At 42.2% G+C, this 72,089-nt stretch overlaps 2 non-coding genes across 2 annotated transcripts; one reads left to right on the forward strand and one right to left on the reverse strand.

Moving 5' to 3' along the window:
* Positions 1 to 32,231: 32,231 nt before the first annotated feature.
* On the reverse strand, positions 32,232 to 32,306 carry Trnai-uau (transfer RNA isoleucine (anticodon UAU)). The gene has a single exon. It is a non-coding gene; the product is annotated as a tRNA-Ile (tRNA).
* A 360-nt stretch (positions 32,307 to 32,666) lies between these two features.
* Positions 32,667 to 32,740, forward strand: Trnat-ugu (transfer RNA threonine (anticodon UGU)). The gene has a single exon. It is a non-coding gene; the product is annotated as a tRNA-Thr (tRNA).
* Positions 32,741 to 72,089: the final 39,349 nt, after the last annotated feature.

Here is a 72,089-nt window from a genome sequence, read left to right on the forward strand (position 1 = left end):
AACCTAACCCTAGATTCTGGCACAGAGACTGAACGTCGTTGTCCTGAATGCGAGCTCTGAGCATTAACCACTGTGCCATCTCATAGAAAAAAAGAAATACCAACACGTACAGATGTGTACCGACAACTCTTTTGTCCTTCAGTATGCTCGAGTGGGGTTGATCGCGGGAAAATTAAGTACCCTCCGGCACAAACTGTAAAAGGAGTACTGATGTGGATAAGAAGATGTGTTCACTCAATCCTAAGATCCACAAGAGAACTTAATTGAACATACAACAAATGAATTATCTTCATGTGAAGGCTAAACACGGAAAAGGAAGAGGGGAAAGTCCTGATTTTGAGCAACACATTCTCGTAGCAAAACAAACGTTACGAATACGGCTAAAATGTCCGCTCAAGACGGGGAATAATTCGAGATTCCTCGGACAGGTTGACCTTTCGCAGAAAATGTTTCAACAAAGTAGTGAAAATGTTGGCCTAAAACCAGTTCGACGTACTTGGAACGCAAAGTATCCCCGAAGTAGCACATTCTGTAAGCTGCTTACGTTCGTTCGTGGCAATATCACCAAATGGAGGAACGCAGTGGCCAGAGGCACTCATATAAGCAAGCACTTAACTTGAATGAGATTTTCACTCTGCAGCGGAGTGTGCGCTGATATGAAACTTCCTGGCAGATTAAAACTGTGTGCCGGACCGAGACTCGAACTCGGGACCTTTGCCTTTCGCGGGGAAGTGCTCTACCAACTGAGCTACCCAAGCACGACTCACGCCCCGTCCTCACAGCTTTACTTCTGCCAGTATCTCGTCTTCTACCTTCTCGGTCCGGCACACAGTTTTAATCTGCCAGGAAGTTTCAAGCACTTTACTTGTTGAAACTTATTAGATTAAAACTGTGTGACATACTGTGTGAACTCGAATCCGGAGTCTTGTCTTTCATGGTCAATGTTCTTATCGACTGAGATATACAGAAGGAATCACGACTGGTCCTCAGAGAATAACTTCCGCCAACATCTCTGTCCTACTTTACTAACACCACAGAACGTCCCCTGCATATCTAACGAGCCTAGCACTCCTGCAACAAAAGAAATTGCGGAAAAATGGCCTCCGCAAAAATGGTACCGTAATGAATCTTTCATCCGGATTCGAATGCCAGTCTGGCATACAGTTTTAATTTGCTAGGAAAGTTCAAGGCCGCACACACTCCGCTGCAGAGTAAATTATTCATTCTGGATACAGTTATTGTTGCCTGCTGTCTGCATATGCAAGGGCGTCAACTCGGTCGCCTGCGATCAAATATGGAGTTCTGGTTTGGGAAAGGTTATTCTTTTTTATCTGTACTGAAGACTTTATAAGTGAGATAGTTGTATTTATATGGATATTTGATTAAAAAGACTGTATTTTTTCGTGTTGGACCCATTGGTAAATAGGTCATTACGAATAGTATTTGTGTCATTGAAAGAAGAGGTCCACCTAAGCCTCGCCGGCTTCGTCTTGTTTAAACAAGTGTCTAGGATAATTTTTTGAAACTACGTCACAAGCTCTTCGACGTTTGCCTTTTAGAGTGAGCCCATAAAACATCCCTTTTACTTGAACCCGGTACGTTATTAACTATTTTTCCAGCTTTTCTCTAGTATAGGTTTTCTTTAGAATTTAGTTGACAGTGTATTAGAAGGTGAACCTTTAGTTTTCTTCTTTTATTTCATTAAACCTGCAACAGTTCTTTGAAAGTTTATGCTACCTTAAGAATACGTTTTTCTCTTCCCTTACGGCACGGATCCCTTTATCTTTCACTCTGTGAAAAATAATTGTGTTTTTTTTTCTAGTAACTATGAACAAAAATAAAAAGATTAGCCTTCTAACATCGCTGTCTAATATTCTAATACTAGTTTGTGTCACTGAGCACATTCACTTTTAGCTTCATATGTGAGTTAAATACGAAGCCTAACCAACCACTCTTAATACGTTTTGAAAGCTCAGAATCTTTTAAACATAGTGGACAGACATTCATACGGCTACTACTAACAAGTGATCAATCATATAATAAAAAGTCCACACACTCTGAAAATTCTGAGTCGAGCGGAAACAAACTTTCACTCGCTGCCCTGACAGACGACAAAGCACTAAGTTGAAGTGTTCACGAGCAAGCCTGGACTGAAGAACTGCCTCACATTTCGCTCGCGAGAGGGCGGCACTTCCCAGTACTTTAGACCTTGGAAGTGAGCTTTCAGGCTGCAGTAGGTTTTTTGGCTCTCCCCTTAACTCCACCGAGACCAGACGACAACTTGATAAGATACAAGACACAAACGTCGATTGCAGAAATGCTAAACACCAAATTAATGAAATATTTTAACAGATGAACTTCGGGTATTGAGGAAGAACCGAGCGACATGGAGTAACTTGATTTCTCATCCGCGGAGTGGTGCTCAGAAGAGCGAGACGCATGACCTGCTTAAAAAGAATCCCCGTGATGCTGGCAGCGGGTCCAATAGGTCTCCAAAAATCGTGTGGGTTACGGCGCAGAAATTTTCTTTTCCTAGTTTCACAATATTTTCAAAGGTAAGTTTTCAAAAATATGCAATAATTATAGAAAATGTATACTAACGATTAGAACTACGCAATTTATTAAGTAAAAGAGCAGCAGGTCGTTATATATCGCTCGAGTTTTGACAATGGATGCAGTTGGTTCTGTTACGTTGTGAAGTCAAAGATGGCGTGTCGGACAATGTGAAATACTTCGTATTTCTGTGCAGGTGCTGAGAACAAAGATTACGTTTGCGACTTCTTCAGTTATAACGAATCGCCTCTAATACAAGCATATAAACAAATAATTGTTTCAGAACTTAACAGATTTGTTATTGAATCAAATTATTTTTTCTCTTACTGATCAGTAATTCTTTTAAGAGTTTAAATGAAGGGAAATCGCAGAAGTGCATTTTATGTACGTTATTATTAAACATATCTTTGTCCCAAATTTTCATGAGTATGTGCATTTTTACCATCGTATTTTTTATTCAACGACCATTCAACATTGTCTTCCAAGTTCAACTTCTTAAAAACTTTTTTCACTGTACGTTTCTTAAATTCTCTTAAAAGAAATACTAATATTTATCGTCAAGTAGTTGAAGTTTACGATAAAGTGCGTTTAAGAGCGAAGAATAGCTCCGTTTGAACATACAACTAACAAAAATATGTGGTATTCCATACCACCCGAAGTTCCTCTATACAAATAACTACCAAGATACGCAAACGAATGTTCAACAATAATGTGAAATATTGGACAGAAATCAAAAGTTAATGGCAGACTACGTAATTTGACTTAATGCGAGATGTGATCTCTAGTGATATACTAATCTACAACAGAAATTCGTTTTAAAATGTAAAGTGGCAGGAAGAAGAAATAAATAATACTTGTACAACAGAAAAAGTAGATAACGTATGCACTTTTGCAGAAAGGTATGTGTTCGAACATCTTAGCCAAACAAATGGACACCTTTCAAATCGGGTAAAGACAAACAAATTAAATCATTCTTCTCAAGTCGCATCCAAACCATCAGCAACATTCATTTAACTCATCCGCATTTAAAATAAAAAGGATGGTTGAATACATGGAGTAATCCATAAAGATCAAATATATTTTATGCACATAACGGCTGCAATATATGAACAAGTGAAGGATACGAACAAGGAGTTTAAGTCATTAATATTGGAGTACAAACAACTGCTATACCTTATAAATAATTGCGGAAATGCAAAGAAAAACGCATGAGCTAAGTTAACAGAATACAGTAGGGAATCTTTTTCGTATCGCCATGCAAAATAAAATCGATGCTCACTGAACACTCCACGAAGCAGCTCTTCTAGCACCATTACTACTAAGCGGACGTGACCCAGGAGCAATGTGTTCTGCACTGAAACAAAGCCAATTTACGAGTCGAAGGCCATGGAAAATATACGAGCTGTCTCCACAGCATACTTCTCAGGCTGACACCGAATCAATAAACCGGCGCCAACTATTGAGAAATCGAAGACATACAAAGCACGGCGACGTTGTCTCGTTACAGCAGAAAGCATCGAAGCAAAGAGAAGCAAAAGTTATTGGATTCGCTGTTGCCATTGAGAGCAACATTTGCGTACGACGCGTTATTGCAAGTCGAACAGCTACACTAATTGAATACAGACACTTCGACAGCACGGGTTAACAGGTGAAGTGGTCTCCGCGGAAAAGAACTCGCTAACAGAACCCAAAAGTACGGGTTTATGGTTAGACTGTCAACTCTAGTGACCTGCACACCATTGTTTCCATGTTTGCTGGCGGTAGTAGACATTTACATATATATTTTAATGTACCAGTTCTACACAAGCACTGGGGGAATACCTGTGAAAATACCAATGTAAACCTTGTAACACTAGTACCTTTCATACCTAATGCTATCGAATTTAAAATGAAGTATGATTTTACTTTTAATTTTTACTTCAATTTTTGGGTGGTTTGCTTTATAGACTTTCGTATGCACATAAAGAGTGTTTCAACAAAATTTAGAATGAACTTAGTGCACTGATTTTTTTCTTTTAAAAGAGGCTAGTGTCGTTTGCTAATGGCTGTGATAGGCTATTAGTAATAACAACAATAATAATAATAATAATAATAATAATAATAAGATCCCAACACCACAACAAATAAACGCAGACTTTGCAAACAACAAATAGAAACAGTAGACCACATCACAAACGGATGCACAATACTAGCAAATACAGAATAGCCCAGAAGACATGACAATGTAGCAAAAATAATACATCAACAACTTGCCATAGAACATAAACTAATAAAACAACACGTTCCCACATACAAGTATGCATCACAAAATGTACTGGAGAATGATGAATACAAATTATACTGGAACAGAACCATTATAACAGATAAAACAACACCACATAACAAACCTGACATCATACTCACCAATAAAAAGAAGAAATTAACACAACTAAACGAAATATCCATACCCAATACAACAAATATACAGAAGAAAACAGGAGAAAAAATTGAAAAATACATCCAACTGGCTGAGGAAGTCGAAGACATGTGGTATCAGGATGAAGTTGACATCATACCAATTATACTATCAACTACAGGAGTCATACCACACAATATCCACCAGTACATCAACACAATACAGCTACATCCAAACGTATATATACAACTACAGAAATCTGTAATTATTGATACATGTTCAATTACCCAAAAGTTCCTAAATGCAATGTAACATACACCGTAGAGTTAAAAGGAAATCACGCTTGATCAAGGTCCGCGTCACTTTCCATTTTTAACCAGACATAACGTCTGAGACAGGAAAGAGTAATAATAATAATAATTCTGCAAAGCTCTACGGCCTGGTGTAAGTATTTCGACAGTACGTCACTTCAGCGACTTGCGTGTCATAAACCTAACTCAGAAAGTAATATGTACCCCAATAAACATAATCGCGAATTGAATTTTAATCATTTATTGTTTATAGTTAATCCTGTAAATAAAAGATATGCAAACAAAAACACATGGCTAAGTTAATAATAAAGAATTTTTTCATATCTCCGTGTGAAATAAGGGGCAAGCGTGCCTACAGTTTAACGTGGAGACCTAACCACGTGTCATTCGTGGCATATCGTCACATCATTAAGGGATAAAGGTTAGGTTAAGGGCAAATGAAATATTCCGTGGTCCAGCCGACTCCTTTCAGACTTCAGTCAGGAGCTTTACCACTAAATCCTAGGCCCGATTTCATGACTATGAATGGGCGTACTGTAAATATAATACAATAAGAAAGTGAATTAACGTGTCACATTTATTTTTATTTTTATAATTGTCCACAGTTTTGCGACTAATCTGATGCTTCATCTTCCTATCTCGCGTTAGTCTTCAAATGCAGTATAGCTAACAATCTGTTCGACAGACTCGTATTATGATCTTCATCTGCCACTAATATATCCTTTTTTCTGTCAATTCTGCGAGCAGACACAGTAATATCTGCACCTTGCACACAATCGTTACTGAGTCAGTGCCTTTCTTTCGGATTGCATTTGCTCTGTTTCTAAAATATTTTGCTGGACTGTCCTGTAAATGAGATCGATTTATCTATTGTAAACAGTTTCTTCACGGAAACTGTAAATCGATTCTTTACTGCTCTTCTTCGAGAGACATTTTACATCACCGTTGACAAAAATGGTTGCTGTATTTCAAACTCCTTGCGAAAGTAATTCTGTTTGTGTGGTAGGAGGTAGGAGGAACAGTGCAATGATTTATTAACATAAAAAACCTGTACGTGAAAATTTTTTTTGCTGTTATCAGTATTTAGGTAAGTGCAAGTAATTTTACGATAAATAATGCATTAATAACAATACATTGAAATTTCGTTAGAATGAAAAGGACGGCAACCCATGTGAATTTCAAAACATATATCGTGAACTGATATGGAAGTCTCATTAGTGCTGAAATAAAAGAAACCGGGAATCTTTCTGTGAGACAAACACAAGATACTGTAGTTTTATATGCCAGACCTCACAGCAATAGTAGCTTTCGTAACAATGAATTCCATAAATATATTAACAAGGTGTAAGATCTTTTACGATTAAAAAGATATATAAATCAATAACAGCTTGTATTTGTAGCATATTATTCTTTAGTTGCTGGTAATATTATTATTTTTTACTAAAGTCTAATAATTTACATTGTAATTGCCTAAACACTGAAAGCTTGTATATGCGGAAACGTGTCATATTCACCCATAAGGACAATCTACACATTATTTTTCTTTCTGTGTGTTATTTTGCTAAGCAAACAGACCCGACTGGAACTCTATAAATTAACAAACCTTTTCTAATGGACGAAGTTAAGAATTTCCGCACTTTCGGGGCTCCGCAACAAATGATTGGTTTTAGAAATCTTTGCACTGGGGCAAAAAGCTTCAAGTTCTCTAACACGTGTGTATAAACAATTCACTAAATCGCTGCGTAACAACTTGAAAATCTGATTTTCTTCCGTAAGATACTTTTACCAGTTGCTTTCTACAGCGCTGAACTCGCTAGTTTCACTTTCCTTTCTCTTTTCACTGTTAGGAGAATGTCATTTGAAGAACACGTCAACTCGCCACAGGTAAGTTTGTACGTTTATTCTCTCTGTTAACACTAATTAAAATCTCGCATCCTCCTATCACATAATATATTTACAGAAGTTATGTCAAATACTGGAACAGAAAGCAAATCAGAAATTCAGAACGATGAGACATTCTACGGGTATTGTCGGGAAGAGCTGAAGAGAAAAAGAAGTACAACTTTTGAAATTACCATGTATTGTTTCCGACAAATTGTTCTAAGGACATGATGCAGTCTCTGACACGCGTGTGAACCAAGACATCTACAGTACAGAGAAATGGTGATGAAGCAAAAAAACTAGTTGGTTCTTTTGTTCTAAATGTGAATACAAAGCCACGCAGAAGGAACAAGCAGTGGTACCTTGGAAATTTGTGGTAAGGTCTCATGGAACTAATCTGCTGAGGTCAACGGTCCTTGAAATTACACACTACTTATACTAAGTTAAACTAACTTACGCTAAGGAGGATTCGAACCTCCGACGCCGACCGGGGGGGGGGGGGGGGGGGGCAGTGTATGTTGGACACGTCGTGGTATTTACAGTTCAAGAACAACAAACATAACGTAATTCGTTTATTCAGACGCTTACAAACGTAGAGGTCTAATTTGACGAGGATGGGATATGTTGTTGGACGTAGAGGCAAATTAGGAATATCCCGGCATTTTCCTGAAGTAATAGAGGTAAACTATGGAAATATAAATCAAGATGACCGGATGAAGGCTTTGACCTTCACCCTCCAGAATGCAAGAGCAATCTTTTTCCCTAGTATGCAGTACCGTTTTCAAAGAAGTTATTTAGTAATATGGCAGACTAGTGCTACACTGATAATTCATTTCTCACTAACAATCATTGCACACACTATACAAATGCTATACGAACACAATATAACATTACACGTGCTGTCTACTGACATCGGGCCTATAGCGGTGATATCTGATTTCTGTTTTATGTAGCGCAACTTCCCACTTACTGACCTGGAAAACTGAGTCAGCATCCCTCTATAACGAGTGAGATGTTGAGCTTAGAAAGAACATAAGGTGTTAGTATTATACAATGCATGCTGTCTGGTATTCCAGAACAAAAGAAAAGAAAATAAAGAAGAAGGAAGAAACGTTTTGTGAAAGTGTTATATCAAATTATGGATTTTTTAAATAATCGTTATTTATTTGTGTCACATTTTTTACCAAACCCGTACGCTGTCTTATCTATGTAATCCATCACAGTACTGAATGTGGTTCTTAAAGGTAAAAATACTGTTTTGAGCTTGATGTTTATACTTCCTTGGAAATATAAGTTCAGCTGAGATCTTGTTCCATGGTCATGGACAGAGCTAAGGAGGAACAATCGTTTTCTCCACTTCATCCTCTTCCTTACACTAACGTGTTCAGCAATAATGAAAATGCACCCACGCTAATAACTGAGAAGGAGTAGTTGTTTTTTTTCTCGGAAAAAGTGACAATATAAAATTACGCCACATTTACAGACTAATTACTTCATGCATAAAATAAAATAGTTGCTCAATATTTCCATCCACTATCGCGGATAATGTTCACAGATACTCACAGCAGTATACCACAGGGTGAATCACACACAGCATACAAGTGTCGGTCTGGGCGCTGTTAAGTCCTACTCCGTAGCTAACGAGGAGAACACGGCGACTGTCATAACCCGATTTCCCGGAAACTTTGTTCAGTGGAAGAGGAGTCAAATAAGCCAACACGTGTCTCGGCTTATCCGTAGATACTCGGCTATTTCTGACAAGGGAACCTCCCCATTCAGTTTGTATATTCTGCTTATTTTTTTCATACTTCCACACAACTTTATCCTGTTTTCTCGATTGATCTGTGTTCATTTTTTGAAGGCCTTTCCACTGTGCCAACTTATAACTAAATATGCGGGGGGTGCGATGTGGAGGTTCCCGTGTGAGGAAACGATGATTAAGATTTCCGAGATAATTTATGTGACTTTTATCGAGCAAGCAGTCCAACCGAGGAAGTGGTACAGTGGCTAGCGTCGCGACTTGACAATTTTTCGCCCGTATTCGAAACCCGATTATTATTTTCATTTTTTTTGTTTTTGCCAGTTATCTACCCCTGCCCGTAGGAGATCACTACAGGAATGTTTTCCAGTGTATAATGAAATAACTTTGTCCGTATTCGTATGCTAATTGGACGTCTGGTGAACAAATTAAAAAAAAGAAAAGAAACAATAAATGGCTAAAAAAATTATTTGAAATTGTTTACGGTGAAATTCTTGTACGCATCTTGATTCATATGGAACTGTAAGCGCCAATTTTTCGGAAAACTAATTCGTTACGCATGCTATGCCGCAAAACTATTGCGAATGCATGAAATCTTATGCAGTGAGATTCATATAAATAAATGTCGCTGTGCCAAACCTTCCTTCGCGCGATACACGTGGTATTCGGTAATCCTATTTTCGAATGTTTCTACGATCGGTATTATCCAAGAGAATTCACTAAATCTTCCTGAAGAATAAACACGAGAATAAAACATAAGAATTAAAAATGCAATATAAGAAAATGAGAATTTAAAAGATAGCAACATCTGAAAATACTATATTATATAATAAATATGAAGGGCTTATTTCAATAGTGGTACAAGTCCATTACCTCCACTTTCCTGCCTATAATGCTTCTGAAATTAATGATCCAAACAAACAGAAGGAAAGGCTCATCTCTAGCAAGAAGCTATATGCTTGAATATTTCTGGTATCTCAATTGCGGATTTTTCAGCGCTCATTTAACTTTAGGACCCTGTATCTCCAACTGAACAAAAATTGACTTGTACCACTATTGAAATAAGCCCTTCATATATCAACCTTATTTTGAAACCTAGTTACAATTTTACAATTAATATAACGCCCTCGGTCCCCTAAGTTGATGAGAAACATTCGTGCAGTAACCTACTAAGTCGATGAATAAAACAAAATAACGTAAAATAAATAAAAACAAGAATCGGGTTTCGAACACGGGACGCAAAAAGTGAGGAGTCGCGACGCTAGCCATTTTACCACCAATTCGGGTGAACTCATCGCGCGCTATAAGGTAGCTAAATTACGTCTAAGACTTTGAAGGCCGTTTTGTCAGAAACAGTCGAATATCTGCGGATAAGTTGTGACACGTATTCGCATACTTCGGCTCCTCTTCCACTGAGCGAAATTTCTGGGCAATCGGATGATGACACTTGCCGTGTTCTCCTCGTAAGTGGACAGCATGTGTAGCTGCTATGCGTAAGACGGGGGTTCGATTCCCGGTAACGCCAGTGATTTTTCCTTGTTGGGAGGAATGGAACGGGCTGCACTCAGCCTAGCGAAGCCAACTGAGGAGGTGCTTGAATGAGAAATTAGCGGATCCGAGGGCTTGAAAGGCGACAACGACAGCAAGAGCTTTGCGCTCACCCCACCCCCTCCATACTACATCCAAATGAGGACACTGGCAGAGGATGACACTGTGGTCGTTCGGTCCCGATTGGCCAGACCGCAGATCTTACTTTGCACTGCAAAGTAGGGATTTTACAGAAAGCAAATTGCCTCTTTGTTGAGTTGTTAGGCGCGTCTGTACGACTTTACCCTTTAAATCGAGACAAGCAGAGAGCCCGATAGCCACGACACAACTTCACTGCAGAACTACCTGATGAAAACAAAACTGGAGAGTGAAGAAACTGGATGAGATGGACGTGATGGCACTGCACTGGTGGAAGGTGTTTACGCGTGGGTTGGAATAAATCATTGACAGACAGTCGCTGTAGGATGTAACTGGCAGACTCCGCCAAAAATGTGGGAAGATTACGGTCTAACGTTCCAGCGACGAGTAAGTCATTCGAGGTGGAGCACAAGCTCGAGTTGCGAAAGAAAGAGGATGCAAATCGACCATACACTTTCAAAGAGACTATCCCGCCATTCACCTAAACTCAGTTTGGCACATGTGTTGTAACATGTATTGAGGAAGTTTAGATCTTAGGTGCCGGGCGGAGGTTTAGATCTTTACTGTGTTGTCATCGGGCCAACGAATATTTGAAGATGAACCCGTCCGACGACAGAAACTGGCAGTACATTAAATAATACGCGACCTCTGTTTGCTTAACTGTATCTTAATTACCACTGTTGCAATGCGCTCTCCAGTCGATGCCTGCGTTTCTTAAGTTAAAAATGAAGTGGACAGATAAAACTCGAAAAGCAGACATACTAATAAGAACAGTCGAGGAAATAAGTCAGTGAAAGAACATTACCAGAGTAAGGGATAGCCTACTAGGGTGTCTGTCAGAGCATCCAGAAATGGCTAACATGGCGCTGGAACGATTAGTAGAAGGGATAATAGAAACGGTGAACAACACAGTGAAAACTGACATTTTGAGTACACAGAAGTGGAGTATAATTAGTGAGCCTAAACATCCCAAATTCTTATATGTTCAGATAGATGGTGAGCTGTCATGAAAAGCCCGTGTTCAGAATCTTGTTCCAAAACTGAATGCTGCTATATTTGCGTGAGAACACTTTCTACGGTAAGTAACAGTCCAAAACGAAAATTAGTATACCGTGCTTATTTTTATTCTTTTATGACATACGGCATTATATTCTGCGGTAACTTTTCCCGTTCACATAGGGTATTTCTGGCTCAGAAATGGGCTGTTCGAAGATAATGTGGTGTACATTCACAAACCTCTTGTCGAACCAAACTTCAGGGGCTGGCCATTCTGATGCTGGTCTCTCAATGTTGTCAACAATATGAGCTTTTCCCCAGTAATTAGCAGCTTTCACTCAGTTAATCCAACCTGCATATAGATCACACCTCCTTGGCTCTTGTGCAGAAAGAAGTATAGAATTCTGCTTGCTACCGCAAGGTTTCAAAATAAATTTTAACAGTAATCCTCGCACTTTCTAGTCCAAACTGAAGAAGTTCCTCATGGCTCACTCTTTTTATTCTGTGGGTGGCTTCTGAAAATATATATATATATATATATATATATATATATATATATATATATCAAGTCCTATGTTATATAGTTGATTATGCTTCTGGTGTTATTTCACGCACTGGCTCGTATCATAACCATGGAAATTAGCTCCTCAATTTGGTCCTACGAAACCAGCGGTATGAATAAAAATAAATAAAAACTGGACAAGTGCGAGTACGACGCTGAAGGTTCCTTACAAAGTTAATCATGTACTTAGATGATAATAATCATAACAATAATAATAATTTCGTATGGCTCAGTGGGCTGGAGCAAGGCTTGCTATTGGACGCCACACGGCTACTTGCATCCCCCTAACGCACCTCAGTTTTCCAAAGGGAAGAAAGGAGACCTACAGTTTACCATATGTTGTTTCTGGCGACTCCTCACATCGTTGAGACTTGAAGGCTACGTGCCGGCGTCGCTAGACCACCAGGCCCAACATGTATGCAGACAGCTCATCTAAAGGACTTGATGAGTGAGTCTGCGACTATCAAATATGTGACAGTAATGGCCGTATCTTTTCACTGCATTGACTAAGAAGCTTAAATTTTTCACACCACTAAGAGACCGTAGATTTTAGTATGTGACATCACTTTCATCTTGGTATGTTTACCTGTTCCTGAAAAAAAGGAGTCTTCACAGCCAGCCTGCCAGACAGATGCGCAACAGGGTGTGCTATAAGTGTTGTGTTAAGGGAAATTTGGAAATCTGTGGTAAGCTCCTGTGGGACCAAACTACTGAGGTCATCGGTACCTAGGCTTATACATTACTTACTCTAATTTACGGTAAGAACAACACACACACCCATGCCCGAGGGAGGACCCGAACCTCCGATGGAGGGAGCCGCACGAACCGTGGTAAGGCGCCCTAGACCGCGCGGCGTAACGGTTTTACCGACTGACATACGGAACGCTAAAAAAAGACTAGAACATGCAAGACGGGCTATAACGGGTGTTGAGTGTAAAAATTCCTTGTTGTTGTTGTTGTTGTCGTCTTTAGTCCTGAGATTGGTTTGATGCAGCTCTCTATGCTACTCTATCCTGTGCAAGCTTCTTCATCTCCCAGTACTTACTGCAACCTACAGCTTTCTGAATCTGCTTAGTGTACTCATCTCTTGGCCTCCCTCCACAAGTTTTACCCTCCACACAGCCCTTCAATGCTAAATTGGTGATCCCTTGATGCCTCAGAACATGTCCTACGAACCGATCCCTTCTTCTAGTCAAGTTGTGCCACAAACTCCTAACCCAACTGTATTCAGTACCTCCTCATTAGTTATGTGATCTACCCATCTAATCTTCAGCATTCTTCTGTAGCACCACATTTCGAAAGCTTCTATTCTCTTCTTGTCCAAACTATTTATCGTCTATGTTCCACTTCCATACATGGCTACACTCCATACAAATACTTTCAGAAACGACTTCCTGACACTTAAATCTATACTCGATGTTAAAAAATTTCTCTTCTTCAGAAACACTTTCCTTACCATTGCCAATCTACATTTTATATCCTGTCTACTACGACCATCATCAGTTATTTTGCTCCCCAAATAGCAAAATTCCTTTACTACTTTAAGTGTCTCATTTCGTAATCTAATGCCCTGAGCATCACCCGACTTGATTCGATTACATTCCATTATCCTCGTTTTGCTTTTGTTGATGTTTATCTTATATCCTCCCTTCAAGACACGGTCCATTCCGTTCAGCTGCTCTTCCAAGTCCTTTGCTGTCTCTGACAGAATTACAATGTCATCGGCGAACCTCAAAGTTTTTATTTCTTCTCCCTGGATTTTTAATACCTACACCGATTTTTTCTTTTGTTTCCTTTACTGTTTGCTCAATATACAGATTGAATAACATGGAGGAGAGGCTACAACCCTGTCTCACTCCCTTCCCAACCACTGCTTCCCTTTCATGTCCCTCGACTCTTATAAATGCCATCTGGTTTCTGTACAAATTGTAAATAGCCTTTCGCTCCCTGTATTTTACCCCTGCCACCTTTAGAATTTGAAAGAGAGTATTCCAGTCAACATTGTCAAAAGCTTTCTCTAAGTCTTCAAATGCTAGAAACGTAGGTTTGCCTTTCCTTAATCTTTCTTCCAAGATAAGTCGTAAGGTCAGTATTGCCTCACGTGTTCCAACATTTCTACGGAATCCAAACTGATCTTCCCCGAGGTCGACTTCTACCAGTTTTTCCATTCGTCTATAAAGAATTCGTGTTAGTATTTTGCAGCTGTGACTTATTAAACTGCTAGTTCGGTAATTTTCACATCTGTCAATACCTGCTTTCTTGGGATCGGAATTACTGTATTCTTCTTGAAGTCTGAGGGTATTTCGCCTGTCTCATACATCTTGCTCACCAGATGGTAGAGTTTTGTCATGACTGGCTCTCCCAAATCCGTCAGTAGTTCTAATGGAATGTTGGCTACTCCCGGGGCCTTGTTTCGACTCAGGTCTTTCAGCGCACTGTGAAACTCTTCATGCAGTATCGTATCTCCCACTTCATCTTCACCTGCATCCTCTTGCATTTCGATAATATTGTCCTCAAGTACACCGCCCTTGTATAGACCCTCTATATACTCCATCCACCATTCTGCTTTCCCTTCTTCGCTTAGAACTGGGTTTCCATCTGAGCTCTTGATATTCATACAAGTAGTTCTCTTTTCTCCAAAGGTCTCTGTAATTTTCCTGTAGGCAATATCTATCTTACCCCTAGTGAGATAAGCCTCTACATCCTTACATTTGTCCTCTAGCCATCCGTGCTTAGCGGATCTCATTTTTGAGACGTTTGATTCCTTTTTGCCTCCTTCATTTATTGCATTTTTATATTTTCTCCTTTCAACAATTAAATTCAATATATCTTCTGTTACCCAAGGATTTCTACCAGCCCTCGTCTTTTTACCTATTTGACCCTCTGCTGCCTTCACTACTTCATCCCTCATAGCTACCCATTCTTCTTCTACTGTATTTCTTTCCCCCATTCGTGTCAATTGTTCCCTTATGCTCTCCCTGAAACTCTCTACAACCTCTGGTTTAGTCAGTCTATCAAGGTCCCATCTCCTTAAATTCCCACCTTTTTGCAGTTTCTTCAGTTTTAATCTTCAGTTCATAACCAATAGATTGTGGTCAGAATCCACATCTGCTCCTGGAAATGTCTTACAATTTAAAACCTGGTTCCTAAATCTCTGTCTTACCATTATATAATCTATCTGATGCCTTTTAGTATCTCCAGGGTTCTTCCATGTATACAACCTTCTTTCATGATTCTTAACCCAAGTGTTAGCTATGATTAATTTATGCTCTGCGCAAAATTCTACCAGACGGCTTCCTCTTTCATTTCTTAGCCCCAATCCATATCCACCTACTATGTTTCCTTCCCTCCCTTTTCCTACTACCGAATTCCAGTCACCCAAGACTATTAAATTTTCGTCTCCCTTCACTACCTGAATAATTTCTTTTATCTCATCATACATTTCATCAATTTCTTCATCATCTGCAGAGCTAGTTGGCATATAAACTTGAAAAGAAATACTAGCACAGCATAGGAAAGGTCTTAGAGCGCTTCAGGACAAACGATTATAGAAAAGAAAGGGTATTAAGGAGTAAAAAGGTGCGACCAAAGTGGAGCTGTCGTGGGAGGCAAGAGAGAAGCGCCGCCGCGGAATAGTTGCCGACGCCGCGACGAATGCCTGGCGGAGCATCCGGCGTACATGTCGGGTCGCGGGCGGGTGTGCGCCTATCGCTGCGACGCCAGAATCGTATTTCCGATTTCATCGCGGCGCCGTCAATCGGAGAAAGCCGGTGAGGATGCGAGCGGCGGCGGAGGAAGAGTGGCGGCGGGTGGGGGTTAGCGGGTGGGACGACCGCCCCCGCCCGTGGCGCACCGGAACGCTCGAATGCTGATCGGCGAAGCCGGTGTGGCCGCGGCCGCCATTACGCGAGATTTATTATTAGAAATAACACGGGGCAGGGCGGGCCAGCGCCTGGCTAAGTGGAGGAGAGAGGCGCTCCGAACAGGTGATGGAGTAGCTGAATAATATCTCATTAACTGGCTGACAGCGCCAGATGAACTGGGAAAACAAAGGCCACGGTGCGGCTCGCCACCGCCTCGGCGTCACCGTGCTCGCGGCCCGCGCTCTCCAGACGAGTCTACTCTGGAAGACGCTTCTCGAGTCGACACCTGCCCAACAGACTAGCACTGACAACTTCACGAACACGTCCACCTGCCATGCCCCCTACCCACAATAAAGCTAATGAAACACGCTGCTGGCCACTAAAATTGCATCATCAGAAGATAACGAATTTTTTCTTGTTTTCTTCGTACAGTGCAGTTGGAAGAAACCATGATTAAATTTGTAGGTGATTTGGAACTATACAAGTTGCGAAATTTGGTAGACACGATCCACCTCTGACAGCGACAACTGGGCTAGCCTGACTGGTCAGCGTATTGAACTGATGTCGGATGACTGATGAAGGTAAATCATTTGATGGTGTTCTACTGTATGCCGGAGTTCCTTAGCCGGCCGGAGTGGCCGAGCGGTTCTAGGCGCTTCAGTCTCGAACCGCGAGACCGATACGGTCGCAGGTTCGAATCCTGCCTCGGGCATGGATGTCTGATATGTCCTTAGGTTAGTTAGGTTTAAGTAGTTCTAGCTTCTAGGGGACTGATGACTTCAGATGTTGAGTCCCATAGTGCTCAGAGCCATCTGAACCATTTTTTGGAGTTCCTCAATCGTAGGGGCTTGCGAGAGGCGGCGTACAGGGGGAGCACAGAGTCTTGCCCTGATTATCAAAATTTATTACAGAGTAACCGTTTGACATAATAATTTACATTTGATACCGTTACATAGGTTAGTGTTACTAGTTACTTTGGTTCAAAATGGTTCAAATGGCTCTGAGCACTATGGGACTTAACTGCTGAGGTCATCAGTCCCATAGAACTTAGAACTAATTAAACCTAACTAACCTAAGGACATCACACACATCCATGCCCGAGGCAGGATTCGAACCTGTGACCGTAGCGGTCACCCAGTTCCAGACTGTAGCGCCTAGAGCCGCACGGCCACTCCGGCCGGCGTACTAGTTCCTTTTTTAAAGACCACTTACGTTAGTAAACCTTAATGTGTGCTCCGCTGGTAGCTCTGAGAATGTTGAGGCGGTATTCCAGTTCCCGCCAGGTGTTTCTGAACATGTGTTCTGTCACAGTACCCACAGCAGCTTGTATCCTAGCCTTCAGTTCGTCGACGTCAGCAACTAGTGTGACGTAGAGTCTGTCCTTGATATAGTCCCAGAAAAAAAAGTCAAGGGGCGTAATGTCTGGAGAGCGGGGTGGCCAGGGTGCTGGAGTGTTCCTTCCAATCCACCGATCCGGACATTACTCCACTCTCCAGACATTACGCCCCTTGACTTTTTTCTGGGGCTATATCACAGACAGAGTCTTCGTCACACCAGTTGCAGACGTCGACGAACTGAAGGCTAGGATACAAGCTGCTGTGGGTACTGTGACAGAACACACGTTACGAAACACCTGGCGGGAACTGGAATACCGCCTCGACATTCTCCGAGCTACCAAGGGAGCACACGTCGAGGTTTACTAACGTAAGTGGTCTTTAAAAAAACTAGTTACACTAGCCTATGTAACAGCATCAAATGGAACTTGTTATGTCAAACGGTTATTCTGTTATAAATTTTTATAATCAGGGCAAGACTTTGTGCTCACCCTTTATATCAATCTCCTCGCAACCCGAGATCAGATCTGAATGGTTGAGAGATCTGGAGAACGTGGTGGCCAGGGAAACACGGATCAAGGTTGGTCAGGCCAGCTAGGACAACATGCAGTTTTGCGCTATCCTGCTGAAAGGTAGCGGTTGCTGTCCAAACTACAAGCTACGCGAACCAGAAGTGATAGTGTTGTGTGACCTGTAGCAGTCCACATGTGTGTGGGTGGGTGGGTGGGTGGGTGTTTGGAGCTTACGAGATTATCAGTGGACTAACACATATTAAAAGAACCGAATGTGAATAAAATGACTAAAATTATTGTCACATAGTGAAGAAGGAATCTATAAAATGACACTCTTTCGCTCAGTCCCACCTCATTCACGTTGACTAGCACCATCACTCTATCTCACAGTCCTTAATGCAGCGGATGAGGATAAAAGGTGCTAGACATGGGATTAAAACCTAGGTAAAACCACAGAAGAGCTAAAAGAAAGGTACCAGGAAATGTGAGTGGCTGACCACTTACAAAAAAAACACGAGTGAGCCAGTCACCATGTTAACACATTAGGTACATCTCCGTAAAATTTGCGGAAATTAGTTGGACAGATCACAAAACCTTAAAAATCAGACCACATTCGTTTCAATGTCGTTTAAAATAGAGTGCAGATCTATCGGAAAAACCTGACGCTGCTCTCTGGTCCGAAAATAAAACACATTTTCGTAAAATGTGACGTATGGTTACCTGCATGCCACAAGTACCACACAATTTAGGGTCGTCGCGCCGGAGCAAGAAGCGTTGGGTCAGACAACTGTGCCCTATGAGAAGAAGAGTAAGGAGGACCTCATTCCTTTTTCGTGGCTAGAAGGAGGTACGCCATGGCCGCGTAGTGGGCTTGACGCAGCTTATTATCTGTCATTTCCAGCTACTCGTCTTCCCATCGACGAATGGCTCTGTACCTGAACAGCGAGGAGATAGCACACTGAAGTAACTGAGGATCATGAACGCCTCCTTGGCTGCTACATTTGCTCTTTCGTTCCCCGCAATACCCATGTGCCCTGGTAGCCAGCCATCGTAGTTGGAGGAGGGTTCAAAATGGTTCAAATGGCTCGGAGCACTATGCGGCTTAACATCTGAGGTCATCAGTCCCCTAGAACTTAGAACTAATTAAACCTAACTAACCTAAAGACATCACACACATCCATGCCCGAGGTAGGATTCGAACCTGCGACCGTAGCAGCCGCGCAGTTCCGGACTGAAGCGCCTAGAACCGCTCGGCCACCGCGGCCGTCTGGAGGAGGGTGCCCGGAATATTCTGGACTACTTTATCTGCCGGGTACAAGAGTTGTAGAGAGTGAAGCGTATTGGGTTGGGTTGGGTTGTTTGGGGGAAGAGACCAAACAGCGTGGTCATCGGTCTCATCGGATTAGGGAAGGATGGGGAAGGAAGGCGGCCGTGCCCTTTCAAAGGAACCATCCCGGCATTTGCCTGGAGCGATTTAGGGAAATCACGGAAAACCTAAATCAGGATGGCCGGACGCGGGATTGAACCGTCGTCCTTCCGAATACGCCACCTCGCTCGGTAGAAGCGTATTCAGAGAATCGAAACACACAAGGAATTTAGCACTTGAAGCACATCTCATCTGCTCCAGTGCCCGTACGATCGCTTATAATTCCGCGTCGAAGACAGTAAAGTAGCGAGGCAGTCGTACCTTGAGGATATGACCAGGGACAACAACAGAGCAGCCAACGGAGTCCACCTATTTCGTCCCATCCGCGAAAACGGCTATAGAGTAGTGGTGCTCAGTTAAAATGTCAAAATAATGTATTAAAAACATATGCAGGAGTGCAGTCTCTCCTGTACTGTACCAACTTTGAAATTACTCTGGAGCTCTGCAGTAACCAGACACTCTGGATTTGGAGTTGTGTGTGCTGCAAACCACGTGACATCGTCACACGCCGGCCGGCGTAGCCGAGCGGTTCTAGGCGCTTCAGTCTGGAACCGCGCGACCGCTACGGTCGCAGGTTCGAATCCTGCCTCTGGCATGGATGTGTGTGATGTCCTTAGGTTAGTTAGGTTTATGTAGTTCTAGGTCTAGGGGACTGATGACCTCAGATGTTAAGTCCTATAGTGCTTAGAGCCATTAGTAAGAGTAAAGTATGTTAGTTTTCCTAATAGCCTCGGTCAGTGAGATCGTAACCGCGTTACCCGTACGTTAGGGGTATTGTACAGCTACCTATCATTCCAATCACTTTGTCTACGAGTGCGATCATTATCTTATTAGATTGCCCTAGAAACCAGAAGCGGTGAACTGTCTCGAAAGATAGTGAGGATACGTGGCAAAACTGTCAGTGTTTAATTCAGATTTTATTCGAAAATAGCTGATTTGTAGCATGCAACCAAGCGATGTTGTCGTAAAAATGAAAAAAAGAAAGATTTATCACGTTGAGCTAGAAAACGCTATTTCCTCGAAAAATGGTAACATTAAAAAAAAGAAAACACAAAAAAATGACGTGTAAGTAGAATTCTTAAAGAAGCTGCGGGAAAAGTAGGTCTACAATTATCATTCGAAGAAACGGAATCTATGATATGCAACAAACAAGCACCAAAGTTTTTGAACACAAAATCTGGAAAAATAAAGAGGGCTTCTGAGTTTAAGTACTTAGGGGAAATTATACAAGAAAACGGTCAGGAAAAAGCTGCAAAAGAAGATCGCTGTCAAAAAATGGCAACTGCATTCAGATTAACACAAAATATTTATAATAAGAAATTACTTTCTGAATTCAGTAAACTTAGCCATTACGGCACTGTAATCAAACCTGAATGTGTTTATGGAGGAGAAACTTGAATTTTAAGTAGAAGGAGGGATATTGAAGAAATTCAAAAGAAAGAAAGAGATTATTACGTAAATATTAGGCCCCAAAATAACTGATGGAGAGACTTACAGGCTGAGAAGTAATAAGGAAACAGATCGACAGAGAAGCTTTGTGAGATGAAAAAACGAAGACTTAAATTTTATGGGCACATTAAAAGAACGGCACTCACTAGGTTGACAAAACAAATAGTTGAATTCTACTAAAAGAGAAGTAAGGGCAAACTGAGACAATTAAATGGATTGCTGCGGTTAAGGAGGATCTTAAGGCAGCCTATATCACTCAGGCAGACGTTACAATAGAAAAGCACTGAGGCAAAAGATATTTAGTTGTAAAGTTGGTTAGAGGGAAATTAGAAAACGGATTGGAACACCATGGTCTGATGAAAGAAAGAGACTTCATTCTGAAAGGATGGAACTAATTTGGACACAAAGGAAAGCCAACCATCAAAAGCGACATTGATGGATTGTAACTCACGTGGTCCTATTGGGCCCATATGCGAATAATAATAATAAAAACAAACATGGCTTATAAGAGTTTTGTTTTATACAGAAAATTGTAATTTTGGTAATATGTTGGATGTCACGCGGAAATGTAAAGCTTCAATAGCATCTGAGTAATAGTGGGGAACACCTATTTCAAAGAAGTTGCGGTGCGAGAGACTGTTAGTTGAACCTTTGCTTATGACTGAAGTGCAGCCTTAGAGAGAGAAAGAGAGGAGGAGTCGAGTAGTATCTTGTAATGGAGTAGGATGTGTTTAGACCATGCTGTGTGCCGGCAATAATTTTATAATATTATTTCTCATTTAGGAAAGAATGGTTCAAATGGCTCTGAGCATTATGGGACTTAATTTCTAAGGTCATCAGTCCCCTAGAACTTAGAACTACTTAAACCTAACTAACTTAAGGACATCACACACATCCATGCCCAAGGCAGGATTCGAACCTGCGGCCATAGCGGTCGCACGGTTCCAGCCTGTAGCGCCTAGAACCGCTTGGCCACCCCGGCCGGTTCATTTAGGAGAGACATTTTGTAGTTTCATTCAGAAGACTTCAGAAAGGTAGTGTAATAGTACATTTGCCGAGATATCCAAGTGTAGTAATTAATTTGGTCAGGGATTTAGAATTGGAGATTTTTATGATAAGGTAACAATGTGTGATTTACTGTTTTTTTTTTTTTTTTTTTTTTTTTTTTTTCGAAGATGGATAGCATACTTGTTTGAAAGAAAATGAAGAGAATTTGTTCAGGTTTTTCCACTATTAATGTAAACTGAATGTTTACTATTTCAAGTGTTAAAATATTTTATGTTAGTGGTGTAAAGTTTTGTTAATGCAGTTACTCAATTTTTTTTTTCATCAATCAGCATTCGTCTCGTTATTTCAAGTTTCACATACATAATTTTGGTTTTCCGAGTTTCTTAGTAACAGAACTTTAGTTGACAATGATCACTGCAGTAATGATATTTATTAGCACAGACGCTTTATGGATGTCTCCATAGTTTAAGGTATGCATTGGACACTGGGTTGCCAGCACTTTGGATTTTTATTTTTTAGCTGGAATAGCAGCAGCAGCAGCCGCAGTAGTTTCGAGACAGCAGCAGCACAGGATCTATCCATTGCACAAACAGGTAGGCCATTCATAATTTACGTGTGATACAATTAACATTTCAACAGTGACACACTTTTCGGAAAGGACATTTTTGGTAGTTATTTATATTTCATTTTTTTCTCGCAGTCACACTGCTTGAATTATTGCGAACATGGCAATTTTCTTAAATTTAACAGAACAGACTGTACTCTCGCCACGAGTGTTGCAGTACACAGTTTAGCGTAGCATTTCCGACTGACTTTTGTATTGCCGACCACTTTTGAAGAATTACGAGATTTGTTGTGCTTCTCTAATCACGAGTTCAGCTTCACATTACCACACAGACAAAGTGCCAGTAAATATAACTATACATTACCATACAACAAAAACTAATTGGCCACTTTCAAGCTTCAATACTTCGTTGCTCATATATGAAACAAGTTTCTATTACTCATAAGCAACTTTCGCAGTTATCAATAATAACAGGAAACTCTTGCCTTTGGTCACGATGAATAACGTTCACTGAATACAAAATAAGAACAATTATTATACAGATTTTCTATGTTAGTCCATGTAAACTATATTAGCATAAAAAGTAATTGCTTTGCCTACAAAAAAAAAAAAAAAAAAAAAAAAAAAAAAAAATACCGCAAAAGTTATGCGATAAACTAATTTTTATTTCTTATAAAATGGAATTTATATTTCTAAGGATATTAAATACACAATTAACTAAAGTGAACGATGTGCGATTCTGATTATGTGCAAAACAAACAAACAAATAAAAATCAAAGAGGTGTCGGCAGCTCCCAGTTTCCCTCTCACAAATTCATTTATGTTTCTTTCCCTCTCAATGGTACGATTACTGACAGTAATTCTAAAATTTTCTGCGTCATTTGCGTATTGTACCAAAACTATCGAACCGTAGTTTTGATTGACCGCAATTCTACTTGACACTCATGCAGTTCCGACGACCGCGAGTCGCAAAATCGCAGAACGTTATTTCCACATCTCTGTAGGGTACGATCCTGCCACTGTCGCATTCCTACTCGTCATAGTAAACGTTCCTCCTCCTTACAGATGTTTGTACAACCAATTTTCAAATGCTATTTCTGAATGAGAAATCCGCAGCGTAATCACCTTACATACAAAATGTTGACGGCTTTACTCTTGTATGTCTAGTGCGCTAGTGTTGATTTGACAACCATTTGCACATCCAAGCACGCAATGCACTTCATGCCAATTTGACGTTTTCTGCATATCGCCTTACTACACAATTTATCCTTCTCAGCAACTGAAGGAACAGCGCGTTTAAGCGATACGCAGAGGATCTTGGTTCGACTCCCAGTAACGACAACGGTGGTAGGAGAGCCGTCACGGAATACCTCTGACTCACGAGGGAATCTTAACGGTGACGTCGCTTTCCATTACATTCTCTTGGTGCCCGGCGTGGAACGACGTTTAGCTGTAACATACAAAATTGTCTTCTGCTTGGACTATCCATTAGGTGTTCTGATGCGCCAGTAGGTCTGTGATCGTAGCGTTGTTAGCTCAATCAACTGCCAGGCCAGATCTGACAAATTTCCACAGAGAACAAATTTTTTATGTCTTATTAATAGATGCTTGCTTGACAACTGTTCAAAATCTACTGTGAGTATCTAGAACTATTGTATTTAATGTACTGACTGCATACAGAGTTAACGGGCAAACGTTGTCTACTGCAAGAATCCTAAACTCCCCGGCTTTGACTGGAGAGCATTACAGAGGATTGTTACCGATAACGCCAGTGCCACACAAGCGACTGCTGAGCTTAATACGCATCTAGGGAACACAGTGTCAACAGAAAGAGTAACAACAATTGTTTCTGCCAAAGCTATTGTAAACCGAATGAAAAAGTCTAAACCAGGGAGTCCCACACTTTTCCTCTGACGGAACAGTTCCAGAATCCTGGTTCTTTGATAGAACATCTGATTTAATTTGAAGGTTAATAAAATTTTCAAAATAAAAAGTATTTGTTTTATTCAGTAAATACTTCAATTTTAAATCGTGACTAAAAACACAGAAATCAAAGCAAACTTTAAAAAAATAAATAGTGTCGTCGAAATATCGAAAGAAGAAATGCCACGTTATTAACAGTCTTTTGCAGAGCACTTATTCACATGCCCCTTAATACCAGTGTTCCACGGAACACAGTTTGGGAAACCCTAATTTGAACTACTATCACGCTTGGAGCGCAAACCCTGTTTAACAACCAGTCGAATCAAATTCTATGAGCCTAAGTGTGTGTAATGGACCATTCCTCCCTCCCCCCTTCCCCTCCCCTCAGAAACCCTACAATAAACTCGAACGAAGAATGGTAACTGTGCCATAATGGTATGGGTGCGCATTTCATGGTTTTCAGTGTATCCTGCAATCATCCTTATAGAGAGGCACTTTGTAAGTCTATGAAATAATACTAGATTCATCCAGTGGAGCAAGTAACGTTCCATGTAGGGGATTACATCTTCCAAGATGGCCCCACAACCAGCACGACTGAAAATGTCAATTGTTTATCATTTTAGTGTGAGAGTGTCCTGAGACCTTAAGAGTTCAACTTTAACAATAAATAAACGTTCTTCATACCAACAGTATGTTGCGACCATTTATTTCCCTTTCTCAAATATGTTAAGAACGCAGCCAGTAAAGGCAATTCTTAAACCACAATAATTACTTCAGGAAATGCTTAATTCGACTTCTTCTACGAAGAAGAACAACCCACCAAACAGGCTCTAGATGGCTCCAAGCACTATGGGACTTAACATCTGAGGTTCAAATGGTTCAAATGGCTCTGAGCACTATGGGACTTAACATCTGAGGTCATTAGTCCCCGAGAACTACTTAAAACTAACTAACCTAAGGGCATCACACACACCCATGCCCCAGGCAGGATTCGAACCTGCGACCGTAGCGGCTGCGCGGTTCCGGACTGAAGGGGCTAGAACCGCTCCGTCACAGCGGCCGGCCTACCAAACAGGAAATTACTCTTATTTTTTTAACTATTAAATGGTGTAGAGAACAAGTTTTGTTTGATAATACTTGAAATCAATTATTAAGCATGAAAGAGTATATTACATAACCAGTAACATGTTAGTCGACGCCAACTAGTAAGTTCTCCGTAAATTTATCCATATTACAACGAAAGTCGTTAAGCTCCGCCACTGTCTTACGAAATGTAGACGCTTGTGCATTATGAATAAACACATAGCAGGAGATGTCAAAGCGCTGCCGAAAACTGTCGTATCGAATTGTATTTGGTAACAAAATGAGTAAAGCTGAGAAAAATGTTGTTATCTATAGGAAACTGGTAAGTGATCAGTCACAACAAAAAAAGAAAAGGAATAAAATAGAATGCCAAGCTTTTACTAACTTTTAGGGTGGAGGAAGCTAATTGTAGCAATCAAAACTGCAACAGCAAAGCAAAGTTAGTTAGCGACGCTATATTAAGACTGAATACAAAAAACACACAATCATTTGCTTAAATAATTGAAATTTAGACTGTTACAGCTCAGACAGAACCATTAGCAACAGTTAGAAACTAAGGAATGATGGAGCAGTCTCTACCACTGGCAAAGAGACTACTGATTCCTAGAATAAAACAATCGGAGTAGATGAGTGAAATATAATACAGCTTCTTCGGTAGTAACAGCGCTGAGATAATACAGCAATACCTTCCAAAAGAAATCCAAAGGAAATAACAATCTTGCTGAAGTGGAACGAAACAATTGTGTCTCGAACCTCAGAACACTAATTCTGAATTTCAAGCAAAAGTACAAAGTGAAGTATGTCCCATTGTACAAGCAGATGACATTGAACGCTTTTCCTGTATACACATATATGTGTACCACTTCACTGCTGTTACCTAACAGAAAAAAAGGCAAAAAAAATGGTTCAAATGGCTCTGAGCACTATGGGACTTAACATCTATGGTCATCAGTCCCCTAGAACTTAGAACTACTTAAACCTAACTAACCTAAGGACATCACACACATCCATGCCCGTGGCAGGATTCGAACCTGTGACCGTAGCAGTCGCGCGGCTCCGGACTGAGCGCCTAGAACCGCTAGACCACCGCGGCCGGCAAAAGGCAAAAGGTCAACTTACATTTGTACATAAATATTCTCCATTTTCTAGATGCGAGATGTAGGGAAAATTTTTTGTAAATCCTAAAGTTTACACATCTGGTGGCAACCTACAGCAATTTAAGTTTTCGCAGTACGACACAACCAAAAACTGCGCACCTAGTCGTTGCGTCAGTTTTAAATCGTGGCTAATAACACAGAAATCGTAACAAAATTTTAAAAAAGGAATAGAGCGGACAACAGCAGAGACGAACGGGTAGTTATAAAAATAATGGAGACACCTCAACGAACATGAACCTCAAATGTCGACATTAGTTTCTCGCAGAACAATTAAGAAGACGAACTATTCTGGTGCGTACTCATATTCACTGTTATTCACGCTTCAGTAGCAGGCTGTTGGACGAGTTCTTCATACACTTACTTCACTGCAGGTAATTACATGTGCGAGTATTTACGGCTGTTACTTTTTCCTGTTTTATACGACGCAATCATATGAGCATTTGACAATGCCGTAACTGGTTTAGGCCAACCAGTTGTCGTCTTCTGACTGTCAATAGATAAAACGAGGGGGCGAAGGCTCATTACGGAAGATCTACAAAACGTGGTAAGTAACAATCTACGTAATGATAAAAGAGAATAAAACAATACGCACTTCGTTGGCAACAATACTAGCCAATAAAAAAAATAACAATCAGAGAAGCAGAACATAACGAGACTAAATAACAACTCACCGTCCTGCCAGACACATACAAGAAAATGATTCCTTCCACTCAGAAATCCCCTTTTTTCCAGACCAGACAGTAAAGCACTCTCACACAACAAACAGACGAATGTCAAATTACATACAGCCCCATAATACAAACAAAAGACGAACAGAAAATATACAGTGACACTTGGCAACATTATATACGGTGAATATGCTCAATCCGGCCGAAGTGGCCGTGCGGTTAAAGGGGCTGCAGTCTGGAACCGCAAGACCGCTACGGTCGCAGGTTCGAATCCTGCCTCGGGCATGGATGTTTGTGATGTCCTTAGGTTACTTAGGTTTAACTAGTTCTAAGTTCTAGGGGACTAATGACCTCAGCAGTTGAGTCCCATAGTGCTCAGAGCCATTTGAACCATTTTTTTGAATATGCACAACCAACACACACACAATGAATATGAAGTGTTCAGCTGAAATATACCACGAAGCTGATGCTCCAAGAAGCTGCTTCTCACCTTACAATAAGAGAATAACCAAAAATTCTAGTATAGTAACCAACCTGTAATAACTCTTTAGCACAGTTATTATATAAATGAAACAAACCTGTATCACAGGCCGCTGAAGATACTTCATAAATAAAAAGAAGCGAAAAGCGAACGTGACAAAACAAACAGCCCGTCATTTAGTTGCGTAGACCGACGACAAAGCTAGGAAGATACCAAAGGCGACTGTAGGGACATGACTAGTCTTGTAGATGTCCACTGCTTTCTCACCAAATATCTACTTGCAACACGAGCACATCTTTGACGTTGCTCCTTATTCATTTCCCAAGTACTTTCATTCGGCATGTTGTTCCAGGCCAACAATACTGCGGGGTGACTCTCAACTACGTACACCCTTTAGTGGCTTCAGTCGCTCTGTTTCAATGACTGGCCTTGTACCTCATTGTGTCCTATCTGCAAATATTCTGTTTTTTTTAATATATATACTGAAGAGTAGATCCCAATTTTGTGATTCTACTTTCAGAATACGGAATATTTAACTTGCATCTTCCCTATCTACTTGAATAGCATAATCGTTGGCAAAAAACAAGAATGCCTAGACTGCAATCTTCTTCTGGCTGTCCTAAACAGCTTGATAGAAGTCTATCTTGAAGAAGACTGGGTCATAAAACAGAACTGCAGCAATATCTTTTAGACATCAAATTCCGAAGCAACTTTGTTCCCAACTGTCGAGGCTGGTGACCTGTATGCAGTAAACCGCGTGACTGGACATTGAGAGGGCGTGGGACCGGATCTCGATCGGACCACGAAAATTGTTAGACTGCCCTTAATCTGACCTTCACCTCTCGACGCTGTGAGGTGTCATCAGGAACGATACGAGATTCGGATTCCACGTTAAAGTGTAGGTCCCCCTTCCCCAGATAGGTAAAAAATGGAAATGTCGTGTGGCTAGGGCCTCCCGTCGGGTAGACCGTTCGCCTGGTGCAATTCTTTCGATTTGACGCCACTTCGGCGACCTGCGCGGCGGTGGGGATGTAATGATGATGATTAGGACAACACAACACCCGGTCCCTGACAGGAGAAAATTTCCGACCCAGCCGGGAATCGAACCCGGGCCCTTAGGATTGACAGTCTGTCACGCTGACCACTCAGCTACCGGGGCGGACCCCAGATAGGTAACTGGGGTAGATTTGGGACACTCAAGTCACAGAAGTGGCGTCCAATTGAAAGGCGTGTATCTTGCCATTGAGCTACACGAAATTTTTATTAATTACTGCTACTACTGAATAACAGCCTTCCCTGTCTCTTATGTATGCATTTACCTCTCGACCGTGCTTCATAACTGTTCCACAACTGATTTAGCAGCACTATGTTGTAATCTCTTTTGCAAACTGGTAAGATAAAGTGTACGTATAGACATTCTGCCAACAGTTCCTTTCTCTACGTATTTCAAGATGTTGTTACATGCTTCCTGCTCTTTCATCTGATTCAATCGCAAAGGTGGACTTTTGTGACGAGTTAAAATTGTCTGTCAGACCGGGGTTCGTGTCTTTTGGCGTACAGTTGCGCTGTTTAATCATGCCTCTCAGGCAGACTTATGGGATGAAGTTGCCACTATGTCCTCTTTATTGCTTCCTATTATCAAGCGACGAGTTTGTAAGGTCAGTTTCTTCTCACAACATTAGCCATGAGACGTTTGTTTATATTCTACGATGACACTGATTAATTACAACGTTTTTACTGTAACATGAGAGTACTATAACGGGCATAAACAAAGATTCACCATGCTTTCTAAGACCAAAGGTTATCTGTCATAATGAAAAGGGCATACTGTAAGAAAAAAGAATAAATAATACCCTCATAAATGCGAAGGTTGGTATGAAAATCATGGTGTTTCGTAACCAGGCTGTTACAGGGAAACCTACAATTCATCATAGAATACGATGAGATCGTTTTCCATTTTTTAATTTTTCGCACGCATAGAGTTTGTCAGAAGGCAAAAATATTTTTAGAAGTTTCTAGCTATCGAAGTCCTAAGTTCTGAATCCATAGTTTAATTCCAACTCACAATGTAAAGAGGTAAACTGATATTACCTTTGATGTGATTCGGCAAATAAATTCTAAATACTCTTTTTATTGGCAAAATTCCATTTCCATTCAATCATCCTACGTTATTGTTGTCATAGCAACAACGGAAGTATACTAAAACCTCGGCTACTAGTGAAAAAAAGAAACGGTTCAGGATATATCCCATTAGGTGCATGAGACAGACTTCTTCAGAGTAGTTGTTCCACAATTCAAGCATAAGTTGCTTACCATGTGGGAAATTCTCATGAACTAGTGTCTGCCGGGCTACTTTAACTTTCAAGGAAGGGTAATTACACTGTGCACTCTACTGCAGCCAGACGGTATTGTACAGGAATCTAATCATGTTTTGCATCACTTTTCCTGTCGATTATTGGCTTCTGAATTATTTGTTCGACGGACTCTCGGTCTGGTTTCGCTCCATATACTGCCGGCTGCATTATACCTTTAGTAATAGGTCGGCCCCCGGCACATGTTACCGTTCTTCCAGAAATCCATCTCCCCCGGCTAAATAACACAGTTTTACTTCACATCAGACACGACGTCTGCTGCCATGGAATCCATCTAGCACGTGATTTACGGCCTGTCATAAATAACATAACGAAGTCTGCCAGCACTTAAATTACGAATGCCGGCAGTCACTTCCATCGTAAATCGTCTGTTTAACCAGAGAAAATTCATCATTGCGAGATTCAAACGCAGAGATGAAATCACGATTGCTTTTAATAAAAGTTGTTAGGGGCGTTTGTAGTATTTCCTGAAGAAATACAATTATCACAGGATTGTTTGAACATTGAGTTGCAAATTTCAGACGGTTTCAGTCCCTCGGGAAATAGAAATCGGGTACATGAACAGTTTTCTTCCAAGGTGCACGCAGTGGGAGAATATTCGCCTCTGAATAGCGAATAAGATGTGGACGAACATAATTAGAGGCTTACGACGTCTGCCGTTTGCGTTGTGACAGAGGGAAAACGCATTCTCGTTTGGATCAAGTAAGGCCATTGGTTAACGTACTGATTATTCAACGACAGATATTTTTATCTCATTTTAGTTCACTGGCATTTGGTGCCTATACCATGCAACTTGCATTATTTTACATTTGGTGATAAACCTGATGATAGCAATAAGTTTGACAGTTCATGCAGTTCACAGAAACACATTAAGCGAAAAATTAGGCACTCCCAGGAGACATACGCTGTATCTTGCTTGTAACACCAAGTACAGTTTTGATAATGGCCCGAATGCAGCAAAGGGAAGCGTCCACAAGTTTCTTCAGGTATGCTACACCCATCTCGGCTGGGTCGGAGATTTCCTCCGCTCAGGGACTGGGTGTGGTGTTGTCCTAATCATCATCATTTCATGCCTATCGACGGGCAAGTCTCCGAAGTGGCGTCAAATCGAAAGACTTGCGCCAAGCGAACGGTCTATCCGACGGGAGGCCCTAGTCACACGACATTTACTTATAGTTCCAAAAAGTACAATAAATGTATACTTGAAGTTGCACAGGGAAACAAATAGTGGCCTGAAACCCGTTTTAGGAAATAATAAGTTTTCTCTGAGAACATTCAGTGATGAACAGGAAATAATATTGTAAAAGCAATGAAACATTCGAAGAAGGCTGGACGAATACCACATTTGTTAGGGTCTGCCGCTGAGAATTGTCCCCATATAGATCTTAACAATCGCTACAACACGCGTCACACGTGTTTTACTAAAGACTAAACTAATATTTTGATATAGGCCTCTATGCTGATGTAACACTCAGTTTAACGACTTTATTATAAATTTTTGGTTATTTGAGTCAACTTTTTCCCAAAGTGCAAACATAGTACTAATAGGTATAAACCGTACTTACTTTAATGTTTACAACCAGTTATGGCCCAATTAAAACTTTCTTATAACCAAAATGACTTGTATACTCATTGCAGTTTCATATCCAATACATCTCTCCAAAAATTTAAACGACAGAAGTGCAAAGAGTGAAAAGGATATTAAATAATCATCTAATGTGCATTGTTATGACACAGAGTTTTACGAAGGGCGTTCAGCAACTAATACAACATTTTTTTTTCTGAAAGCAGGCCTGTTTTATTCAGGATTCCACTACACCATATTATTCCACAATCTTTTGACTAATTTCTATTCAATGTGACGGCCTCACGCCACCTTACTGGGAGGGCGTGTATGCCCTCATGGTGCCACTCTAATTGTCGACGTCACAGCAAACGTCTTGTTGCATCAGTAACCTCCCCATCATCCACGTACTGCATCCCAAGGAGTGCAACCTTCATTAGGCGAAGCACAAGGAAGTCGGATTGTGCGAGATCTGGGTTGTAGGGTGGATGAGTAACCACAGTCCAATGAAGTTCTGTGAGCTCCTCTTGGGTGGGCAGACTTGTGTGAGGCCTTGCACTGTCATGGAGGTATTTGACTGTGACCCGTCGATCACCTCAAATGAGAAGGAAATTATAAAGAAATCCAGACCGTTAGCTGCTTACAGGCGTTGATAAACATCAACGGGGACAATTGAAAATGTGTGCCCCGACCGGGACTCGAACCCGGGATCTCCTACGTATAGGGCAGACGCTCTATCCAACTGAGCCATCGAGTACACAGACGACAGTGCGACTGCAGGGACTTATCTCCCCGTGAGACCCACATTTCCAGCTTACTGTCCACATACTAAATTTATAGTGCCCCTGCCCACTTGCCCACTAGCTGCAAGATCACCAATCGTATCTGTTCATTCGGACATGCCAAAAAAACACCTTCGTATAGATAAGGCTTACCGGCCAATGATCTTCTTCAGTGCACATGCACTGACATTGCTCAAACTCTTACGGGAATCGGTACATTGACTACCGGGAGTAATGAGTATACTGGGCAGGGGCACTACAAACGTAGTGTGTGGACAGTAAGTTGGAAATGTGGGTCTCACGGGGAGCGTGCCTGCAGTCGCACTATCCTCTGCGTCCTCGATGGCTCAGTCGGATAGAGCGTCTGCCATGTAAGCAGGAGATCCCGGGTTCGAGTCCCGGTCGGGGCACACATTTTCAACCGTCCCCGTTGATATTTATCAACGCCTGCAAGCAGCTAACGGTCTGGATTTCATTATAATTTCGTTCTTCGAGAGCTGCAAGACACCAATGGTATCTGTTCTTTCGGACATATCAAAGTTCCAACATCGTATGAGTCACAGCTGTGTGCGTACGGCCGGCTGGAGAGGGATCAGACGGGTTTGTGCCAGCTTGTTGCGAAGATGACAGACGCTTCGCCTGGCTACTCACCGTGCTTTTGTTCACTGCCAGGTGTTCGTAGACACCCTGCAAGTGCCCATGAGTAACAGCGATGCTCCGGTTTCCCACGAAAGAAAGTCAATGACAGTTCTCTGCTTCGAACGCATCTCCGTTACAGACGTCATGCTGAAGACAACGAACAGCTCCGCCACCTGTCGAAACTTCATGGAGCTATAGGGATTGAAACGGGAATATTCCGCGATGTCCCACTACTAATTCCGCATTTTTTCAACAGAAATTGGCCGAAAATAAAGTGTTGCATTACTTATTGAACGCTCCTCGTATAATTCTAGGCGGCCGCTGTGGCCGAGCGGTTCTAGACGCTGCAGTCTGGAACCGCGCGACCGCTACGGTCGCAGGTTCGAATCCTGCCTCGGGCATGGATGTGTGTGATGTCCTTAGGTTAGTTAGATTTAAGTAGTTCCAAGTTCTAGGGGACTCATGACCTCAGATGTTAAGTCCCATAGTGCTCAGAGCCATTTGAACCATTTTGATTTGAAACTTTCCCATACCCATTATTATTGTGTATGGAAGCTGAGACGGCTTTCAAGATATTGATTCGAAACAACAGACGAGACAATGGTAAAGCAAGGTAACCTAAAATCCACACAAAAAGTGTATCCAACCACCAGCTAGAAAGCTTTGTTTTTCGAACACTGAAAGTATTCTGCTCACAGAATTTCTACCAAACACGTAAATCATTACTACAGACACCTGTGTTTTGGGAAGCAGCTATACATGAGGCTGGCGACACAGAACCGCAGGGAGAATTTGTCAGCTTGTGTTCGGCCCGTCCGGAATGAGCTGCATGCCAATGAGGCTGCGCAGTGCACACACACACACACACACATCACACGCTGCTGTCGAGGAGCGTGGCTCTCTTTGTGTAGCTATAATACCATATGGTCTTGGCGAGAACAGGCTCATCCAAATCATTTTCTGGTTCGGGTCCTGAAAAATATCTTCATGCGGGTGCAGATTTATCGATATAAAAAAATCTCAATTAGCGGGTACTCGATTGCGCTTGGGATCAAATGCAACGACGTCAAAAGGATATAAAAAAAGACATGTCTGTCGCCACGACCATTTCATTTCCATGATCAAATGTTACCAAATGGTACTTGTATGTTGAAACGGTGGTTAAGCATCTGTTTCAGGCTGATGACCAATGTGAGCTTACATTAATGGTTCAAATGGCTCTGAGCACTATGCGACTTAACTTCTGAGGTCATCAGTCGCCTAGAACTTAGAACTAATTAAACCTATCTAACCTAAGGACATCACACACATCCATGCCCGAGGCAGGATTCGAACCTGCGACCGTAGCAGTCCCGCGGTTCCGGACTGTAGCGCCTAGACCGCACGGCCACCGCGGCCGGCTTACATTAATGGTATCAGCTGTTATGTATGTATTCTTTTTAAGTTTCTTGCCACTATGTTTTTTGTAATTTATTGTATGCCACTAAGCAATACAAAAATAATAAGATTAATCTTCAACTGCAATTAAATTGCGATTTACAAGTTCAGTGAATCTTCAGTATAATTTGCAGTCCAGTTTCTTCAGATTTTGCGTACAAAAAATTTTTAATCAGTCAACATTTCTTTACTTATGTCCGGCACGATAGCTGAGTAGTCAGGGCGACGGTCTGTCACGCCAAGGAGCCAGGGTTCGATTCCCGGCTGGGTCGGAGATTTTCTCAGGGACTGGGTATTGTATTGTCCTTATTAGCATTTAATCATCATCATCAGTAGAAGGCAATGGGAAACCACCACTGGGATCACTTCCCTAGACGCTCATGCGGTGGACCTCCCTGACGAGACTTCCCCCATGACAAGACCTGCCGTAAGGCAGAACACAAAATTCTTTTAGTTTCGGCTATCACCATCATTGGATCAAAATTTAGAACTTGAAAAACAACGTTCATTGTCAGCTTCAACTAAAAATATGCCTAAGACAGATAATGGAAGTTCCTCTGCGTTGTAGACCTTACCTCATATTGCAACCGTGGCCGTTTGGTCCCTTTGACAATATGACACGGTCTTCAAACGATAAGAATATTTATGGAACTGACTCTGAGCACTATGGGACTTAACATCTCAGGTCATCAGTCCCCTAGAACTTAGAACTACTTAAACCTAACTAACCTAAGGACATCACATACATCCATGCCCGAGGCAGGATTCGAACCTGCGACCGTTGTGGTCGCGCGGTTCCAGACTGAAGTGCCTAGAACCGCTCGGCCACACTGGGCCGGCATTTACGGAACTGACTTCGGCTGGAAACACGCACGTGCATTCAAAAAATTTACATTCGAACTTAGAACATCCAAGAAATTTAGTGAGTTTGGTATAATACAGATTAATAAGGAGTATGTTTCCTTCGAACAACAATGAAGCACGTATGTAAATGTTTAATGTTAATATCTGTGCCCTTCAGCTAAATGCCATTCTATTTGCGAACCATCTTACACCGAAGCAGAAGGGAAGTGAGGGGGATTAGGAGCGGAAGGAAGCTTAAGTACTGCAAACAGTAACACTTCTTCCAAAGTGTGGTCGTACTATGTTGTCTTTAGAAAGAAATTACCGTCTATCTATATAGATCATGCTGAAGGGCGGCGCCCTAAGAAGAGTATTGTCACACCGATACTTCCTATACAGAGGGCACCCTTCGGGGATATCAGAGGGATGAAGTGGCCTTCAGTTTGTCATCGCAGTGAGTTGCATCTGGTCTTACTTTGCCGTCTAAGCTAGGTCGGATCCGTGAAGAGAGTGGATGTCTACAGACCTTTAATGCGATTAATACTTTGGCAGGGGCATTATTCATGTGGCTGGCCTTCTGGTTGCCGTAAAGACAGACGTAGTTGGGACAGTTGGGACGGGGTTGCCAGTAGAATTCCTTACAGGGAATAACTGCCTTCGACGTTCGTCGTAGGCTTTGATCCTCCTTGGTGCAACCTTCTCGTTTCTCAACCTGTGGTTAGAAATTGTTGCTACCATTTGTGACTAACAGTACAACGAACATCAAACAATATGATCACTGCTTTCAATCTGCCAAAAGCCCTCCATCACTATTCGTCCGTTAACTGAAAACTCGATGCAATTAGCCCAAGTTCATTATTGCATGTGACCCCGTTCTTTCATAGTTCAAGCTCCGCCCAGCTCTCAATTCTGTAAAATGACTCGTTCCACATCATTTCGATAAAAAAATCGTTCTAATGATCCATGGAACACGTAACTGACGAATGGGAAACATGTTACATTCTTTGCAGTAGAACTCCTCGATCAATTTAAGACGTCGTGACGCAGTGGCAAATCACAGCAGAAGAAAACCAAGGGAAACTGAAGGGGATTTAGTAGATCACCAGCTGGCCTTCACACTTCACTGAAACCGCTTTGCACATCACTTTTCCGGTTAATCAGCACCCCAAAAAGTTATTCATAGGAAGAAATCACTCTCGTTCGATACAGATCGCATTATACAACATCCGCACTATTTTCTTATTAGCTTTCCCTCTTTTTCGGCCTACTGATGGAATTTTTGTCTTGCCTTCAGGAAATCAGTGTAACACATCTGGCACCGTTTTTAAAACACAAACGATATCCTGGAATGTGACGTGAGGAGCCGAAATACTTAAAAATGATTAAGGGAGAACAGGTGGACCTTTACTGCTTTCATTGACTGTGTGAAAGAATGTAACAGGATAAATAATTAGGAGTAGGTTTCTCTGGTACTAAGGGAAACAGATTTGAACAAAGGTAGAAGAAGGATGTGGATTTTGTGCTAAGGTGAGGCCGCAGTTGTGGGAGATGGGAGTCGAGCACTTTGAAGTACTATTAATAAAAACTGTAGCTAGAAAGGCGAGTATCTCTCACATTATTTAACTTATACTCCAAAACCGGTTTACACTAAGTGAGAGGAAAAACTAGAAGTACGAGGAATGAAAGTAAAGAAAGAAAAAACGGAAATACGTTTTGTGGACAGTATCAGTAAAAGAGACAGAAATTTTGAGTCGATGTCCGTCCTTAGCACAAGTGCTTTTATGGTTCATACTGGGAAGTGAATGGAACTGACGTTTGTAAGTTATTGTTGTTGTTGTGGTCTTCAGTCCAAAGACTGGTTTGATGCAGCTCTCCATGCTATTCTACCCTGTGCAAGCCCCTTCATCTCCGAGTAACTGCTGCATCCTACATCCTTCTGAATGTGCTTACTGTACTCATCTCTTGGTCTCCCTTTATGATTTTTACCTCTTAGACTTCCCCCAGTACTAAGCTGGTGATCCCTTGATGGCGCAGAATATGTCCTACCAACCAGATGCCTTCTTTTGATCAAGATGTGCAACAAATTTCTTGTCTCCTCAATTCTATTCAGTACCTAGACCGTATTTCACTTCCACATATGGCTACACTCCAGACAAATACTTTCATCAAAGACTTCCTAAGACATCTATATTCGATGCTAACAAATTTCTCTTCTTCAGAAATACTTTTATTGTCATTACCAGTTTAAATTTTATGTTCTCTCTCCTTCAGCTATCATCAGTTATTTTGTTGCCTAAATAACGAAACTCATCGGCTACTTTAAGTGCCTCGTTTTCTAATCTGATTCCCTCAGCATCATCTGATTTAATTCGACTACATTCCCTGTTTTGCTTTTGATGGTGTTCATCTTATACCAACCGTTCAAGACAAAGTCCATTCCTTTCAACTGCTCTTTCAAGTCTTTTGCTGTCTCTGTCAGAACTACAATGTCATCGTCAAACTTCAAAGTTTTTATTTCTTTCCCCTCAGGTGTAATTCCTACTCCAAATTTTTCTTTTGTTTCCTTTACTGCTTGCCTTTCGCTCCTTGGATTATGCTCCTACTACCTTCAGAATTTCAAAGAGAGTATTCTATATTCTAGTCAACATTGTAAAAACCTAAGCCTACAAATGCTAGAAACGTAGATTTGCCTTTCCTTAATCTATCCTCTAGATATATCGTAAGGTCAGTATTGCCTACATTTCTCCAGAGTCCAAACTGATCTTCCCCGAGTTCGGTTTCTATCAGTTTTTCCATTCTTCTGTAAAGAATTCGAGTTAGTGTTTTGCAACCATGACTTATTAACGGATAGTTTCGTAATTTTCAAACATGTCAGCACGTGCTTTCTTTGGAATTGGGATTATTACATTCTTCTTGAAGTGTGATGGCATTTCGCCTGTTTCATACATCTTTCTCACCCAGATAGAAGAGTTTTGTCATGGCTGGCTCCCCCGAGGCTATCAGTAGTTCTGACGGAATATCGTTTACTCCTGTGGCCTTATCTCGACTTAAATCTTTCAGATCTCTGTCAAATTGTTCTCGCAGTATCGTATCTCTTATCTCATCTTCATCTACGTCCATTTCGCTTTCTATAATATTGCCTTCAAGTTTATCGCCTTTATACAGACCCTCAATACACTTCTTCCATCTTCCAAATTTCCATTTTTTTGCTTCTCTTCTCCCCAAATGCCTCTTTAATTTTCCTGTAGGCGATATCTATCTTTTCCCAAATGAAATATCTTGTAAATCCTTACATTTGTCCTCTACGCATTTTTGCTTAGCCATTTGGCACTTTGCTTCATTTGCTGCGTTTTAATATTTTCTCCTTTCATCAGTTAAATTCAATATCTCTTGTGTTATCCAAGGATTTCTACTAGGGCAGGACGCTGTGGCCGAGCGGTTCTAGGCGCTACAGTCTGGAACCGCGCTACTGCTACGGTCGCAGCTTCGAATCCTGCCTCGGACATGGAAGTGTGAGATGTCCTTAGGTTAGTTAGGTTTAAGTAGTTCTAAGTTCTAGGGGACTGATGACCACAGCAGTTAAGTCCCATAGTGCTCAGAGCCATTTGAACCATTTGAACTATTTCTACTAGGTCTCATATTTTTACCTCTTGGATCCTCTGCTGCCTTCACTACTCCATCTCTTAAAGCTGCCCATTCGTCTTCTACTGTATCCCTGTCCCTTGTTCTAGTCCACCTTTGCCTAACGCTCCCTCTGAAACTCAGCAACCTCTGAGTCTTTCAACTTATCTAGGTACTATATCTTCAATTTCCTACCTTTCTCCAATTTCTTCAGTTTTAATCTACAGCTCATAACAAATAAATTGTGGTCGGAGTCCCGTTGGCATATAAACTTCTACTAATGTGGAGGGTGTGGGCCTCGCGTCTATCTTGGCTACAATAATACGTTCACTATGCTGTTCACAGTACCTTACCCTCATTCCTATTTTTTAATTCATTATTAAGTCTACTCATGCATTAACCCTATTTGATTTTGTATTTATAACCACGTATTCACCTGACCAGAAGTCCTGTTTCTCCTGCAACCGAACTTCTCTAATTCCCGCTATGTCTAACTTCAACAGATTCATTTCCATTTTGAAATTTCCCAACCTACCTGTCCAATTAAGGGAACTAACATTTCACACTCCGATCCGCATAATGGCACTTTTGTTTCTCCTGATGACGACATCCTCCTGAGTAGTCCCCGCCCGGAGATGCGAATGGGGGGCTATTTTATCTTCGGAATACTTTACCCAACAGGAAACCATCATCATTTACCAATACAGCAGAGCTGCATACTCTTGGGAAAAATTACGGCTGTAATTTCCCTTTTTTCTTGCAGCCATTCGCTGTGCCAGTTCAGCAAGACTGTTTTGGTTGATGTTACAAGGTCACATCAGTCAACCATCCAGACTGTTGTCCCTGCAACTACTGAGAAGGCTGCTGCCCCTCTTCAGTAACCACACGTTTCTCTGGCCTCTCAACAGATACGTCCCTCCCCCCCTCCCACCCCAGTTGTGGTTGGTTGCACCTTCGGTACAGCTATCTGTATCGCTGAGGCACGCAAGCCACCCCACCGATGGCAAGGTTCATCCTTATACATTCGTATAAAGTTAAAATTCGGCACTGAACCGATTTGCGAATCCTGACTGCCGCCTTTCGTGCACTGCGGATCTCGGATCCCGTTTCATTGTGGCAAACAGTTTTAACTTGCCACAGTTTTCTCTTGAATTTATAAAGAACGCCATGTGTAGTATCGTAGGCATCTATGTGGTTTGAGTTTATAGAGAATACCAAGTGGGCTGAGTTGTGAATAGGAATTTGGATTGAGGAGGGAGGTATGCTAGGGTAGTCGGTGCAAAGCCACTGTGCCAGGGTGGCATATTGGTTAACACATCTACCTAGGGAACAGGAGATCCAGGTTCAATCCTGTCAGAAATTTACATTCGTCGCACAGTCTGCATATGTATATCACAGATGTTTGAGACTCGGAAAGGTATCAGAAACCATTTAGTTCTAATTGATTAAAGCACCTATGCCTTGGTTTCAGGCAGGATCCCCCATTTCGTTCGATACTCAGGTGCTCTTCCAGTACAAGTGGAGAGTCTCCGCAATGTTGTTCGAGTGCAGAGTATATACCAAGTGGGCTGAAGAGTGAATGGGAATTTGGATTGAGGAAGGAGGCGTGCTACGGTAATCCGTGCAATTGTGCAAAGCCACTGTGCCAGGGTGGCAGAGTGATTTGTGGGTCTGCTTACTGAGCAGAAGACCCAGGCTTGAATTCCGGTGTTGGCGGAAATTTTCATTCGTCGCTTCAGTCTCCATATTTGCCAACAATCGTTCTCTCCGCAAACCATTTGCGACTGGATTAGGAAAGGGAGGAAATGACAGTGGTGCACAAAGTACCCTCCACTGTCTACCACAAGGTAAGTTGTGGAGTGTAGATGTAGATGTAGACGTAGAATTACGTATGCAGATGATAATAATAGTAATTTCTTGTAGCTCAATGGCCTGATGAAAATCTTTCTATTGGACGCCACTTTGGCGATTTGCGTGTCTCTAATCTACCACAGTTATTAACCTGGGGAAAGGAGGCCTACAGATTAACGTGAAATCCGAATCACGTGCTGTTTCTGGTGACTCTTCGCACCGTTGAAAGGAGAGGGCTAGGCTAAAACGACGAGTTACCAAAATGTTGTCCGACTAAGACTTGATTCCGCGACTTTTCCAGGCACGCGCTTTACCGCTGGACCACCCGGCCCCACATGTCTATAGGCAGGTCATCTATAGGATTTGAGTTACGTGACATATATGGCTGTATCTTTTGACTGTACTGACTTAGAAGCTTCATTGTTTTACACCGCCAAGTGACCGTAGACGCTACACTGAGGTGGGGCAAAAGTTGTGGGATACCCTCTAATATAGATTAGGACCTCCGTTTGACTGGCGTAATGCAGCAACACGATGTGGCATGGACTCAACAAGTCTATGGAAGTACCCTGCAGAAACATTGAGCCATGCTGCATCTACTGCCGCCCATAACTGCTAAAGTGTTACCAGTGCAGGATTTCGTGCACGAAGTGATCTCTCGATTATGTCCCATAAATATTCAATGGGATTCATGTCGGGCAGATATGGGTAGCCAAACCATTCGCTTGAAATGTCCAGAAAGTTCGTCAAACCAATCCCGAACAATTGTGGCACGGTAATTTGGGAGCCTGAAGTCCATGAATGGCTGCAGATGGTCTCCAGGTAGAGGAACGTAACCATTTCCAGTCAATGATAGGTTGAGTTGGATCAGAGGACCCAGTCCATCCCATGTAAGCACAGCTCACACCATTATGGAGCCACCACCAGCTTGCACAGTACCTTGTTGACAACTTGGGCCCTTGGCTTCGTGGGGTCTGCGTCACAATCGAACATATCGTCAGCTCGTGCAACTGAAATCGGCGATCGTCTGACCAGACCACGGTTTTCCAGTCCTTTAGGGTCACGTGCCCAGGAGAGGCGTGGTCATGCTGTTAGCAGAGGCACTCGCGTTGATAGTCTGCTGCCAGATTCCGCCGCACTGTCCTAACGTCGTAAAGTCCCACATTGATTTCTGCGGTTATTTCACGCAGTGTTGCTCGTCTGTTAGCACTGACAACTCCACGCAAACGCCGCTAGTCTCGGCCGTTAAGTGAAGGCCATCGGCCACTGCGTTGTCCGTGGCGTGAGGTATTGTTGTTGTTGTTGTTGTTGCGGTCTTCAGTCCAGAGACTGGTTTGATGCAGCTCTCCATGCTACTCTATCCTGTGCAAGCTTCTTCATCTCCCATTACGTACTGCAGCCTACATCCTTCTGAATCTGCTTAGTGTATTCATCTCTTGGTCTCCCTCTTCGATTTTTACCCTCCGCGCTGCCCTCCTGGCGTGAGGTAATGCCTGAAATTTGGTATTCACAACACAGTCTTTATACTGTGGGTCTCGAAATAGCGAATTCGCTACCGATATCCATAATGGAATGTCCTATGCGTCTAGCTCCAACTACCATTCCGCGTTCAAAGACTTAATTCCCGCCGTCACGTCGGAAACTTTCGCACATGAATCACCTGAGTACAAATGACGGCTCTGCTAATTCATTGCTATTTTACATCTTCTGTATACGATACTATCATCACCTGTGTTTGTCCAATCGCTACCTTTGTGTAGCAGCTATCATATGTTTCAGCTTTCTACGTCTACCTGTTCCTGAAACAAAGGTGTGTTGTAAGTCAGAAGACAGTCAGCCAGACACACAAACGGACAAGAAAGTGATCCTTACAAGGGCTGCATTTTTACCGAGATGCAGAACTGTAAAAGGGCGCGTAAGTTGCGTAGAACGCACCAGGAATATTGCTATAAACGCATCAGTCGTGTGGGATCCCCAGGAAAACTCGGGTCGTTGAAAAGCGATCACGGCAGCGCGTGGCCGCAGCATGCTCGGCAGGAAACGAGCGGCCGGCGCCTGCGGCGGGGGTTCCCCGAGGGTCGGTCGGCCACAATTAGGCGCTGGCGGGCCCGAGCGCGCAGGTGTCGCGGCCAGATATCGCGCCCGCCTAACGAACGACCAACAATTAAACCGGCCCCAGCCGGCCGCGACGAGACGACGGCTCTGCGGACCCGCCTGTGTACAGGCGCGACTGTCACGCACTATTTGCTTTTCCCGCTGTCGTTAATTCCGTGCCGGGCTTAATGTTTGTCCGGGCAGGGCCAGTTCGACCTCACGCTGTCCCTACTTCCAATTAACGCCTCCTTCGGCTCCTCCGCCTTTTTTCCTCGTTTTCTTTCCGCCCGCTCCTCTCCTCTGTCCGCCTGGACCTCGCCTCGTCCTTCCGGCTCTCCGCCCCGCGTGTGACTGCGTGTGCGTGCCTGTTTTTTTCCCCTCGTCCTGTTGGTGTTCATCTGATGTGGTGACTCTTCACTGATTGAGCTCTAATTGGTCTCTTGTATGAGATGTCCCCGCGGCGTCGCCTCGGCTGGCCATCCTATCGACGGCGCGACGCTGTCTCCCCAACCGCTCCCCTCCCCCCTCCTCCCTCCCCCTCTCCGACCTCAACCACTGCTTTGGACGCACTTGATTTGTTGCACCGGCCGCTGCTCCGTGTACGCCGCTAATTAGTATTACCTGAGGGGCCCGATGCGGCGTGCATTAATTTACAGTCATGTCGGGCGGCGCCGAGAAATCGCCGCCGAGATAGAGACCGCGAGCCGGGTCGTGTACTTATCGGCTAATACATCACGGTTAGTTAGTCCCGTGCGCCTCCACAAAACTGTTGCCGGGAGTGTTGGCTCTTGTAAGGGATCCGGAGCGGCCGCGTTCTGACGTGGAACCGAGCCGGCAGCGGCAGGGACGGCCGCTTTTAAACGCGCACCTCTCGGAGGCGTTCCCAAATACGGCGCAGGCAATTGGGAAGCTGCAAACAGCTGCAGCCCGGTCCACTTGCCGGACTATCTACGGAACGCATGCATATTCAGATATTTTGCTGCAAGCTGCTCTCTTCTCCTTCACTGCAGCTTCACTTCCTATTATAAGCGTATGCGCAGCGGAAATGGACCTTTATTTAGTCTGGTTACTTCTAGATAATGGCTGCCACAGGAGTGAATGTGTTGGTCATAAACGTAACGCCATTTTGCGCACTACCGAGCGGTAGTGCTTTAGCTACGGCATTGGTCTCTCATTCAGGGATAGGAGGGTTAAAATAATCCTCGAATCATCCAGATTTTAACTTTCGGTTATTTCGTGAAAGGATCTCTGGAAAATTTCGGGATAATCCTTCTAAAATGCAGTACCCGATTCCCTGTCCGATCCTTTTTCAAGACGAGCCTGTGTCACGCCTAAGCCTTTGTCGACGATGGGAGATTAGGCCATAATCGCCATCAGTGGTGATATCTATGTCAACAGTCACCAACCACTTGGCTGCTCAGCGATAAAGACGAGTTATACATTGAATTGCGGTTCGTAACTAGCGCTGATTTCCAATTATTACATATGATTCTCCGTTGTTAGTGTTAAAAACTCGACTATGAAAATTAAAAACCTGGAACAGTAAAAAAAGAAGAAAACTTGAAAAAACCCTGCGCTAAGAAAAATAACCAGCAAAAATGGCACTGATTAATTCCCTTCAACGTCGGAAAACATGAAATAAATCTTAGAAACAAATATTCAACTATCGTGTCATGTATAACACTTTGTTTAATAACACTTCAAACCTGACGGTTAAAAGTTGACGTTTTATCTGCTATCTAGGGCTTACAGTTACGACCAGCTTAAACTGAAATATTAGGGAAGGTGAACCAAAGACTGCGTTTTACTGGCAGACGACCAAGAATATACGACAATCCGACTAAAGAGACTGCGTACAGCACATTTGTCCGTCCTCTGTATTTACTATTAGCAGTTGCTACTCTAGAGTGAAATTTTGGAGAAATTGACTGAAGGTGATTCTTCCGTTTGTCAAACACTAAGTCTGACTAGCAGAGTAATAATGTGAATATAGATGTAGATATCAATGAATTAATTTCCTTTTCGAAGTTGACCGGGTGTAATTAATGTTTAACAAACGTATTTTTAAAGCTACATCTTTTGGATGTTTGGGTAAAGTGTAACCCGGGCCAGCGTTCGAGGAGATGAATGTGACAAGCCTTAAATAACATCTTAAAGTGGTCTGTACAATCCACTCATTTAACAGCTTGGGGTTTAACCAAGATGGTCCTTTCCTCACATACTGACACTTTTTTGCCACGCCAACTGGCCGTTCAATTCGTAACTCTGTGATGGCGTGTTGCTCTGTCTTGCATCCCTTGGAACTGGAGAAGATCGTAATTCTTGGAGTGGAGATAATTTCGATTTTAAAATTGTAAGTAGGCTGTTTAGGTTTTTATGTTGGTAACGCCACGTAACGCTCTGTATGAAAATCACTGACTGTGCTGTGTGCAGTCTGAGGCTGGTCGGCATTGTTGGAATTTGCTATTGTAGTGTTGGGCAGTTGGCTGTTAACAGCGCGTAGCATTGCGCAGTTGGAGCTGAGCCGCCAGCAGTGGTGGATGTGGGGAGAGAGATGGCAGAATTTTAAGAGCGGACGATCTGGCCGTGTGTGCGCCGGAAAGAGTGAATTTGTAACACTGGATATCATGAACTGATAAATATATTATGACTTTGAACACTATTAAGGTAAATACATTGTTTGTTCTCTATCGAAATCTTTCATTTGCTAACTATGCCTATCAGTAGTTAGTGCCTTCAGTAGTTAGAATCTTTTATTTAGCTGGCAGTAGTGGCGCTCGCTGTATTGCAGTAGTTCGAGTAACGAAGATTTTTGTGAGGTAAGTGATTCGTGAAAGGTATAGGTTATTGTTAGTCAGGGCCATTCTTTTGTAGGGATTTTTGAAAGTCAGATTGCGTTGCACTAAAAATATTGTGTGTCAGTTTAAGCACAGTCATTTATAATTTTTCTAAGGGGACGTTTCAAAATCTCTCGCTTTTCTTCCTCTCTTCCAGCGCAAGAAATGCTCTTTTCTTTTTTGATTGAATCCATATATGAAGTGCAGACGAACACACTTATAGTACGTAGGAAGACTGTCGTTTTCCGAGTCTTCCATAATCGCTCTGCAATTATAAAACCGAATATGGCTTCAGTAATGTCCTCTCGACCTTAGAATTTTACATTTTTCTTCATCTCTTCAGCCTCGAAAATGGTCTTTTCCATTTTCGACTGATCCATTTAAGTCCATACACGAAGTGCAGGTAAACACACTTATAGCAAATAGGAAGACCGTGTTTTGCAGAGTCTACCACAATTGCTCTGTGATTGTAAAACTGAATGTGTACTCAGCAGTCTTTAGCAGATCTGTAACAGCAGAAAAATTGTAAGCTACTGTTGTGATGTAGCTGCCTAGTAGGAGGGGTGAGAAAGATGTTGACGGATGTTGGGCAGGTACACTCCAAAGACGTTAATTTCGTGCAGGAAACAGACGCCATAATCAGCGCGCCGTTCGTTGGTAAGGTCTTCTTCAGCAGCTCTAAAATGGCTGTATGTGGAAGGAACAGAGAATTGACTGACGACTCCATTTTCGCGATGTTCACTATATCTCTCCATCCGCCTTGATTGGAGAATAGGGCCGAAAGCAACGCTGCGCCACGCAGATAGTGCAACTTCCCCTGAGCAGCCTGACATCCACACAAACCCAGGATGCACAGTGATCGCTAAAGAAACAATATTTCCAGTCTCTCTCGATAGTGTTAGGTCTGCGGTTTTGTATAATCACAGTCATATCTGAAAATGTGTGAGAATCCTATAGCGAATAAAACGTCTGTATTGAGACTCAAAAGTGGTTCAAATGGCTTTGAGCACTATTGTACTTAACTTCTGAGGTCGTCACTCCCCTAGATCTTAGAACTACTTAAACCTAACTAACCTAAGGACATCACACACATCCATGCCCGAGTCAGGATTCGAACCCGCGACCGTAGCGGTCGCGCGGTCCACACTGTAGCGCCTAGAACCGCACGGCCACCCCGGCAGGCTGTATTGAGATTCCTTGATCTGTCCTTCCCTTTATAGATGCAATATTTTATATCCCCGACGCGGAAAATAAGATTCTCGACAAATATACGTTTCACGGTTGTAAACCAAATTCAGTTGGCATATTACTTGTGACACACTAGATCCGATTCCGCTTTTATTTTTATTTGACTTTAGAAGGTAGATGACATTGGAGAACAATCAATCACTGTGGCAGTATAGCCTGTATCTAAGTAAGACGAACATTTAGAAAGAAAGATGAACCATTATACATTGTGCTAGGCACGCAGCTGGGATGCCAGAGAAGAGTTTGCCTCCACGTCGTTGTCCAGGTTGCCTTAATCAAGCTAGAAGAGCAGGGAAACCCTGACAAAATTTGAAGGATGGCATGTAGACGCGGTGGCAGAAGTTAGCTAAAGTCGCGAATGAATGGAGAACCCATAACACTGAACGCTACTGATAAGGATTATTAAGCAGTTATGTAATAAACTAAGCCAATGCCGCATCTGAAGTACAGTATATCAGCCGAAGATCTGTGTAGATTTTTATTTTCTCCCTTTTGCTACTGGTGTTGTTAAAACTGAAATCGTCTTGGAATTTGTTTAGTGATTGGGTGTACCGTCAGAAGAGAGGTACTTCGAAATGTTAATCTAGTCACATGGAAAAGAAATCAATGTTTGCCGGCCGGTGTGGCCGAGCGGTTCTAGGCGCTACAGTCTTGACCGCGCGATCGCTACGGTCGCAGGTTCGAATCCTGCCTCGGGCATGGATGTGAGTGATGTCCTTAGGTTACTTAGGTTTAAGTAGTTCTAAGTTCTATGGGACTGTTGACCTCAGAAGTTACGTCCCATAGTGCTCAGAGCCATTTGAACCATTTGAAATCAATGTTGGCATTTTTGACTGAATCACTATAACATTTACGCAGAGTGGATTAGGACTCTCATTTCAATGAAATTCAGCAGAAAACGTGTGGAGCCACCATGCTCCAACTCACTTGGTCAAAAAGGGATGTTTAGAAGCTACATACACAGATTTGTAGAGCTGTTACAGGAGATCGAAGGAAACAGTTGTCTTATGTGACCCGCCAGGGGGTCTTGGTGGTTTTGATGCTGGGCTCCTCTTAGGCCAACGTTCACAGTTGTCTGCCTGCTTCGTATGCAACACGTTCACATCGGAATCTGATTTGCACCACAGTTACGGTTTACTGCCAACAGTGTCAACGTCAGTGGTAAACGAATGATATTACTACTGTTCACCTTATATTGTGTTTATATAAAAGTTTCTTTTGATGTTCTTGTTGGCTGATTATACTCTGTCCGAGTTAGCTGTCACGCATGTCATTTATGGGGTGAGACAATGCAACAGTTGAGTACAGTAGAGTCTCGATTATTCCACCTAAACCGGCCGCGGCAAGGTCGGATAAGCGGGAAGGTCGAATAACACGAAAAATAATACAAAAAAACACAAAAATTAAACTAAAGTAGGCCAAATGAGTTAAAAATTTAAGACAATACAAATCAAATTAGACTGAATAGATATTTACTGTGTGAGGAAGTTAGTAATTGTCTTTTGTTTGCCTGCTGTTTGCCGTTTTTTAACCGCTAAATCACGTAGTCTCTTAAGAAGTAAAACCTCAGTAGACGATGTTTCCTCCAGTTGCTCTGCATATTTCAAAGCAGTTTCTAAGGCTTTGTGTCCTTCGTTGTGAGAAATCTTGGGCGCACTTTCCTCCACTACATCCGCTTCTTTGTCTTCTTCTTTTTCGTTTACCATGTTGACTATTTCTTCATCTGTCACTCCAAATTCATTTTGTCATCTTCTGTAGCGTCAACACATCGCGGAACTATTCGTAACAATGAAAGCAGGGTAGTATTTTCTGGTTCGGTCTGCTGCTGTAGATTTTCATCATCTGGAGATTTTTCTTGATTTTCCTGTAGCAAAATTTTCCATAATTTTGCAATTGTATTTGCTCCAACACTCTCCCAAGATTGGGCCACGTCATAAGCTACGTCTTTCAAATTAATGCGGCACAACTGCTCTAGCGTGTCTTCTCCCTTGTCCATAGCATTAATTAAAGACGAAAGCAAGTTTCTGAGTTAGCTTTTCTTCAGTGTCTCTAAGGTCCTTGGTCCGTAGGCTGACATAAGGATGTGACATTTGGAGGCAAAATATGGCCTTTATATCTTGATCTTGAAGTTCATCCTCATTAGGATAGCAAGTGGCATTGTCTAGAAGCAACAGTGCTTTGCGGGGCAAGTTCTTGGCTTTCAAAAACTTTTCAGTTTGGGGCACGATCTCGTTAAAAAACCCTTCTTTAAAAATGCCTGAGCTCATCCAAGCTTTTTTTTTTTTTTTTTTGGTTGTAATATTTCACCGGTAAAGCATTTTTAGATACATTTTTAAATGCTCTCGATTTTTTTGTTTTGGCTTCCCTATCATAGACAGTTTCATTTTCAAATTTGCTGTGGCATTACTGCATGCAAGAATTGTCACTCTTTCTTTGCTACGTCTGTAGCCTGGCGCTGCCTTTCGGCCTTTGACGCTAATGCTTTTTCCGGTAACATTTTGTAAGACCAGTCTCGTCGTAGTTAAAAATTTGATCGCCTGTTAAGTTTTCCTTGTCCAATGCCTTGTGAAGTTTATTCCTAAACAATTGAACAGCTTCAAAATTTGGTGAAAGCTTTTCACCACTGACATTAAGTTGGCGAATTCCGTATCTTTTTTCCCATCAATCGAGCCAGCCTACACTAGCTGTGAAATCAGGTTCATCTTCGTTTAGTTCGTTACGAAACTTTAAGGCTTTTTCCTGCAAAATAGGTCCCGACATCGGTAAACCTTTATCTCTATGTTGAGTAAACCATAGGAAGAAAGCTTCACTTACTTTTTCGTAATTACATTTTTTCATGGTTTTCCGATCTACCGAAACAGCCGAGGTTGCTCGCTGAGAACACCACTTCTCAATTTCATTGCGGTTCCTTTCACAGTCTCCAACTGTTGTTTTTCCGATGTTATAATCTTGCGCCACTTTTAATAAAGTATCACCATTGTCTATTCTTTTTAAAGCTTGTAAGTTTTTCTTCCATTGAAACGACCACCTTTTTCCGTTTTGAAGCCACCACCACAAATTTTTGCAGTAAAGTGCGACACGTCCACTCCACTACAGATCTAAGTTAGCACTGAGGAGTGAGGAGTAGCAGACGGCGACAATGAACTGAGTATCAACAAACAACACGTTAGTCACTGACCTGTCGTAGGCTGGCGCACGGCCGCCGCGGTGAAAGGGTCGGATAACCGGAGATCGGATAATCGAGACTCTACTGTAGTAGGGAGGAGGATTTGGTAAAAATCCCGGCACACTTCAAAAACTTGATCGCCGTCTTCCTGAAACAGGATCACTAAGAACAGTCTGGAGGGAAACACAGACCTTGTAGTGTGCGAACTGTGAAGTGTGGGGAACCTGTCTCGCAGGGAACTGAGGACAACCCCAGCACCAACACATGATCCACAGTCGAAGAACTAAATACCTACATGCCATTCCAGCCAGTCGTGTACTAATGTAAACTGGAATTTTCAGCCACATCTCTAAAACAATATTCTCCACACGGCTGTTTGAACACCATCTCTTAATACCACTAGAGTCAAAACTTGCAAGGATCTCTAACGGGGAAACGGTTCACCTGTGAGCCGCGCGGGATTAGCCGAGCGGTCTTAGGCGCTGCAGTCATGGACTGTGCGGCTGGTCCCGGCAGAGGTTCGAGTCCTCCCTCGGGCATGGGTGTGTGTGTTTGTCCTTAGGATGATTTAGGTGAAGTAGTGTGTAAGCTTAGGGACTGATGACCTTAACAGTTAAGTCCTAAGATTTCACACACATTTGAACATTTTTTTGGTTCAGCTGTGACGTTCAGGGTGGTTATAATTAAACTTTCGATACTTAAGCCAACGTATACGGAAAACTATTCATCGTATGGGCGCTCAACTTCATGGGTACGATGTTCAGACTGTGCGCTGCAGGATTTGCGTTGTTAGTAGTGTTAGTGCTGTGGCTTCCCGTTAGGCGGCGGTATTAGTGCGGCGATATAGGGTTGAAACATAAGCGTCAGTGTGGGTTACAGTTGCAAATAGGCAACATGCGTCTGGACAAGGTAAGCGGGGCGTCACTCGTAAGGCTGTTTTACCAAAACAACAGAATTAGTGCCTCTGGTCTTCGCGAGTATCGACGCGTTAAAAGTCTACGGGGAGGTCCTCTTTCCGCACCGGGGTTGAAGGACATGATACGGACGGTCGAATTTACTAGCGGTTTGGGAAATGCTCCTCAGGAGGCCAACGGCCAATTGAATCACAATTGTTGAAGTAGTGTTGCTGACGATGAGAATGCTGGACGCAATGTGCGCTTTTCAGGCAGTATACGAGCTGTGTCGCGTCAACTGAACATTCCATGGGCCACGGTTCGAAAGGTGCTGCAAACAGTAATGAAATGTTGTCTAGTGCGATTCCCGGCTGTTGTGGATGCAAATATTCGCCACATTGAGCTACGTTTATAACCTGGAACGTAAACATGACACGCAGTTCATAAATTTTACTCTCTTACATGGAAATCAAAATGTGTTTCTTTCAGTGGTTTATTTATTAGTTCTCTTCAGCATGTCTTAACAAGTGTTTCCAGGAAGTATCCACTATCTTACCATCACTCATTTTTCATGCGGGGCTTCTCAAGAAGCGAAAGTTTAATTTGTAGCCGGCCGCAGTTGGCGAGCGGTTCTAGGCGCTACAGTCTGGAACAGCTCGACCGCAACGGTCGCAGGTTCGAATCCTGCCTCGGGCATGGATGTATGTGATGTCCTTAGGTTAGTTAGGTTTAAGTAGTTTTAAGTTCTAGGGGACTGATGACCTCAGCAGTTAAGTCCCATAGTGCTCAGAGCCATTTGAACCAAAAACACTATGTGACAAATACAAATTTTTTTAAAAAAAAGTTCAAATGGCTCTGAGCACTATGGGACTTAACTGCTGTGGTCATCAGTCCCCTAGAGCTTAGAACTCCTTAAACATAACTAGCCTAAAGACATCACACACATCCATGCCCGAGGCAGGATTCGAACCTGCGACCGTAGAGGTCACGCGGTTCCAGACTGAAGCGCCTAGAACCGCTTGGCCACCCCGGCCGGCTACATAGTGTTCTTCTTGTCTTTTCTAAACTCTCTTTTAAATTTTGTATACGTTGTTATTTACACCCACTATACGCTGCGAGTCAATGTAGTTGAGTACTTAAATGTGCGAAATTACGACGTAAGCACAAAAACTGTTTGTAAATAAAGACTCATATTTCCTCCTTAAAAAAGAAATCCTTCATGTGAAATACTTTATTTTGTGACGGGTTTTGAAAGTAACTGCCTCTCAGCCTCAGATTCTCAGACCTCCCAGAAATATAATTACATATCAGGCAAATGGTGCTCTCGCGTTGTTTCGGACTGAAGCGCCTAGAAGCGCTCGGCCACAGGGAACGGCACATATCAATCTCGCCTACAAACTGAAAACATTCTCCAGTTATAATAATACAGCTCCACAGGTTGTTTGTCAAATTTTGAGCTGTGAAATAAACAAACTATTTCACATCAGGTGATCTTGACTTTTAATATTATAAATTACAACAATGGATCACCCCAACAACATGTGTATATAATAAAGAAACAAGTGCCTGTAATCCTCGTTTTACGACGTTGGAGCTGCGGACTGGAATAACGACAAAGACAAGAGTGAGCCAACAGTTCTGGAGGACGGGAAGTCACGTCGCAGAGCGGCCTTTGGAGCGACAGCTGCGGAACACGAGTGGCGCCTAATCGGCCCGTCTCCGACGCAGCCTCGTAACGATCTAATGGTTAGGTAAGCCCGGTGGCGTAGGGCAGCGCAGACAGCGCGCGCGGCGGTCATATAAAAGTCACAATCCACTTCCAGGAAAGTCGCCAAGTTAATCAATTAAAGCGGCAATTCATTAATGAGCCAGACAGGCGGACTGCACGACATCACGAAAGTGCGCTTCAAGAAATCTGTTCAGCCTTCCGGATCGATCGCTGAGAACTCTTTCTTCCTCGCCGAGCTGGTACAGTCGCTCCCAAAGAGCCCGCAGTACCAGACGCCCCCGCGCCTGGTTTTTCTTTTTTTAAGTAAATATCGGCTGCTCTGAGCTGTCTCTTTCATAATATAGCATTTGATACACAAAATATAACATTCATTTAAAGTAAATGGATAATCCATGAACGCGCTACACTCACATACAACGACGAAAAAAAAGAGGAAAAGAACAGCAGCACCTAAAAGGAGTTGTGCGACGTAAATGAAAGTTGGTAGGCGCAGTTCTAACAAATTTCGTCTCAGTCGAAAGTAGCACCTCTATGAGGATGCAAACCAGGTTTGCTTTAACTATACGCCATAACGGTCGTGAACATTAGTTACCTTTGAGACTGGACGTGATGAGTTGATTTTAGTCAAGAATGCCTTTAAGGCGATAACGACGCCATCATCAACACCTCACTGAGTGTGAAGTAGGTCGTGTAATAGGGCTACGAAAAGCGGGATGTTCCTTCTGCGATATTTCAGAAAGACTTGGCAAGAATGTAGCCACTGTACATGATTGCTGGCAGCGGTGGTCACGAGAATATACACAGGGGTCCAAAAAAATGTATCCACTGTTTAAAAGTCCATAACTTGCAAACTAATTGATGGAGTTGTCTCATTTTTGGTGAAAGTGTAGCTTAAAGTCCAACTTAAAGATATCACTGTAGGTGTTCGAAATGGTCACCGTTAACATCCACACACAAACGATGTCACCGAACTGCAGCACGAACTACTGACTGCAACGTGTTCAGTTGGACATTTGCACATGAATGTACGATGGATTCTCGAAGTTCATCCAATGTGCGTGGCTTTTGTCGATAAACGACGTTCTTTAGCGTTCCCCACAGGTAAAAGTCCAGAGGAGTTAGGTCTGGGGAACGTGGTGGATGCTCTTCAGCACCTCTACGACCTATCCATCTTCCTGGTAGATTTTCGTCGAGATACGCCATAATACAATTTTGGTAGTGGGCTGGGGCACCATCTTGTTGAAAGTAAACTCTTCCGTCTCCATACAAGTCTCGGCTGGTAGGTAAAATGGAAGTCTGAAGCTTCTGAAGGTACACCTCACCGGTAACTGTGCCGTCAAAGAAGAATGGCCCCGGTAAGACAAACCACACTACTCATTTACTCCTGGCAAATTCACGGCTTTGTCTACATGGACGTTCGGATTTTCGGCGGCCCAGTAGATGCAATTGTGGTGATTTACGGTACCACTGAGTTTGAACTGTGCCTCATCAGACCACACAATCATCTCTGCAAACTCTTCATCGTAGTGCACCATGTTGGTAAACCACTCGCAGTACTCCATTCTGCGATCTGGATCGTCCTCGTTCACTGTGTTTAGCAGTCGTGGGATGTAGCACTTCCACTTTGCTGTCTTCAAATTGCGCCGAACACTTGAGCGACTCACTCCAGTTTCACGGGCACACTGCCTCATAGACTTCTCTGGTGAGCGAGTGAATTGTTGTAACACACAACGGGAGTTAGCTGGACTTGTTACTGTTACAGGTCGTCCAGATCGTTGATTGCGTACATCTTTAACACAGCCTTCGGCTTCAAATTTGTCTCGAATGCGACGAATCGTTAAGCGTGTCGGTGGCTCTCATACTCATTTCGCCATTGCCGTTGAACCTCATTAATGTTTTCGTACTTAAAATACCACTTCAAACCTGACTTCCTTTCATCGAGTGTAAGCCTTGCGCCCTCCCTGTTTACTCGAGTAACTAGGTGCAACTAAGAACATAACACTGACTATCTGGCGACTGTCATCTGCCAAAGAAAACAACCCAGTACAACGCTTGTGTGGCGATAGCCGGAACTACAAACTATTACACCACCAAAGATGAGACAACACTGTCAATAAATTTGCCAGTTATGGACTTTTAAACAGTGGATACATTTTTTGGACCCCTCTTTATATGGTCACAAGAACACCGGGCTGCAGACGGCCACGTAGCAGTACCGAGAGGGGACACCGTTTTCGGTATACGGCTCTGGCGCATCGTACTGCATCTGCAGCAGCAATTGAAGCAGCATTTGGCACCACAGCGACACAACGATTTCTTACAAATCGCTTACTTCAGTGACAGCTCCAAACGGCCTGTAGAGAGCATTCCACAGACCCCACACCACCGCCATTTGCCACTTCAGTGATGTCAAGCGAGAGCTCAATGGAGGGCAGGGTTGAGGTCTGTTGTGTTCGCTGATGAAAGCTGGTTCTACCTCACTGCCAGTGACGGCTGTGTGTTGGTTAGAAGAGGCCAGTTGAGGGCCAGCAACCAATCGATCTGCGTGCTAGAGACACTGGACCTACATCTGGATTTATAGTCTGAGGTGCGATTTCGTACAACATCAGAATCACTCTCGTGGTTATCCCACGGACTCTGATTGCAAATTTGTATGTCAGTCTGGTGATTGGACCTGTTGTGCTGCCATTCACGAACAGCATTCCAGGGGGTGTTTTCCAGCAGGATAACGCTTGCTCACATACAGCTGATGTAAAATCAACATGCTCTATAGACTGTCGATATGTTGTCTTGGCTTGTTCGATCGCCAGATCTGTCTCCAATCGAGCACATATGGGATATCATCGGACGACAATTCCAGAGTCATCCACAAATAGCTTTGACAGTCCCTGTATTGATCGACCAAGTGCACTGAGCAATGTGGGACTTAACATCTGACGCCGTCAGTCCCGTAGACTTAATGGTTCAAATGGCTCTCAGCACTATGGGACTTAACATCTGAGATCATCAGTCCCCTAGAACTTAGAACTACTTAAACCTAACTGACCTAAGGACATCACACACATCCATGCCCGAGGCAGGATTCGAACCTACGACCGTAGCAGTCGCGCGGCTCTAGACTGAAGTGCCTAGAGCCGCTCGGCAACCGCGGCCGGCCACGGGCATGGAAATTTATGCCACAAACGGACATCCGGCACCTGCACATCTCCATGCATGCACTTTTGCATGATTGCATTCAACCCTCTGAAGGTTACACCGGTTATTATTGAACCAGTATTCCACATTAGCAATGGCTATCTCGCGCTTGTATAAACCCCAGATCTTGCAATGTTAATCAGTTAAATGTTATACTTAGACAAATGTATTCCCGAAATTTCGTTACTCCACATTAATTATTTTTTGGTATCGTGATTTTTTCCATCAGAGTAGATTTGCTTTTATGAATTGCGCTAACTCTAACTACTAAAACACTCTCGATACGAAAAATTACAGGTGTGTGAAACGTAATGGAACTGTTACAGGTTTCATGTGTTATATTAAGACAATGAAGGCGGAAGGGTGTCTACTGGTGGTATGTTATTGCGTGCCATCTATAATTCTAAAACCGTTCACTGTTACCTGAATTTTGTGGTGAGTCAGCAACTGAATTCATTCAGCATCAGAGATGTAAACGAAACGATTTGCAATACGAAAATTTGAAGTGAAGCAAAATTTATCCCGGACCAACTATTCACACACTCACTACATCGACTGTGTAACTCAGAGTAATGCCATCTTCGAATAAGAGAATTTACAGGGATAGCAGTTGATTATAGGTACACAGCAAATATCTCGTCAGGAAGTAGTAAAAGATATTTTAGTTTTGATGAGAGAATGCAAACGAAAAGTATGAATTAATCGAGTGTTCAACTATCCGTTTCATCATCATCCTCTGTTTACTGTGAAATAACTGGCGTGGTCTATCAGACTCCTGTTAGCAGTCTTCATACTCTAGTAATGAGTTGTTTCAAATATCTTTAAGACAACTTTCACTGCAGGAGCCAAAAAAAGATTACGTTCTTAAAAAGGTGTGGATACACAAAGATGGTACGTAATCCTTAATATAGTATACGCAAATCCTCTCTTACATCAGCGTTCGCATTGTTTGTGGTAGTAGTAGCAGTAGTAGTAGTAATGCCCGGTAAAGGGATAATGTTATTGATTACATTTCTCCATCAATTAACGTTTCTAAAAACTACGTTTTGTTGAAAAAGTCATATGTGATAAATAAGTCGATGGATTTCAAGGGAAAATTTAAGAAACCCATCATCATCAACATAGTCATTAACGATCAGATTCATGGGCCAGATCATTTGATCTGATCTGGTTTTCAGCCCAACTGTCTGGGAAAGTCTCTGGCAACTACTTGCCAAGGGTACATCATTCATAACTATTTTTGTTATATGATTTTCGTTGTTGAACATAATGTGTTTTTACTATTTGTTTTGGTTTACTTCTAGTTTTTGCCTTAGGAATCATAAGGACATTATATCTGCTGCTGGGATCTGCAGTCCGTCCCGCTCTTTACAACTGCGTTTCATACCGCCACAACAGAGCCGGACTTACAACAGTTTTATATAAGAAATACGTTGTTTCCTTTCTGCAATGGCTGCCCTATGTGTTATTTACTATGACACGCCCTGTAGGAAACATCGGTACCGTTTCTGCAGTATTCTGCTGAAGCAAGTTTAAGAGCTGAAAGACGCGAAAATCATCGACAGCAAACGAATGAAGTCTAATTCACTCTTTATGGCATCTGCTTATTTCTCTAACTTATGGAAAATAGTCACTGTTAATGTGAACACCCCCATCCTTCTAAGAACAGTTTCAAACAGTACTACTAAATTCTACTATTCACTCACTTGTCTGAGGACTGGCGAATGGTTATTAGAGCTACATTACTTAACGCTATATACACTGCAAAAGACTAAGCTGCAATGGTCGAAGTGGACTGTAGGCGACAAGTATACCGCCAATATTCTATGTATGCGACATATATATCCACCAACATATTACAGGAAAGTAACTAGGTGTGTGTGTTCGCGCGTATGTGTGTGTGTGTGTGTAAATAGCTCACTCGGTAGCACCTCCAACGCACTCTAACTGTGAAACAGGAACTGACCTTTCAGTAACGTCGCATGTCATATTCGTAATATAGTTACAAGTGACACCTTTGAACAAAAGCGTAGATCTTTCCCTGGGTAACAATTCACTAGCACTCGAAATCAGATCAGAAAATCACTTCCGCTAGCAAACACACACTTACAAAGAATGTTGGTTTGTTTGTCGTTAATGTCTCCTAGCCGGCAATGACATTACTTATAAGACTCTAATTCAAGTGGGGAAATAAAAAAAAGATCGAAAAGGAATGGGTCTACGGATGCACATTCAGCCATCCCACATTCGTCAGTAGTGACTGAGCCGGACTGAGATTTTGCCTTAGCGTCCCTGGAACACGAGTTTCCTGTCTTCACCATTGAGTCACACTTCGGAGTAATGAGAATACAGCAAGGAGCTATTTCTCCCTCATCCATTATTGCCAATCGCCGGAAATAATTTTGAGTACACGTCGTCGTAGAGAGCCGACAACATGACGTATGAAGCAGAGTGATTAGTCAAGTAAGATACTGAGAGTGAAGAATGGTTCAGGGGAACAGGAAATGGGCACGTGGGCACGCACATGTCAAGTCTGCTTGTAACACAGAATGCTCCTGCATAACGATGTAAATAAATAAATAAAAAACCTCTCCCATGTTCCCCGGTTTCTTAAGAATATCGACGTAAGCAAATGAGACGTGTAGTCTGACAACTTACAATCACAGAATCCAGGAACTCACAAATGCAAGGCATAGTCATTATTTCTTTCTTTGCAGAAGTGATTAACTCACATTTCTGTGTGAAATAATATTGCGAGAATAGTGGCATGCTGTAACTACTGTATTTGTAGGAGCATCCATAAAAGTGTAGCGCGTATTCTATCTCCTCACGGATGTATTTGTAAGATCTTATCCTCGTACTTCAACCAAAACAAATTTTCGGGGGTCTGTAAAAGAACTTCTGTTCTGTCAGACCTTCTTAATTCGTTTTTAAACATTTTCTTATCCAATGGGATTACGCTATGGTTAATACTAGAATTACTTTAAAGCAAAGCCAGGTTTGAACATTGGCTTTGTTATTCTTTCGTTGCCCTAGTCAAATTTGTAGTGAATGCCGGGTTGTTTACTTGAAAAAGCACAGGAATGATTCCTTTCATCTAATCCATATAACTGTGTAAATGTTACGTATACAACGTATACAACGAAGCATACATAAGGATGACGTTCGCAACCTCCAGAGCCCCTCTCTTTCCCCTATTGCCAACATTGTCCTTTTTCTTTCAGTTATGCTGCAACAACGCCAGTAACCATTTAGCATTTCCGGGAAACATATTTCATCCGAGTTACATTTTACTTTCCAGTTACTAATGTAAATTTCTGTGGTGGTGCTATGAGCCTAAAGGGTAAGCAGGGTGATCTAAGTTGAAGTTACGTCCAAGCTGACCCACACATGTTCAGCTGAAGGCAGCTCAGGGGTAGAGCTAGCCACGAGTGCATTTGAATATGAGTGAACGATAGCTGTCTCTTCCAGCACAATATAAAGATGCTGCCCCGCTAGAGGTAAATTACTAGCCTTACAACAATTCGTGTTATACGTACGAGAGGGAAATTACTAGTCTGCTTGGGGCTGCTAGTTACGCATTGTCATCGTCTTTGTTAATCCCAATTTATCCAGGAAAATGACGGGAGCCACTCGACAACATTGGTAAAACGGCAAATTACGTATTAGACGGTGAATCTGCAGTCCAGAATCAACCACTAGCTGACGACTGATGGGAGCATGAGTCCAGACATCGTCCGGCAAGGCACATTGTGGCGTTACAGTGAGACTTAACGAATTTTCCCCCATATGAAGAGAAATAATTACTAAATGACAGCCGGCCGTTGTGGCCGTGCGGTTCTAGGCGCTTCAGTCTGGACCCGCGTGACCGCTACGGTCGCAGGTCCGAATCCTGCCTCGGGCATGAATGTGTGTGATGTCCTTAGGTTAGTTAGGTTTAAGTAGTTCTAAGTTCTAGGGAACTGATGACCTCAGAAGTTAAGTCTCATAGTGCTCAGAGTCATTTGAACCATTTTTTGAACTATATGACAGCATCTAACACTCTTAAGTAAAACAATATTTAATTTTGTTGGTTCCAACATCAATGTAATCAAGCGATGCATGAACCCTATAGCTAGTACTCACTTAAAAATTACGCGAAGATAACACTGTTAGAATATAAAAAAAGGGACATTACGAAAGTAAAAAGTTCTCTTGCGCTCTTATGATCTCGGTATTAGGTCGTGGATGGATTTAAGTCTTTGGTTCAAATGGCCCTGAGCACTACGGGACTAAACTTCTGAGGTCATCAGTCCCCTAGAACTACTTAAACCTAACTAACCTAAGGACATCACACACATCCATGCCCGAGGCAGGATTCGAACCTGCGACCGTAGCGGTCACGCGGTTCCAGACTGTAGCGCCTAGAACCGCTCGGCCACCCCGGCCCGCCAATTAAGTCTTAGTCGTTGAGCTGTACTAATAAAAGTGAGTTTTATTTATGTGTGTAGACTAAATGTTCATTAAAGCATAAAAAATTAACTGCCTTTTACGACTATGTTATTTGAAGACCTTCCATCGTTTTAAACAAAAAGAAAAAATAGATTTCATTCATTAAGAATTAGGAAATTAAACACGGAAGCTTCTCGTTTGGTTCACGATTATTTCAAAAGCCATTTTGTGTGTAATTACTGTTTGCATATTACTTTCATTAGGACTGCAGTCATTTATTTTTCTCGAAGTCCGGTAACTTTTCTGAGTGCAGTTATTATGAAAGTAGGCTAAACTTCATTTCTGTTCACGGTCAATAATATTGCAAACGAATTGCTTCAAAGTTAACTGTGGACCAAAGCTATTTTCTAGTTCAAAAGTAAATCAAAGTGAAAAGTATTATCATCATTCCTGATTTTTACAAAGTAATTAAGATTAATCAAAAGACTATTAGGCCCCAGTTTTCTTATAACGTTACAAGCAAAGATAAAGTTATCAGAAAGAAATCTCCGTAAAAGTTCATGCTTTTGAATATTAGATACAGTATATAAAGCAAATTTCACGTAATTACAGACGGAAATGTTACAACATACCAACGGCCAGATTTGGTGTACGGAAGACTCACGCACCAACGAGACAACAAGGCTCCCTGACAGTGGAACATCCTGCTTTTCTAACAAAGGCACTAGTGATTTTTTTCCAAATTTCGGAAACTGCTGCCTTGTGACACATCTTAGACGCATCTGTATGTTGTTACACACTATACACTCGTCTTATCTGCACTACCAATTGTTAACTTTAAAAGCCGTTTTGGACGTTCTGCGCCAAGATTTGACCGTTTGTTCTTTTAGACTCTATAATTTCACTTGCTTATGAAAATCATGATTTTCACGTGGTAGAAAACACATATGGAAAAAAAAGTTTTAGTCCGATAAATGCAAGCAGTAAAAGATTTTTTCCGGTGACAGACTGGAAATGATAGTAGAGTAGTTGTTTCTCAGCGCTTCAACATAACTTTGATTAAATCAGCACCTCGCAACGAAACACAGCAATTTTCTTCACAAAAAAAGAGGTCAAATCAGTATCAATCCAGTGCAATTACCTTTTCGTCGAAGCGGAGGGCCCTTATTTAAATCGATACTGATGTATCAACGACAAACAGTATATAATGAATTATGTCACTGTCAGTGACTGCTTGAATATTTGCATGAGGATGAAGTTTGATTTTGAAAGTAGGTTAACTTTTCAAGTCAACAGACACCACCATTATTTCTTCTGTATTTTCATCAGCTGGAAACGCGTCATGTTTATTACAGGAAAGTTCATGCGTGGTTAAGAAAGAAATTTGGTTCTTCATCTACTGCCTTCGTTCCGGATGTTCAGTAGCATTCCTCGCACAGGAGGGATGACGTAAGATTGCCCGTCCATTGCACCGCTATTGCTTCGAAAATGAAGGCCTTTAACGTCAGACGCTGCGGGCCTTACGTGCATTCCAGCTTCCGTGTTCCGCCACACCACATTTCGGCAGTGGTAAGCCATAATCAGACGTCTCGTACAGTCAATGGGAGTGAGGAAACCATGACGCAGTCACACGACGCAACACCGAGCTGTTGTTCATCCGTTTCCTATGATTTCAAATTCATTTTTTGCGTGGTGCTGGAGAACACAGAAAGAAATAAAGCTATTCCACTCACTATGAAATAACTGACACCAACACATCATAATTAGAATAGAGCTGAAACAAATCAACAAACCACTCGTTATAGGAACTGAGGTCATAAAAAGTGGACCAATGTACGCATTCAGCATCCTCCGGAAAAATACATCCACAGACTGCGTGATTCACAAAATTCATGCCAAACTGCTATAGATGTGAGAAAATATACACGGGACTTAGAGGAAGAAATTTCGAAACAAGATTCCGAGAATTATTGAATCTCACTGGCATGAACATATCTTTGTATAGTGCAAACTTAAAAGAAACACACAGTCAGTAACATAAGGCAATGTTTGTCAAACCTACACACTTAAATAAGGCAGCCTGCTAAATATTTAAAAAGAAACAGAAATCTTCATGTATATGAGGCATCAACGTGAACGAAGAGACTGACCGAAAAAAAGTTCATCAAAAATTTCACCAATATTGTTGTAAACTTTTAGTCATTAAGCACATGACTTTTTTTAAAGATATTCCGATAACGCAGATAACAAATGCATATATTCTATGGATGTAAAGCGTATCAGCCTTGCCAACAGCAAAACATTAAAATTACATGTTGATTATCACAGTCGTATAATTGGATAATTACACGAATGTTATCAGCAAATGTCTCTATTATAAGGCAAATAAAATTATAATAGGTGAAGAGATAACAGTCACATTAGATCATAAAATATACACCTCTCTCTAGTACGTATAGTTAAAACGGGACCTGGAGCGTCTGCTTCGTGCCACTGCCACGACCAATCACGTAACGCAGTTTTGCATACGTTTCTATGGCAACATCTCGGTGTTGTCAGAGCTCTATAGACAGGTATTGTTTTAGCTAGAAGCTGTTTGCGTTGAAAACTCGTCAACAGCGCTGAGGGGTTTCGAGGCTCTTATTTAAGCGTGCGAAATATACAGTTAAACATGTTCTAAAAATGTTTCGTCTTCTGTGATGCAAATACCGCTGAAGAAGAGGAAGTGCATGATTCTACTCCGGAAATAATACGTAAAAATCTGCATTCTACTGGGCATATATATATATATATATATATATATATATATATATATATATATATATATATATATATATATATATATATTTATTTATTTATTTATTCTGGGCCATACTGAACATACAGTGTACAATAAGGGGCATGTTCAGAGTTTTGTTTCATCTTTTCTTTGTGCTCAAATTAATTTCTTTCTCTCAGAGCGGGTTTCTTTTCGCTAGTCACACTAAATTGTTCGGTCACTGTAGATTATTACACTACCCAGTCGTGAATTTTCTGGCTACATAATTTTTCTGTCTGGTGTATGACGTTGTTTTATTTCTGCTTCCTTCACGTCTTCCTTTTGTGTACCGATCCATTTTATTGCCCAAGTTCTATCTGTACTGACACTTTTCGCAGAATTCCACAACCTGCCTAGTTGATTCCATCCTTAAATCCCCATAGAGCTTTTCGCGTGCGTTTTTTCATATTCGAATAAATGTTGGTGGACTCTTAAATTTCTCTGTTTGTTCTCAGTCCGCATGTTCCTTCGTCACTACAATTTGAACCCAAAGTTTTCGTGGTGAATTTTTGTTCTCTCTCTTGGATTTCTTCAGTGTCTCTCTTTGTGTTCAAAATGACTGTTTCAACTTCATAAAGACACTCTGATATGATGACTGGATATATATAACACACACATATATAACACATTCATCATATCAGAGTGTCTTTATGAAGTTTTACTTTGTCACAACAAATCGAAAATAATGTTCCCGGACAGGATATTCAAGCTTCTCGTGCGCTATATGTATGGAAAAGTAGTCTCAGTAGTTCTTCTTTTGTCAAGAAACGAAGATGGCGGATACATGATAATGCTACCATTCTTGTCGCAACACAACCAGAAGAACCCGAAAATAATTCAGTTTTTTCACACGCACACACACACACACACACACACACATTATATATATATATATATATATATATATATATATATATATATATATATATATATATATGTTGTGACAAAGTAAAATTTTTTGCCGCTGCCATGTTAAGTACATGTAATGGAGTAAGGGGCGTGTCATACTTGTTGTGGTGTCGAGGTTTTAGAATTGTCTTTTTGAACCGGCATATCCTACAGACCACCAACCAGTAAAACATTAAGTACACGAATTATCAGTGTTCACATGTATGTAGTAATAGTCATATTCCGACAAGAATGACGAATTACTCCGACAGCGCGATCGAAAGGTGATTGCAGATTTGTGATGTTGTGGGTGCTAGAAGCGATATTCTTCGCGAAGTTTCTTCCCTCCGCACTGTTAACCTTTCCGCACGTGCCCATTTTACATTAGTAAACGGAAGTAGAATACGCGCAAAACACGCAAGATTTTCGCAATCAAGGCGCAATTCATCTTCGTGTTGTGTGGCAAAAAAAAAGCTACTTTTTCTGTAAATAGCTCTTGGAAGTGAAACACAGTTCATAATCTCACGAGGTGGTCGAGTTCCTTTGTTGCTTTACTCTCTTATCGCAAAATTCGGACCCCCCCCCCTTTTTTTTATCTGTCGCGCTGTCCAGTACGGGCGCAACACAACAAATCACGCCAGGCAGAGCCGAAAGCAAAACACATCGGAATAATCTGAATAATTTAGAGCTGCAATTAACATTTACGATTCTCGCGTCATGAATATTCTAGAGAACAGCTAAGAGGGGAAACGGGGTGGAAGCAGGAAAAAAAGAAGGAGTGGCAGGGAGAAGTACCAACACGGATTGGTAGCCCCATAAAAGGTCGCGAGTCGTGCGGTCAGAGGTGGGCTGGCCGTGGCCACCTCACCTTTGCGCCGCCGCGCCGGCCTGATAACGCGGCGTGACCGTTAATGGCGGCCGCGGACGACAAAGTCACGGTAACAATTAAATACGTAATTACGAGCGGTGGCGGCGGCGGTGATTCACGGCTCGCACGCGGCAGCCGCCTCTGCACGCACGCACTGCGCACAGCCCCGCACGCCGCGCCGCCTTCAGGAGCGTTCGGCCTCGCAGCCGCCACGTCTCTTTCGCCACTCCGGCCAACGATTTCCCGATACCGCCGTCTCGTTATCGTCTCCTCCGAAACTTTCTGGAACTTGAAGCGCTGATAACTGGGTGCTCGGCTTTGCAGCTCAGAACTCGTTAATCAGGTTGTCGGAGAGAACTCCCAAGGTCGCTTACGTCGGTGTCGCAACAGACCCGACGCTTTCTACAGGGCAGCTATAACCTAGATGAGTATTCCACTGCTCAGGAAGTATATCTGTATGGCTTGTACCAAAAAGTGATTGACAACATTGAAATTAGTACCAACTTATTCTTACGACTTGTAGACTTACGATCTTCACTTATGCAGGGTGGTCCATTGATCGTAACCAGGCCAAATATCTCACGAAACAAACGCCATAAGAAAAAACTACAAAGCACAAAACTTGTCTAGCTTGAATGGGGAAACCAGATGGTGCTATGATTGGCCCAGTAGTTGGCGCTGTCATAGGTCAAACGGATATCAACTGCGTTGTTTTTAAGTAGGAACCCCCATTTTTTATTACACATTCGTGTAGCACGTAAAGAAATATGAATGTTTTTGTTGGACCACTTTCTGCGCTTTGGGACAGATGGTGCTGTAATAGTCACAAACATATGGCTCACAATTTTAGACGAACAGTAGGTAACAGGTAGGTTTTTTAAATTAAAATACAGAACGTAGGTACGTTTGAACATTTTATTTCGGTTGTTCCATTGTGATACTTGTACCTTTGTGAACTAATCATTTCTGAGAAAGCATGCTGTTACAGCGTAATTACCTGTAAATACCACATTAATGCAATAAATGCTCAAATGATGTCCGTCGACCTCAACGCATTTGGCACTACGTGTAACGACATTCCTCTCAACAGCGAGTAGTTCGCCTTCCGTAATGTTCGTACATGCATTCACAATACGCTTGTACATCGCTATTCTGTCATGCAGTGAAATATCTTGTAGTAACATCGGTAGAACATTACGTAGGAAATCAGCATACATTGCACCATTTAGATTGCCATAGATAAAATGGGGGCCAATCATCCTTCCTCCCATAATGATGCACCATACATTAACCCGCCAAGATCCCTGATGTTCCACTTGTCACAGCCATTGTGGATTTTCCGTTTCTCAATAGTGCTTATTATGCCGGTTTACGTTACCGCTGTTGGTCAAGAACGCTTCGTCGCTAAATAGAACGCGTGCAAAAAATCTGTCATCGTCCCGTAATTTCTCTTGTGCCCAGTGGCAGAACTGTACACGACGTTGAAAGTCGTCGCCATGCAATTCCTGGTGCATAGAAATATGGTACGGGTGCAATCGATGTTGTTGTAGCATTCTCAACGCCGACGTTTTTGAGATTCCCGATTCTCGTGCAATTTGTCTGCTACTGATGTGCGGATTAGTCGCGACAGCAGCTAAAACACCTACTTGGGCATCATCATTTGCTGCAGGTCGTGGTTGACGTTTCACATGTGGCTGAACACTTCCTGTTTCCTTAAATAACGTAACTATCCGGCGAAGGTCCGGACACTTGGATGATGTCGTTCAGGATACCGAGCAGCATACATGGCACACGCCCGTTCGGCATTTTGATCACAATAGCCGTACATCAACACGATACCGACCTTTTCCGCAACTGATAAACGGTCCATTTTAACAGGGGTAATGTATCACCAAGCAAATACCGTCCGCACTGGCGGAATGTTACGTGATACCACGTACTTATAAGTCTGTGACTATTACAGCGCCATCTATCACAAAGTGAAAAAAGTGGTCCAACTAAAACATTCATATTTCTTTGCGTACTACACGGATATGTAATAAAATGGGAGTTCCTATTTTTAAAAAACGCAGTTGATATCCGTTTGACCTATGGCAGCGCCATCTAACGGGCCAACCACAGCGCCATCTGGTTTCCCCCTTCAAGCTAGACGAGTTTCGTTCTTTGTAGTTTTTTCGTTTGATGGCACATTTCGTGAGATGTTTGGCCCGGTCACTATCAATGGACCACCCTGTATAGACTAACAGTCTTGGTGCCATCTTGAATGAAAACAGATCAAGTTCTGACTCTCGTGTATACTATCACGTTGCTTTTACCGATCAGTTAAGTATTTTAGGTGCCCCTTACAGTAACTGAAAATAACAATGAAAATTTTCTACAAAGATTTTTATGTAATGTCGACGTTTGTAGGAATTGTCCTTTCTGGAGTAACTGTAAGTGCTGATTTTGCTAGAATAGATAAGATCGACGTTTTGCTCTTCATTGTGTGGTCTTCTTCTAGTCTGTGTGATTTAATCGTGGTCCGCCGAAACGAACCCTGTGTTGTTCCCGTGGGGCGTGGATTCGGCAATGGGACGTTCTTTTCCGCCTCGCCTTGCTGCGTCTTCTATCCACTAGAAATACTTCTCTCGTATCGGGTTGATAGAGAAATTAATTGAATGACTTTTGTATTCATAAAGAATCGTGTATTTGCCATTTAAAAGCGGAGTTTTTACACATCGTTAATATTGCTGATTCGGTCAACATACACAAGAAATGACTCATATAGCCAGAAGAATGTAATAATAATAATAAAAAAACTGACTGGAGCCTAATCTTCGATTGTCGTTCAAGACTTCAAACACATTATGTTTTCTTAGTTCCTATTACTATTACCGTAAGTGCTTACAAAATAATAAAGTTTATCATCGAAAAATTTCATTCTCTCATCTTTCCTATATACACTACACATGGTACGCCAGAACAGAACCGCATCACCGTAAGTGCTGACCGCAGTTGCACCAAAGACCCGTGCGTGACCGCTGTGTTTGGTTTGAAGAGCCGAAGTCTGCTACGAACATGCAACGTTATTTTAGTACAGAGTATGGTAAAGATCCTCCCAGTGAGCCTACTGTTTATGAGTGGCATATGTGTTTTATTGAAACTGCATGCTCGGCATGGCATAACAAACTCTCAGGTAGTCCCTGTGCGTCTGACGGAATCGTAGAGCAAATGAGACAAAGCTTTGTTAACAGTCCTACAAAATCAACCAAGCGTGCTTCTCGAGAGCTGGGAGTCCCACATGTGACTGTTTGGCGTCTGTTAAGAAAGCGATTGCATCTCAAACAATAGAAGTTTACAGTTGTGCAAGAACTAAAACGAAACAAATAGGATTGACAAAAGGACTTCTGCCTGGAAATTGGCTGAACATGAAGATTATCTTTAGTGACGAGCCGTCTTTTCACATAAGTGATAAAAGTTAATAAACACAACTGTGCGATTTGGGACAATGGAAATTCGCAGAAATCTCTGGAACATGAACGTGAAAGCCCAATATTGAATATGTTTTGTGCATCGAACGAGAGCAAAGTTTATGAACCTTTCTTTTTCCAAGAAAAAATTATCAACATAATAGTGTACTTACATATGCTGGAAAACTTTTTAATCCCCCAGACTGACGTTCATGAACAAGAGTACACCGTACAGTTTGTGCAAGATGGTACACCGCCACACTACGTCTCCGACGTCCGAGATTTAGTAAATCTCCGTTTCCCAGGCAAGCGGATGGCCGAGGTGCTCCAACGGCACGGTCCTCATGTTCACCTGACCTGACACTTCTTGACTATTCATCAAGGATAATGTGTTTGTTCCACCCTTGCCGGCTGCTCTACCCGAGCTACTGAACAATTCACGCTTGACATGCTGCAACAAGTTTCGCGAGAAATCGACTTCAGATGGGATGTGTGCCGCATAAGCAATGGAAGTCACATTGAAACTGTTTAGGTATAAAGTAAAAAACTTAATGTGTTTTGCTATAAAAGCACACCAAAACCATGTCTGTAACTTAAGTGAATAAATCATTATGAATTTTCAAAGTTGTAAAGTCGTTTTTAATAGATTCGATCTTGAGATCAAGCCGTATCTGTGTAATAGTAACCAATGGACAAAATTCACTAGTAGAGAACGAAAAATTAATACATCACTGAAGTTTCATTCGCACATTATACACTGTAAACTCCCATAGAGAATGTGCTTCGTTACAGATCTACTGCATGCTGTATGTGCTCAAGGTTTAAATTTGAATTAACGCGTTGGTTTATGACTTGATGCTTGTTAATAGTAATGGTTTGTCATAGACCTGATTTTAATGTCAAGTTAAATCTCATGAGGATCTGTTTACAACCAAAACGTGGTGTTTAGCAAAATGAAAATAAAGCTGTGTTCATATCAAGATTTTCCAAAACTACAGAGAAAGCTTTTCGTAATTTAACTTGAAATAAAAATGTACCTACAAAGCTAATTGAGAAAGTTAAAATACTTTACGAAGACTACTGCAGTTGTTTACAGATAGCAAATGGTAATCGTGAATGGGTCCAAACAGCTACAGGAGTTCAACAAGGCCGTTCCCCATTACTTTTTATCACTGCCACAGACGAAGGTATGAAATAAACGAAGCATAACAACATCAACGTATTTGTATTTGAGATGATGTAGTCATTTGGGGCAATACACTGGAAGAAGGCCACCTGGAATGACCATCTAAAAGCACACCAACTAACAAAAAACAAGTAAAAACGGTTGCAATGTAAATCAAGTCACGAAAGGAAAAATAAGACTGGGAGTTTCAGAACTGGAAACAGTGGACCGCTACAAATACCTCGTGTGCATGATCTCAAGCGTTAACAGAATACAGCACACACTGAGTTCGGCCATCACGTTCGGGCTACCAAGTCCACTTAAGTGCAAAACAGAGCCTCCTTCAGTCATACTTTAGCTCCATAACAACACATGGCCTGGAAACCTGCACAACAACCAAACAGGGCGACAAGAATCTGTAAGGCTTAGAAATGAAGATCTTATCAACTATTGCCAAGAAAAGTAGAGAGGATAGGGTAAGAAATGAAAAAATAAGGGAAGAAGCAAGTGTGTACACATCCTTGAGACAAAAACTGACGAAGGCCCGTTTGAGATGGCCTGACCATGTCAAACGAATGGACAAAGAAAGTACAGCAAAACAATGGCTATACACAAATGTAATCGGTAGAAGACCAATAGGAAGAAAAGAAAAATATGGAATAAGTGGAGAAAGATACAGGAACAAAAGAACACAGCTGGAACACAGGCCTGAGAGAAGAATGGTTTAAGGGCAGACACAAGTGGAGGGTGGCCGTGAACCACACACGGGCAAATGGCGTGGAATGCCTGTGATGATAATGATGATGCGTACATTATGTGAAGTTCTGAAGCTAACAAGGATAAAATACAGGTAACGAAAGGTTATCTCCAATTTGTGCAGAAACCAGACTACAACTACGGGAGCCGAGGGACGTCAAAAGGAGACTGTAGTTGACTGGGGAATGTGACAGGACCGCAGCCTGTCCACAACGTTACTTAATCTGTACACGAAGCAAGCAGTTAAGCAAACTTAGGAGAAATTTCGAATCTACACTCATGCTCATAAATTAATGATAATGCTGACACATGGTGAAACAACGCTCTGGTGGGCGGTTTGCGAGTTTCCTCCCGGTATGACCATGCGGTGTATTTGACCTGCGGTCGTCGCACGGTGGCGCTGGCAGCATTCCATATACGCAGAGGTGTGTTGGTGCTTGTCAGAGTACGGCGCAGCGAGTAAGAGTGCACACGTTTTCAGGCGTGCTAATCGTGACTGTGAGTTGAAAATGGTTCAAAGAACACATATTGATGACGTTATGAGGGGTAGAATACTGGAGCGACTGGAGGCTTGTCAAATACAGCACGTCGTAGCACGGGCCCTCCGTGTGCCACAAAATGTGATCTCAAGATTATGGCAACGATTTTAGGAAACAGGAAACGTGTCCAGGCGCTACAGTACGGGACGTCCACAGTGTACAACACCACAAGAAGACCGATATCTCACCATCAGTGCCCGCAGACGGCCACGGAGTACTGCAGGAAGCCTTGTTCGGGACCTTACCGCAGCCACTGGAACAGTTGGCTCCAGACACGAAGTCTACAGACGACTGAACAGACATGGTTTATTCGCCCAGAGACCTGCAAGATGCATTCCACAGACCCCCTGGTCACAGGGGTCCCACCTTCCTCCCCCTTATGGATGATAACGCACGACCCCACCGACCTGCCATGGTGGAGGAGCATGTTGAAACAGAAGATATCAGGCGAATGGGGTGGCCTGCCTGTTCTCCTGACCTAAACCCCATCGAGAACGTCTGGGATGCTCTCGGTGGACGTATCGGTGCACGTCTTCAAACCCCTAGGACACTTCAGGAGCTCCGACAGGTACTGGTGCAAGAATGGGAGGCTATACCCCAGCAGCTGCTCGACCACCCGATCCAGAGTATGCCAACCAGTTGTGCGGCCTGTGTACGTGTGCATGGTGATCATATCCCATACTGATATCGGGATACATGCGCAGGAAGCAGTGGCGTTTTGTAGCACATGTGTTTCGGGACGGTTTTCTCAACTTATCACCAATACCGTGGACTTACAGATCTGTGTCGTGTGTGTTCCCTATGTGCCTATACTATTAGCGCCAGTTTTGTGTAGTGCCAAATTGTGTGGCACCACCTTCTGCAATTATCCTTAATTTATGAGCACGAGTGTATTTAGGAAAGAGGCTACAAGACGAAAGTCAATAAAAATAAAACGAGGATAACTGAATGTAGCCGAAGGCGTCCGATCGAGTAAGGGACTTACACTAAGAAATGAGGCATTCAAATCTCTAGACGAGTTTTGCTATTTGTGTAGCAAATAACTGAGGATGATTGAGTTAGAGAGAGAACATAAAATACAGAGCGGTTGTAACAACAAAAGTGTTTCTGAAAAAGAGAAATTTGCTAATTAATATCTACTATAAAATCTTACGGCAGACATTAGCAATTTCGTTTTTGCAGTGTGTATTTGGAGTCAGCCCAAACGAATAATGCTCTTCAGATCTTTCGTGCGACGCCCAGCGTCGACAGAAAGCGTTGGGTTGTTTCTCATTACAAACAAAATGATTTTT

Source organism: Schistocerca serialis, chromosome 4 (genome assembly GCF_023864345.2).
Source record: "Schistocerca serialis cubense isolate TAMUIC-IGC-003099 chromosome 4, iqSchSeri2.2, whole genome shotgun sequence".
NCBI lineage: Eukaryota > Metazoa > Arthropoda > Insecta > Orthoptera > Acrididae > Schistocerca > Schistocerca serialis.